The 72,089-nt window shown below is 38.3% G+C and overlaps 1 long non-coding RNA gene across 1 annotated transcript; it reads left to right on the forward strand.

Moving 5' to 3' along the window:
* Positions 1 to 7,533: 7,533 nt before the first annotated feature.
* Positions 7,534 to 35,432, forward strand: LOC140697854 (uncharacterized). Its single transcript, XR_012075227.1, has 4 exons — positions 7,534 to 7,614; positions 16,832 to 16,973; positions 34,582 to 34,730; positions 34,845 to 35,432. It is a non-coding gene; the product is annotated as an uncharacterized lncRNA (long non-coding RNA).
* Positions 35,433 to 72,089: the final 36,657 nt, after the last annotated feature.

Genomic DNA, 72,089 nt, shown 5'->3' on the forward strand with positions numbered 1-72,089 from the left:
CTATTAAAGCAACACTTATCTAAAATAGGTTTAGCTATCATAAAATGGAAGGTAAGATTTGCCACAAACACAGATAATCGGCCAAGAGATAGAGTGTAGTTTTGATTGTCAGATTACTCTGAATCAGATCCTTCTTAGTACTAGAAAACTCAGCTTGTCCGAGGTTGAATTTTGAAGGTTGTGAGGGGGGAAAACCAACGAAGATATTCAACGCTTGAAAAAATAATATTTACTGTATAATGCTTAGATGAGCGTTTTCCCCAAACAACTTTTATCCTTAAAAAGAAAAGTCAAGTGTGGGCGCAGATTCACAAAAAACACACCTGGACACTTTAAAGAATCCTCAGATTCTCCAACAGGGCTGCATAGCTCTTCAACAAAGCCACTCCTGTCATGATAATTGAAAGAAAACAGAAAAGTTTTGGGAGGACCGGAATCCAAGCAGTGAGTTCCGCTTCTGCACCTGCTGAATGAATCACCTCAGACAAGAGCCTCGCAGAGCTTGACTCAGAATCCTGCTTCCATAAAAATGATGTGTCCTTACTCAAATGTTAAGTTCCAGAAGGACAGGAACCTTCTCTATTTTATTTACTCTTATACATCCAGCTTCCAGACCAGTAGCTGGAGCACCAAAGGAATTTGGTCACTGTTAAATTGCTGAATTAATACAAGTCATGTACTTTTGCAGTTGTCCTTAAATAGTCACAGTTGAAAATATTAACTCTTTAGGTGGTAGTTGAGATCCCATCTCCTCCTTTAACCGACTTCACATCTGCAAAGTTGTAACGGAAATTAGAAATGATTAAGATTTAGTTCAGCCATTGTCTCCAAAGAAGACCTACAAGTGGCCCACAAGTGTATGAAAAGGTAATGGACATCACTAATCATCAGGGAAATGAACACCTGTTAGGATGACCACTATCAAAAACAAAACAAAATAACAAGCACTGGGAAGAATGAGGAGCAAAGGAAACCCTGGCAATATCGTGGAAGGCAATGTAAGTTGGAATGGCCATCATGGAAAGCTATATGCAGGTTCCTCAAAAAATTAAAAACACAACTACCATATGACCCAGGAATCTCACTTCTGGGTATTTACACACAGGAATTTTAATGAGGATCTCAAAGAGACATTTTCACTCCTAGGTCCATTTCAGGATTCTTCACAATAGCCAATATATGGAAAAAACCTAAATGTCCATCAACAAATGAATGGATAAAGAAAATGGGTTATATATGTACAATGGAATATTATTAATCCTTAAAAAAGAAGGAAATCCTGCCATCTGTGACACCATGGACCGACCTGGAGGACATTATGCTAAGTGAAATACGCCGGACACAGAAAGGCAAGTACTGTCTGAAATCTAAAATGGTCAAGCTCACAGGAACAGAGAGTAGAATGGTGGTTACTAGGGGCTGAGGAGAGGGAGAAATGGAAAGGTGATGGCCAAAGGGTGCAGAGTTTCAGTCATGCAAGGTAAATAAGTTCTTGAGATCTACTATACAGCATAATGCCTATAGCTAACAATAATATACTGCATTCTTGAATTTGCTAATAGTGTAGATTTTATGTTAAGTGTTCTTAACACATAAGTAATAATAATAATAAATAACAAAGGGGGCAGGAGGAAACCTTCGGAGATGATGAAAATGTCTATGGCCTTGATGGTGGTGACTGTTTCACGGGTGTATACTTATTCCTAAACTCACTGAGTTATAACATTAAATATGTACAGCTTTTTGTGTCAGTTATACTTCAATAAAGTGGTTATTTTAATTTTTTAAAATTATTTCAATCATAAGTAAACATCCAAATCTGAAGTTCAATTTGCTAAGTAAGTAAGTTGAAATTTCTCAAATTAAAAAAAAAAGTGGAAGGCGGACAGTTCGGAACCTCACTGCCTTTGGGGATAATTAATTGCATTGATGGTCTTGTTGGCCATCAGTTTCCCTATGGGCTATGTGACTTCAACAAAAAAGAGATGATAGGAATGACCTAGGGAACCTATGTTTCTTTTGATTTATTTTTTTCTAATTTTGCCCACCCTGACTTCTCAGCCCTTAGCTAATTTTTAACCCACTCTGATGAGGAAGTTATTTAAACAAGTGACCAAAGAAGCTTGTAGAATTATCCTCCTGCCACTAGAGGTCCCTAAGAGGAGATAAGTAAGAGTCCCCCAGTAAAGCAACCTGAAATTGCAGACACGGTTCTGGACCTGTTCTGCCTCAGGACAGGATGTAACACTCCACAGAGCACTCCTGTTCTACCATGCAGAAGCCACCTTCCCCTCCGTTTACTCAGCACTCCATCTAAACGTTATCATAAAACCTGACCATCCTGGACTGTCAGGGAGGGCTATATGCTCAGGGAGAGCATCCTTAACAAAGCCCTATTGTTATTTGCCTAAAACGCATGCTGATAATAAAGCATTGTACATCTGTACTGAAAGATTTCATTTTAGGTTTATTTACCCGTGGATGGACAGAATCATTTTGTAGCATTCTTACTTAGAACACACCTGGAATACAAATGGGAGCTGGTGGGAGAAAGGAAAGCCGGTCTGAGCAGGTGCCTCACTGGCCAGTGGTACTGCTGACTTCACCTTGCGCTGCGGAGCCAGAGCACCAGCTAAACTAATCAAGGAAGGGTCAAGAGGTGTGGTTTGGAGCTAAACCTTATATTCTGATTTAATCCAAGCCCTGTGATGCCAAAGCAAAGCTGAACCTGTGGAATTAAGGAAGCATACGGTATACACAAGACTAAAGGGCTGGGCTAGTCTTTTGAAAATTCCCTCCTGAAAGAGAACAAAGAAGATGAAAGGGGGCTCGGGTTTGGAACCTCAGCAGGTGCCTGGACACGCCGAACAAAATCCTCCTTCTCAGGGGTCATCTCTAAATGATAACTGTGGCTTAACTATGACTCCTGGGTTTGCCAGAGATACATACACCTGATGGAAATGTGGGGAGGATGCAATGTTTGTCTTTTTTTTTTTTTTTTTAAGAAAAAAAAAGCCACAGCAATCTAGGCCTTTGTCAAAAACCACAAGCTGTTCTGTTTGGCCATCAGAGCACCTCTTACTCCAGGTTCATCATCACTGCTGAACAAGTACACAGACTGCAGCTGAATGAAGAGGCATGTCTGAAGCTCGACTGCTTACAACCGGGCTAGAAAGCTTCGAGATAGGCCCCGGGCCAGGAGCTGTTATCTTTCTTGTGCAGAATGACTGGGTTCGACTTCCGCATCACCGGACTAGGGCGATACTTCTGCAAGGACGCAAATGATGCTGCTTATGTGGAGGAAAAGAAGTCCCAGCAGCTGAGGTGTTAGACATGAGGCAATGGAGGGGAGGGCGAAGGAGATGCTTGTCAAGTGAGGCAGACAATGGGGAAAGATAAGCCTTAGATCATAAATCACCGCTACCACCTATGGCTATGAAAGGGCACCGTGGTTTCTTACTGTATCTCCAGCTCGTTAATACGAGTCTGCAGTCATTACAGGTGGTACCAGAGAGAACATAATTTACATATTAAGTAGTCAATCGCAGATTCCTCAGCATTCCTATTTTCAAATGCAGGCCTTTCTAAAGCACTTCAAGGGCACGGGTCAGGTTCCTGTCGCTACATTGAAGTTTTCTTCTCTTTATAGAAAGGATGCTTGTTCAAAGTTATGATTTCAGTACAGTTGCACAGGCTGTCTCTCAGGGTGAACCTGGGACCCTTGGTCTGAAATGGAGGTGGGAACTTTTCCAAAATGAGTGATCATTCCCACTGACACTCTGATGCAGTTAATGGGCACAATTTACATGAAGGGCCATATTTAAGAGCTCTCTGTAGGGGTGAGTATGAATAATATTAACTTTTGTAATGCAAAACCATAAAAATCAATTATTTTTATTATCATCATAAATAAAATTTCATTAATAAAACTCCCCAATTTTGAACATTTTTATGGCTACCGGGATGGCTGGATGACTTTTCAAGCTCTGCATTTTTCTGCTGTTGGTTGTCATGAACAGCTCTGGGCTTTGAGCAGGGGATGAAGAGGCCAGGCTCGGGGGAGAGTTTATTAATATACCCCAGTGGGAATCTGTGCTTGCACAGTTAAGGTAGAGTTAGTTAGGTCTGGTCTATGAATGAGTGCTTTCTTCAAAAAGCAAGTTCTAATAATAAACTTCTGGGCACATGGCAGAGCAGAATGATGCACACTAGCTAGTGGTTCTCCGTGGGAGGAACCAGTTCCACTGGTCCTCCCTCTTTCAAAAGCAGATTTATCCCACCACCTGCAAGCCCAGTGGACTTCCCCGTGGAGCAGACTGTACAGCTGCAAAACACATGCCATGAGAGTGACATTCAGGAGCCCTGATTAGGACCATACTGGAGGATTTTTAAATGCATTTACTTTAACTGTTAAAATAGCATATTACTTTAAAGTACTACGTTATTCAGGACTGTGACAGCAGAGCGGGAAATGCCTATGAATCTAACTCACAACCACTGTTAGTCTTTCTGTGCTTGCTTTCAGGTATTTTCTTCCTTAACTTAGAATCATCTCTCATCATTGTTTATTCTTCCAGAAACATCGGGGACATGATAGATACTACTATTTTCAGTGCCAAGTGTGGAGGATGTAATAGTCGATTTGTTTAAATAAACAAGATCAAGGAACTTTGGGGCGTTTGGGGAGTTTTCCACATGTGTAATCATTATGTTTTAATCATTATGATCACAAAATTAATGAATGCTAGATGACTGTTTAGAGGTCTTTAACTGTAAGCCATACATGAGGCAGAATTCAGCAAGTATTTTCAACTATTATCCGGAATCTCACCAGACTCTACTTTATTCCCTGAACACACAATGCTTGCTTATTAACCCAACATTATGCTCTCAGTTCCTGCACCCATTTGCAGAGGGGAAATTGCCTATTCCACTCTCCCTCCCTGCGTTCTGAGGTTGGTATATTCCCACCCACACTCCATCTCCACATTTATTTGTTTAAACCACTGTGTATTGTCCTAGGCACCTAGACTATCAACCTAAATAAGAATCAATGTCTCCTCCCCTTTTTCTGCATTTCAGAAGGGCTTTCAATCTGAACATGGTTGAAGAAACAAGATCTTTCAGGACTGGTGAATTTCTTCTTTTGATTTCAGGAACTTAACTGTCTAAATTGTAACTGACTTGGTACATGGCTGAGGAGATACAAAAGCAAGGAAGCAAGTGGCAAGTAGCAAGTAAGCTATGGTTATTGCATCGTTAGGATTTGAGAGTAAACCTGACCTCTAAAACACTTGTGCAACCTGTGGGGCACCGAGAAAGGAACTTGCCCTATTGAGGCTTGGTTCTGTGATAGAAGCTACCTACTTATTTGGTTCTCTTGGAAGTCAAAGCTGTTGGCATTCTCATTTGGGTCTATCTGGATCAAATATCTATGTCAATACCTAGAGGAATTTACTTAGGACATTACAAAGGAAACACAGGGATTGATTTCGATTAGTTGGATCCATATGTAATAAAAATTCTACCTGACTGAAATTAACTTCAGCATTAAAAGAAATACATGACTGTAAAATCTAGCATCTCTTATTTAGGAGGTCGAGGCCTTCCTAGCCACTTGGATGCTTCAGATGAGAAAAGTATTGGGTAACTATGTCTATTCCTAGCTCAGCATAAGAGCTAGGGAGAAAATTAAATCCATGACTTGGGATTTCTCATAGCCCCATTCTCAAATATAAAGGAATACATATAGGCTTACCTATATGTATATATACTTTACCCAATAAAAACTGCTTGCCAGAATAGTTTTTCTAACAGAACATTCTAAATTTTTTTGTTTTGGAAATTGGTAAATCTCTTAAAAGGGATGAGAAATACATTAACATTGGGAGACACATACTATAAAATAGGAACAGTTAATAAGACCTTTACAAGGCTAACAGAGTTTAAAGAATTTTTCTGAATTCATACAGGTGGTAATGGTTCCAACTGAGTTTCAAAACCAGGTCTGCATGACATGGAAGTCCTTTTCTAGCATATCGTTTAAAAAGAAACACCAGGCCCAAAATGGAGTCACTTATGTTAAGTCACCATGTCACCAAACTGAGACTTAGTAACTAGCCTAATTGCAGTTTCAGCCTCTCCCAGGAATGTAATCTTAACCAGTCAGTCTGGAATTACTTGGTCAGCACTAGTGAGGAAATCCACCTGCTGTCCCCAAAGGAAAGTGACCTTGCCTGAAGCAATTCACTCTTTGCTAGTAACCTCTTTGTCCTGCCTCTTTCTGCCTAGAAAAGCCTTCCATTTTGTACAAGTCTTCAGAGCTTTTCTCTGCTGCTGGATGGGATGCTGCCTGATGCATGAATCATTGAATAAAGCCAATAAATTCTTCAAAATATATTCAGTTGAATTTTGTTCTTTAACAATATCAAATTGCCTTAGGGAAGGCAACTCCCTTTCCTTAATCCCACACCATTCCCATCCTAGGAAAGTCATGTTTCTTTATCCATGCTACAACGTTTTATTTCACACCTGCCTGTCAAATGCTGTGATAAGTATCGAAATCATTGTAGATAATTATATTTATGGCTGCCATTATTCAAAACTAATATTTTCATATATTTGTGAAATAATACAATAGAAAACCTTATCCAGATTTAACATAGGCAAATATTGTGCCTCATCAATTTTCTCTTGTTTGTTGGGAACCAGAATCTTGTGGTTCCCCAGCCTCTATCTTCAGAGTTAGCCACCATCTAGAAGTTGGTGTGTATGATACGCATGCACCATGGTTTTATACTTTTATTATATATGTATCTTTAAGGGTCTAGTTTTTCCTATTCTTCATGGTATGAACCTTAGGAAGATCTATCCCTTTCTAACCCTCCAACACTTTCTGCAAAATATTGGTCACCAGTTCCATTTCTGTGAAGAAATAGTGTCTATTTGCTTAGTTCTACAACCATCTCTCTATAGTGAGTGCTATGAAATCAGAGATATTTATGGTATCAGATTGATGGAATGGGTGACTAGAGAGTAGGAAGAGTGAGTAGGAGAGAAGGTTGTAGAAGACTAACAGGTCCTTGGTTTGGTTTTTATGTTTTGTGATGCCATTTACTGAAATAGGAGAATTGCTGAAATATGGCAGGTTTTCAGGGACATCTGGAATGTGAGATGACAGTAAAACTTCTAGATAAAAGTAGTTAAATTTTGTGTTTGTGTGTGTATGTGTGTGTCTGTGTATAAGGATCATAAATCCAATTCACATTACAACTTGAAGGAGCATACAAAATGCAGTTTTCTTATGTGGTCTATATTTCAACTGGCCTTATTCACAAGTTTCATTTACTCCAGGAAGTTGTGGGAGTTAATTAAATGGCCCACCTGATTTCAAGTGTTTTCCAACAACTAATTTAATTACTCCTTGAGATTAACTGCCTAGACTCTTCTTTCTAGCTGCCCCTCCTATAACCCATGTACTATGACATCACAGATGTGGGAGTAGACTATTCATGTGACTCCAGGACAGGAGAATGAAGGGGTCTTCAAATCCATGTGGCATTCTCTGGATCATCATGGTCTTGACATCAAAAGGCCAGTCAACTGTCCTGTGAGGTATATGTTTGGCCAAGTTCTATACATTAATACCTTCTGTTGACATCTGTAATTTTTGTAATCCACTTTTTGTCTGGTCCTTCTCTTGGCTTAGTCACAGCTTGTGGCCCCTCTTTGCTGATGTCACTTCCGTGTTACTTCACTGCTGTGGATGCCTATAAGTCACATCCCTGGTCTCCATCAGGCTCCTCATGCCTAGAGTGATTCACTCCCAGCCTCAACTCAGTGTCTACACCAAAAAACGTTTAGCAGGACAAAAAAGATTCTCTCTGCTCAATCACGGGGCTCTGCCTGCCTATGTTGAGGCCATTAACTTATTATTGGAAATTTACCTTACATAGCAGTCTTCTCCTAAAGTTCCTAACAGGGATAGTGTAAGCCTGTCTGTCCTGGTTGATCTTCTCTTTTATTTAAAGCCTGGGGTGAAGAGATCAAAACACACATGTGATAATCTTGCTTATGTCTCTCCCTTTTGCTCTTCTTTGCTTAACAAGCCCCCAGAGACAGAAGAGGTACATACATACATACATACATACATACATACATACATACAACAAATGAATGAACGAATGAATAACTTCCTCTGATCATCCTACCTGGCTTAGCCTCCTGCCTAAGATTTAGGAATAAACAGGGTAAAGGGAACCCTCCTACACTGCTGGTGGGAATGTAATTTGGTGAAGCCATTATGGAAAACAGTATAGAGATTCCTCAAAAAACTAAAAATAGACTTAGCATATGAACCAGCACTCCCATTCCTGGACATATTCTCTGGAGGGAAATCTAACTCGAAAAGATACATGCACCCCAATGTTCACAGCAGCACTATATACCATAGCCAAGACATGGAAACAACCTGAATGTCCACTGATGGATGACTGGATAAAGCAGCTGTTTTTATGCAATAGAATACTATTCAGCCATAAAAAAGGATAAAATAATGCCATTTGCAGCAACGTGGATGGACCTAGAGATCATCATTCTAAGTGAAGTAAGCCAGAAAGAGAAAGAAAAATACCATATAGTATCACTCATATGTGGAATCTGAAAAAAAAAAGAAATATAAAGACACTATTAACTCATTTATAAAACAGAAACAGACTCGCAGACACAGCAAACAATCTTATGGTTGCCCAGGGAAGGGAAGGGATAAATTTGGGTGTTTGAGATTTGCAAATGTTAGCTACTATATATAAAAATAGATTTAAAAAAACAAGTTTCTTCTATATAGCACAGGGAACTATATTTAATACTTTGTAATAACCTTTAATAAAAAAGAACATGAAAACGAATATATGCATGTATATACATGACTGGACATTGTGCTGTACACCAGAAATTGACATATTGTAACTGACTGTACTCCAATTTAAAAAAAAAAACTCAATGACTTGATTCCTTTAGTTTTAACATTTATATAGAAGACTATAAAGAAATTTAACAAAACCACCCTTTCTGCATACTACTTTACTTTCAAGCCCAATTGTCTACCAAAACTTTTTTCCCCAGCAGGCCACAGGAAAGTAGGCTGTCTCCCCACTCACAACTGGAAATATTTGGAGAAGACTGCTATGTAAGAGTGATTCTCATTATCAAAGAAACGGCTTCAGCATAATCAAAATAGCAGAGCAAAGTTTATGAAGTCATGGTAAAAATCAAAATGCCTTAGTTTAATATTGTACCATATTATCTTTATTGCATGTAGATTTGGAATCATGACAGAATAGGCAGTAACTGATGGAACCTGTAAGAGAGAGTACAGAGTGTAAAAGGGGAAAAAGCCAAATACTGAGGGACACCAACATTCGACAGTAAATGGTAGGAGAGAAGCCAAATAAGAAACAAAAAGTTGAGGGAAAAATAAGAAGGGAATGGGAAGGGAAAAGTTTCTCAAGGTCAGCAGCGTTACATGCTACACAAGGTCAAGCAAGGTAATACAATCAGTCCACTGCATCCAAAAATTAAGAGATCATTGGCAGATTTAGCAAGAATAGTTCTGATAAAGCGGTGGGGTCAGAAAATATTTAGCAGAGCAAAGGAATCAAAGAGAAGGGGAAAAGTTAATAAAGTGAGTTTCTTTTAGGAAAATTAGTGATTAGGAGAAGAATAAGTGTAGTAGAAAAGAATGTAAGGTGAGTCTCAGGAAGGTTATTTTTAAGGAGAAAAACTGTCAAGATAGGTTAAGTGATAGTGCAGTCATAAACAACCCTAAACTCTGCAGCTATATTTTCCGGTACGTGACATGTCCAACGCCACTCATCAAGGGCCTTCTATGTTTATTACAGTCACTTGAGAGCCCAGGAAAGTGGAGGTTTTATCATCTTGATCTTAGGAGTTTCCAGAAACTTATCACCTGTTATTAGTCAAAACTAATCATACAGCCATACCTAACCTCAAAGGGAACAAGGAAATGCAACCATATGGTGCGAATGGATAGAAAATGTCACTGTGAGTAGGTTTATTGCCTACTGTGGGCAACAGTGACTTGCCCGTACCAAAGCAAGTCAATCAGTAGAGATGAAGAAGGAAAGGTTGCAGAGAGACCAGAGACAGGAATTCATTGAAAGAACACGGTCTCAGAGAGAAGGAGAGGAGAATGCAGAGCATGAGAGGCTCAGAGAGCTTTGATGGAAGGACTACTTGTCCTTAGAGATGGGCAGGAAGGAAGTGAGGGTGGCCATGGATGAAGAGGCTCAAGGATGGCATGAATAATTCTAGTTCACAGCATGATTCTAGGTGTTTTCAGTAGGAATGTGTAAAGTCACACCAATCTGAGTGACTGTCTAACTTCATCCAGCAATGAGCAGGAGGGAAGGGTGACCCTTTCTCCAGCGTCTGGAGCTTTGTAGGCCAAGTGCAACAGATGGCTGAGAGGATGGAGTGTTCAGGGCATTGGCAGGAAAGAGGCCAAGGGGATAAACCAGGAAAGTATCTCACCCACTGGGAGGAAAGTGTTGACCAAGTTCTTTTTCCAAATGAAAAGGATGACTTCTTATACTCCCTGATAAAGCAAATCCCTTGGAAATACAATGACAGCTGTTTATAGGAGTCCAATTAAATCAAGGAAGATTTGCATGCTCTTTGGTAAACCTCCCGGAAGAGACTTCTAGCAGAACTACTCTGTCACTGGGAGTTACTACCATGCAGGAGGCTAGTAAATCTACCCTTTCTGATGAACACATGAATGTGTCATGGGAGCCTAATATATTTTATCCAGCAAGAAAAGATGGATTCTAGTAAACTTGGTTTGCAATTCTAAAGACATAAATCACTTTAAGAACGATCATTAGGACTAAGGACACCAACAAAATAGAAGGCCTAGGAATCATTTAAGAAAAACCTTTATTAGAATCAAGGAATAAATATCAATTCAGAATTTTTTTTAAGAACTCACTGCTTTGAAATAAATTCTGGGTTGGAGGACATGACATGTAGAAATATTTACTTCCCTGGTTTAAAATTTCCAGAGAGAACTAGCTATTGAAAAGCTATCAAATTTGGCACAGTGACATCCAACTGCTTTACATTTATGTATCTAAGGATATGAGGATGATTTCTGTAGAGAAAGCTGGAGAGCTGAAATGAATTTATGCTCTTACTCCCATCATTTTTTTTCCCTTGGGTCACAGATTATTTCCTTTGCTGCTTCAATTCCAAATTCAACTTGAATTGGACATACTTTTTTTTTATTATCTTGTATCCTTAAATTAGGAGAGGACGTATTATATCTGGTGATAAAAATAGACCAGAAAAAGCACTGTACAAAAAGGCCAGCTTGGTCTGATGCTGAAAACTTCAACCAAAAATGTAACCTGTGCTTTAGTTATTGCCAATAAGGACTGAACCAAGTCCAGAAGGAAGTAGTTTCAATCAATTGTTTTTAGGAGGAGAGTGAGAGTCTATAACCTACTGGCTTGAAAATCTTCTAACAGTAAGTCTTGTAGAGATATAGCAGACTTGCCAAAATTGCATTACCGCTTCAAACCATCACAAATTACACTGCACTTTAAGTTTTATTACCAAATAAGACAGCACACAAATTCATTTCCATGTCTGTTGCCAATTTAAATGAATGGCTGGCTCCTGCCAGCTCAGGAAGACACCAGAGGAAATGTTGCACAGATCACTGGTGCGTGGAATAAATGATAGCAAGCCCCTTGGTCATTTAATCTCAGAGCAAAATTTATATTTTAAGTAGGCTTTAAAAATGTAATGTGAATTATACTGTATGAGGGTAATAATTCAAAAAGCAACCATATTAAATATTCAAAAAAGCCTACTACGTATTCAGAACTATTTTAGATGCTGCAGATAATACAGAATCAAATGATATATGCTCAGTTCTCAGAGCTCCCTCTGCAATTGGTCAAAGTTAATGAACACATAGGGAAATATTTAAGACACTATGTAATTAGAGTTAAATTGCTTGATAACTCCAATGCTATAGGAATTCAAAGAAAAGAAAGATCAGTAAAAACACTGGAATTGCCATGGGAGGCAATGGCTCCTGTCTCTGAAAGGGAAAAGGAAAATGAGTATTCCAAGCAAAGAAACTATGAGCAACAGCAAGAATTTAGGATTTGGGATTGCAAACTCATGGGATTCATGGGACTCATTTGACTAAAGGAGGTTTGATTAATGGAGGACTGTTGGAAATATTGAGCATGGCCAAAGCGTGGAAGAACTTAAAAACCTGGCAGAGGCTTTGTATACTGAGTTGTGATGTGTTGCAGTTTATTGTTGTTTCTTCCCCCAGCCTTCTGACCCCAAACAGCCCTATTATCAGGGAGAGGTCCTATATTCAACTGTGATCTACCTGGGCTAGGAGGAGAACCACTGTACCAGGTTGAGTTGAATTAGAAATAAAATCAGTCTGGAGGCTAAAAAGCAGCTTAGGAGAGGATGAGTGGGAAATAGCCAAGAGAATCAGAAAATGAAGACCCAGAGTCCCTTGGGAAAGGAGAAGGAAAGGCCAGGACAGAGGCTGAAATGTGGAGGAGAGAAAAGGGAAGATGGAATTGATTTTTCTTTTAAGAAAAAGAAAATTAAAGGTCAGAGGATAAAGACTAGAAGGATTCGGAAACTTGAGAAATAAGATATAAAGTATACAAACTGATAAAAAACAAAGTCAAACTCAGAGAAAATGGAAGAGAAAAATAAAATAAACTTTAGGAAGAAGGCAAAGGAACCCGGTATTGAAATAGTACGAGAAGGAAAAGCAGCAGGAGCCTGAGGTAAATATATCATGAAGTGACAATGAGAAAGAAGACAAGGTGAAAGGGAGGAGATTGTGAGAAAAAGAGAGAAAGGATGAAAACTGGACACATGAGCTGAGGGAAGATTAAGATATCATAGGCTAATATGTTTGAGAGGAGAGAGTGGGAGAGAAAGGTAAATAAATAAACAGAGCATTCCACTCTGCTTTTCTTCCTTACCCTGCCCCTCAACCAGCACTGGCAATCTCACCCCGCAATTAGACCCCACCAGGACAAGAGACCCCTGTCAGCTCCTGCCCTCCGCCAGACGTCTTAGCGATGTGAGATAATTCTAAGGGTACACATTCAGACTCCAGAACCCCTGTTGTAGCATGCTGCCCCTCGGTACAATTTTTAATTCATTTTAACTTTCTATCCTCTTTCCCATAATACAAGTTTCTACAATTTCTCTCCCTCCAAGCCCTTAGTACCACCCCTTACCTCCCCTGTTACTATGTTTCCTCCCCTTCTCATTCTCATGACTATAGGGTTTCTCTGCATCCTCAGTGTCTTCTCTTACCCAGGCTCCTTTTGAAACAGAAGAAAGAAAAGGAGGAAGAGAGAGGGGGAGGGATGGAAAGGAAAAAAAAAGAGAGAAAGAGAAAGAAAGGGGAAGAAAAAAAGGAAGGAAAATTGCCCATTCTCTCCGATGTTACTCCTTGCAAGCCTCCCCCAGGACCCCAGGACCTCCCCCAAGATCTTGATGGATCTGGTAGCCCTGCCCCCTTAAATGTTCAATCTTTAACTTGTCTCTTCCACAAACTTGTCTCACTTGAAGCCTCTCTTCTTCAAAACATTTTGCTCTTCAAAACTTGGCTGTCTGGCCTCTGCCTCCATACCAGTGTTAACACTTGTAACCACCTTTAACAAAAACCCAAAGGACTGTACCTCCCCTCCTTCCTGAAACTCTAACCCCTCTTTCCTCGACGTCAGAATTCCTAGAAGCAGAATTCCTGGTTGGAAGTTAGCTGGTGAATGGCAGAAAAGGAGTTTATTAAAAAGTGAGTGAGGGGCTGACAGAATCTTTGGAAGGGCTGAAGAACCAGATTTGAGGCCAAAGCTTCTAGAAACAGGCCCCAAACCAGACTTTAAGAACAGCCTCAGGCATGTGCTGCTCTGGCTATGGCCTCTACTGAGCACCACGCACTACAGTTTGAACTCAAGAACTCAACTCGACTACAAGGAATTACCTCCAAGACTGATGCCACTGCTGACCAGAGACTAAGTCCTGCAGCCACCGCTGTCTGCAAAATCCCATCCCCCTTTGCTTCCTCCTTTGCCAGGAAAAACTGATGCCCACACACTTCTCCCTCCATATTGCGTACTTCAGAACTAAACTCTCACACAAATGCAGCTGATTAGTGCAGCCCAATAGGTCCTCAGTTCATATCAGTTGAATGAAAGAAGGAAACATATCAGTAATAGAAGACATAAATTAGGATCGTAATCATAAACTCTAGACACACAATTAATTTTTTTCTTTGCTGCCATTTAAATTACAGTCACACCCAGAGTCCAACATGTCTGTGATTCCATTACTGTTGTAGTGTTAGTGGTACAGTGGTGAGCATGCCTGTCTTCCATTACTGTTGTGTACTTCCAGGGTGAGTAAAGAAAATTCTATCAGCCACCAACTGGCACACATAGATTGGAATTTGTTTTTTAAACTGACGCCCAAGTCAGCTTCCTCCATGCTACACCCATATGTTACCCCATATGCTGTGCCTGTTTCATTTTAGAGGCTATTACGCCTGCCTCATCTTTGCTTCCAGAACATCTCTGCCTGCACAGTAGTAATTCCTGCAGTCAGAGATGTTTGAAAAGCTCTGTAATAGTGAAATCATGGTCTTTAAAATTTGCATAAGTCATATCCATTCAGGGCTCAGGTTTTCTTTAATATACCTTCTACGTTAGCATCACACCAATGTAATAAAAACTCATTAATCCAAGCCCCACTCATTTTAAACTCAATCCCCACCAATGACTTCTTGTTTCTGCTTCAGTTTCTTTCCTCTCACCTAGAATTCCTTTTTCATTCAACTCAAATTCCTGTTCATCAGTTCCCACCAAACTGAATTCAAGATTACCTTTTCCGAAAGCCTTCTTCAATTAAACCCACCTGATTCTGATGTCACCAGGTTGCTGCACCCTATAAGAACTCAAGAACTCTGTCCTTCACATTTGCAGTCTTGGTGATTTTATTTGTTTAATGTCACTTCCTATGTGTATGTTTCTTCCCCAGCTTGGGGATAGCTTCTAGTAAGAAAGGGCCATATCTTCTGGTTCCTGTATATCCCCCACTCCAGAGCTTATCCATGAACTTCCTCTGAAGTAGATGCCCAGAACATGCCCCCAGAGGGAAGGGATAAAGTCAGGGTAAAGGCAGAAAATGCAAAATCTAATCCATTCTCTGGATAATCATTTCAAACCTTAATCTTACCAATAGTAGAAGCATGCCATGAGGAACTAACACTATCTTACCATGTCATCTTTAAAGATGATGAGAAATGATGAAACCACATATGCAGCAGGCAACAGCTAAATTATTTAAACAGAAAGAATCTATGTGGCAGGATTTCAGCACTGAATCTCTGTTGTGATCTATGACAGGAAACTTACTACACATCTTGATGAACTGTCATAACCCAAGTTATGAAGAGAATAAGATGCAGAATATTTCATTCCACAAATACAAAGAAAAAATGTATTTACTTTGGGGGACTGAAATTTTAAAAGAGCTAAGGTTTTTGTAAACTGTTAAGCAATTTTTCATTGTATGCAATTGGTAACTTTTTTTCAAACCAAACTATAAAAGTGACATTTTTATGAGATAATATGAAATTTTAACTCTGAGAAGACATTTGATGATTTTAAGAAATTTTTTGTCAATTTGGAGGACTGTGATAAGGGTATTACAGTTGCATTTAGGCAAGAGTCCTTATCTTTTAGAAATACGTACTGAAATACTTATGGATGAAATACTATCTGTGATTTAGTCCAAAATAATTTAAAAGTGCTTTCTATACACTCATTTAATTATCATAAACCTTACAAAGTAGATGCTGTTCTGCTCATTTCACAGATGAGGAAATAGGTTTAGAGAGGTTATATTTTTCTGCCTAATGTCACAGAGCTAATAGTTGACAAAGTCAGAATCCAAACTGAAAACTACTTAATACCAAATTCCATGATCACAACCATTAGGCAACACTGCCTATTTTAATACAATCCCAAAATAAGATATTCCTTTGTTGCAAAAGGAAACTTTTATTGTGTAATCTACAATTCCAATTTGATGCCATGGCCTTTCTATTAAAAGGTATTCATGGAAATGTAATTTATTTAAGAAGACAAAATATTCAACAAATATATCAATCATATATGACTGACAAGGTATTGCCAATGGGAAAAAAAAGTGTATATATATATATATATATATACATATATATATATATACGTAACATGCGCCACTATCCATATCATCTTATTTGGAAGATTTCTGACTTGGGTTCATCATCTCATTATTTCCCATATCCATTTGGCTAGTGAATACATACTGGTTAGAAAATGACTAAAGGGGCAATTCAATTAAGCAAATATTTATTTAATAATTTTAATACTTCAAGCCCTGTGTGAACCTAAAAGGCTACTATATCGGTTACATATTGCTTTTCCCTCCTCCTATACTTCCCAAAGAGTTTAGAATCTAGTTACGGAGAAAGGCTATAAAAGAGACCATAAAACAAAGTGTAACAAGTGCTATGAGAAAAGAGCAAAGTGCTCTTGGAGATCAAAAGATAGAGACTGCTTTGAGTTGGGAAAGTGACTAAAGCTTCATGGATGAGATAATATCTAAGATTAGTAAGATTTCAACATGATATTAGTGAGGGTATAGACTTTCTCTAATATAGAGACCTCAAAACACAGGGACTTAAAGATAACTGTGTACTTCTCCCTCCTAGGAGTCCACAGGTAAGGATCCAAGGCTAACAGGGCAACTCCTTCATCTTAACTCATGAAGTCTGCAGTTGCTCCAGTCTTCGTCATTTTTCAGCCAAGGAGAAGGAGGAGAGAGAAGCCCACAGCAAACAGCTCTATTAAGTGGTAAACTTAAAGCTGTACTGTCACTTCCACTCCTATCTCATAGTCTATAACTTAGTCACTGGGCTATCTGTACCCGCAAGGGAGGCTGGGAAAAGTACTCTCTATATCTGTGCAACCATGCGCCCAGCAAAAACACAGAGTCCTTTTTACAAAAGGAAAAGGAGAATGGACACTAAATGCATTCAGTAGCCCCTCTGGCCAACTAAGTACCCATGTTCACCCTTCTTCCCACATATGGAATGCACTCACCTTCCTCGCCATCCACGGTAGGCAACTCACAGTCCATTCTGATATTTTAGCCAATTTAGAGTCCAGGATCTCCAGGTGATGTGCCATCCTTCTTTTACTGTCTGGAGGTGACTCCTCAAAATCTAACAACCTATGAACCAATTGATGAGTTATCTGCTTCCCCAAACATAATAAGCAAGTGGGAAGCAGGAACAGGAAAACCACAACAGCCACTTCACATGGGAAGGGGAAGAGCGTAGGAAATCACCAGTCATGGCAACTAGCAAACCCTCCTGGACAGAAACTGTAACTACTCTGCAACAGCAGTGAAATAAATTCCTGGGTTAGTCCTTAAGACTGTCCTTGGTTTTGCTCTCTAGGAGTAAACCCCTTGGCCATTTTCCAGGGTTCTCAGCTTTGCCCTCCAGGACACAGCTTATCAAAACTTTTCTCTTTATGGGGCCATAAAATAATTATTTTAGGGTTTGTGGACTACGTATGGTGTCTGCTGTATATTTTTCTTTTTTTATTATTTTTTTTTAATTTTACAAGACTTTAAAAACATAAAACAGGCAGGAATGTTAACTGGTACAGCCATTATGGACAATAGTATTTTTTAAATACTGTTTCTCAAAAAATTAAAATACAACTACTGTATGATCCACCAATCCTACTTCAGGGTATTTATCCAGAGGAAATGAAATCACTATCTCAAAGAGATAGCTGTACTGTATATTCACTGCAGCATTGTTCACAACAGCCAAGGAATGAAAGCAACCACAGGGTCTGTCAATGGATGAATGATTAAGAAAATGTTTACTGTGTGTGTATATAAACATGAAAGGGAATATTATTCAGTCTTTAAAAAGAAGGAAATCCTGTCATTTTTGAGAACATGGGTGAACCTGGAGGGAATTATGCTAAGTGAAATAAGCCAGACACAGAAAGACAAATGCTGTATGGTATCACTTATATGTGGACTCTAAAAAGTCAAACATACAGCAACAGAGAATAGAATAGTGCTTGCCAGGGGCTGAAGGGTGATGGAAATGGAGAGATGCTCATTAAACGGCGTAAACTTTCAGTTATAAGATGACTAAGTTCTGAGGACCTAATACACAGCATGGCAACTATAGTTAATAATTTTGTATTGTATACTTGAAATTTGCTAAGTGAGCAGATCTTAAGCACCCTCACCAGAAAGAAAAAAACTGACTATGTGACATGATATATGTGTTAATTAATTTGATTGTGGTATTCACTTCACAATATATATGTACATGTTGTATACTTTAAATATAGTATAATTTTGTCAATTATATGTCAATAATCTGGCGAGATACAATTTTAAAATAAAACTAAAAATAAGAAAGTAGTACATGTGTAAAGTAATATCCTATTAAACACAACTGACTTTTTATTAAAATAAATACATAATTAAAAACTAAAACAATCCTTAGCTCTGAGGCCATCAAAACTAGATTGCAGGCTGAATTGCACCTGAGAACTATGGTTGGCCAACCTCTGCTCTAGCGATTTTTTTTTTCATTGTCATCTATGCCCCAATCTGAACTGGATGCTGGAGCACATGCCCCACCTGGGAGATGCACAGGTCTTAGCACCTTTCCTGCTGGGGCAGCTTGGGAAAGCCATGAGCTGTGTTAGGTAGTGAAACATCACTGAATATCCAGGCCCATCACTGGTTGCTTTGGCAATATAATTTCCACAGAAACACCCTAGCTTTCTAATCTATTTGCTTCTGGCCAGTTCTATGTAAAAATAACCATACCCAGAGCTCACTTCTGGTCAGAAGATTTAAGCAGCCGCTCTCCTCTTTTAGTCACTGGCTTCTGTGTTTACTTTCCTCAATTTCACAGCAGCTGCCTCATACCCATCTGAAACAATATTTCCGGCAGTACTTTTACCCGATCTTCACTGCTAGACATCCCTGGTCTGCCTCCTCCTGTTTGGTGGACAAAGGAAGTTGGCTTGTTCAGTCTCATGAGGCTCAAATGTCTAAGCTCCCACTCATTTTAGATTATGGGCCCCAGCAGAGAGAGCCTCCCTAGCAAAATTCCATCACCTCCCATCTCTACTCACAGATGGGCTGATCCTTGCCTAAACTCAGCTTTCTCATGCATCAGTTTCCAAAAGGACCAAGAAGCAGTCAAAACCCACTCACATTCTGCCTTTTCTAATGACTTCCCCTAAAAGCATGGGCTTCAGAGGCAGGTGGTCTACCTTCCAAGTTACCACGGGAGAGAATGTTATCTTTCAAAAGAAAATAATTAGATGGTTCAGACAGAAGTTAAAGACATTATTCAGCTGACATGCATGAGGGAGCATCTGAGAACCAGGTAAGTGTCCAGCTGAAGCAGAGATGCAATGTCACAGTGAAGAGAAGAGAAGCCAGGGGTCCTTGTACTGTGGTTCCCACAGAAGTGTTTGTTTCTCATTGCTGCAAAACTTATGGCTGGAAGCTGTTCTGGTTTTCATGCCTCCCACTGAGAATCAGTGGTGCAACCCTATCCCAATCACTGTCAGAGTAATACTTTTCTATTTTTGCAAGCCTTGCAATTTCTTGCTTAGTTGAGATTTGTGAGACAAAGGAGATGACAACCTAAAGAGAGCAGCAGAGGAGGATGCAAGAGTCAAAACCAAGGTGGAAAATGAGGAACATCTAGCATGTCTGCTTTAGTCCTTTCACATACCGTATGTGCTGCTACTGCTCAACAAGACATGTAGCCACACATTATGAATGTAATATGTCTGATGTGCAGAAGTCACCAGTCATTGGTTCTTATTAGGAAGACTTATTCCAGGAGAAAAAGGAAAGGGGTAGGAGGTTCTTGTGCAGATGAGAACTGTGACTTAGTAAAATGAAGATGACAGCTGGATGGCAAGAGAATGGTTAGAAGTACAGAGAGAGAAGACATTTACCTGAAATCATCTGATGGCAGGAAGAATTGAAAAGGAAAGGATAGATGTTAGTCTGAAAACATAAAATGTAAAGCTTAAAAATCAAAAATCAAGTCACTATGGTAGCAAAGAGAACATCCTTTGTCTGGGTAACAATAAGTATCAAGGTACCACAGATAGAAGACTATTTTGGATATTATAAGGTAAAATTGCTATTAAGCAGCCCAGAAACAGATATCAAGCAGAGAGTTTTAAGTAAAACTCTAAAATCCATGATGTAGGCAAAGGTTATCAGTAGAGATTCAGAAGCCATATAAAAGGAGATATTTACTACCATAAAAGTGAATACAATTTCTGAAAGAAAAGGAACTGAAAGAAGTCCTGAAAAATGCCTACACTGGAATTTTTTTTAAAAAAATATATTGTGGTTTATGCATTGAATGATTTCATTCAGCCAGACAGAGGAATGAACTATTGACACACATAGTAACTTGGATGAATCGCAAAATAAGTGTACTGACTGAAAGAATCCAAAAGAAAACAGATGAACTGATGAGGTGGAGGAAATTTTTTTACTCCTTTTATTATCTTAATTAAAAATATGTTTACTATTTCACTATGAAAAAAGCACAAGAAGGTTCAGCACAGCAGCCAGCATCTTTACTAACTAAACTCTCAACAACAAATAATAACTATTTAACATAACCACTCAACATAATTACAATGCCAGAAATCGAACAGCTAGATCTTATACTACCAGAATAACCACTGAGTTGACTTAACTTGGCTAATATGTTCCCAGTTCACCAAAAATAATATCTGCTGAGGTGATAAGGACTTATATAGAAAGAGACCTAGTATATTTCATGTCATCTTGAGGCAAGTTTATACAGCTCCATTAAAAATCTCCAAGGTTAAAAACCAGAATGCATAATGAAAATGCTAAAATGAAGAATGGCTTATTGGCAAGAGCATTATGATGTGTCCTGTAGGAAAGGTCTATGAGGGGCAAATATTTAGAGAATCTTGATTTTCAAAATAGTTATTGATAACTCAAAAAAATCATTTTGCATCCCAAACTGGACTAAAAATTGTTTCAGTAAGTTAATGTTGAAATCCTCTTCTACATGTTATTAAAAGGTTCCAAGGTGGAAATAGTCCTTATAACAAAGAGTATATGGAAAAATGTCTCTCTCTCCCTCCCTCCCTCTCTCTCTCTCTCTCTCTATATATATATATATACACACACACACACATACATTTAATATTTTTAATTTAATCTAATTTAGTTTCATATAGAAATATTATATATAAATATTTAAATGTAAATATTTTATAATATAAAATAGACATATGAATATTTTTTAAAGGTAGTCAACTCTGTTATAGCATAAATGAAACCATGGGCTATATGTAAATGCGTGGGTGTGGCTATGTACTAATAAAATTTGTATATTGACACCGATATTTGAATTTCATAGCATTTTCATGCATATGTGTGTATGCATATGCATATACTCACAGGCAAGCATACCAGACATGCCCCTGCCCTTTATCCAGCACAGACACTCATGCCAACAAAAAAATAGGATCTCAAGCCTTTCGGAGTTTGGGAAGGAAGAGAGAAGGAACAAGAAGGGAACGTCCACTGTGTGTTGGGAACGCCAGTGTTTCACCTCTGTTCTCTCATTTAATTCCTTCATTCCCATAATTTAAACTGGTATGAATTACCATCCTCATTTTGAATACATGGAAACTGATGCTCAGAGAAGTTAAATAACTTCTTAGGTCACACAGCAACCAACATACGCAGCCATTCTGTCTCATCATTTCAAGGTTCTTTCTGCTCTGCCACACTGCCTCCCTGTGTGACTGTAATTATTGTCACCCATTCCATAAATATGCATTAATTTATTTAGACTCCAGGCACTGGAAATAAAAGTGTTGGCATTTGAATAACATATAGTCCATTAATAACACATGGTTCACGCCCAAGGTCTTGCACGCAAATAAGGACAGCATTGCTTGGAATGGGCAGGTGGAAAGTTCTGTGGGAGCCCATGGGAAGAGTACTTGGCTCCAGACAGAGGTGTTCTGAAAGCTTCAAGACAAATAGTGAGCATTTAAGCAAACTCATAAAGGATCATTTCACCTCAAGGGCAACAGGGAAAAGGATTGACAGGCAGAGTGAACCAGCTGGGCCCATATTCTGGGACATGCACACAGCTGAGATAATTCAGGAAAGAAGGCCAAAAGACAGCGCGTATATTGGAAGCACAAGTCCATTGACAGTATCTACTATCTCTGGGTCTGAAGTGTCCCAGGTACATTTATTTCCCTGGATATGCTGACCACAAATTTGTTTCTCTTCTGGAATATTTTACACACCAATATGTATCATTCCAAGGCTTTATTTTCAGAATGCACAGAAGAATTCAGCATCAGGAGCTCTGATTTCACAAGGTTTCTTGGTAGATGGCAAATTATGGTATCTTGTTAAACAGTATCTGAGACCAACAACTCAGGAGAAATTGGCCTCAACTTTTGGATTTCTGAAAAGTTACAGGAAGCTCACAACTGTAATGAAATATAAAATAAAATTTATATTTTATAATAGAAGAATTTAAAACACTTTAATGTGTCAAACTAAGAAACACAACTGGACACAATGTGAGAAATAGTGCCTGATCTTAAAGAGTTTACTTGTAGTCAAACTGCTTGCACTTTGTCTCTGAGAGGTGTATTTCTGTAAATTCTTTTTGTTGTTGTTGAAGTGTAGTTGGTTTACAATATTGTGTTAATTTTAGGTGGACAGCAAGGTGATCCAGTTATTTTTTCCAGATAAATTCTTTAAAATATGGAAGATATTAAAATATTACCTTTTTAATAACAATAAATACAATCTCACAATCATCTCTAATTGTTTAAATAAAATTATTTTGTTCTAATTTGAAGGGCTTTAATTTTTAACAAATTTAAACATCTTTTTCATTTGTTTTTTGATCATCAAATTCCCTCTTCTCTGAGATTTCATTTCCTACCTTTTCCAATTTCAATTTTAAAGAATTAACACATTTCTTATTAGCTTTTATTACCTATTTGTACTGAAATTATTACCTATTTGTACTGAAATTATAGAAAGTCTTTCTCACATCATTTGGGAATATTTTGTGATATGTCTTTTTATTTTGCTATTAAACATTTTGTAGGGTTAGGGGGTTGAGGTGATAGAGATAAACTAAGCAAGAAAAGGGAAAGTTGATCATTTGCCTACCTAAGGCCAATTAATTTATATCATTTTGAACATTTTATCTTTAGAGCCATTTTCCCCCTATCCTTTTCATTGACTGAGGTATAATATACATACAGTAAAGTACACAGACATTAAGTACATTTTTAGATAAGCTCACATCATGTAGCACCACCTGGATCAAGACAAAGAACATTTCCAGCATCCAGAAGTTTCACTTGTGTCTCTTCTCAGTCCATACCCTCTCCCAGAGAAGGCCACTATTCGGACATCATCACCATAGTTTAGTTTTGCCATTATAAGGAAGACTTTAATATCTCATTTCAAAGATTGTTAAAAACTTTCAATACAGATAGCTTTTTTATCATTCTAAAGTTAATTGGAGTATGTTAATAGATATCAAAATAAAGGGTTTTTTTCAAGTTAAAAAAAAATTTCCACTTGGAAATTATAGAATGGCAAACTTTTCATATGATATGTCAAAATGAGTATTTCTAAATCCAAATTTTCTAAAGCACTTCTCTGTGAACAATCGACAATATCAGAATCTCGTGTTACACATAAATCCAATCTTCAGATAATAATTGCTATCTGTTATTCCTAAGACTCTTTTTCTAATTGAATTCAAAACTTCCCTTTCTATATTACATTCTTTGGTTATGGATGAGATGTGATTTTTTTCTTTTACAGGTAGGAAAAAAGCAAATAATTGACTAAACCAAAACGGAAATCATTTTTTTCCCCAGATAAAAGTACTATAACATAGTCAAGAAAACACCGATTTTCAAATACAAATATTTTACTCCCAGGAGTTCAGAAATGGGTGAGAACTAAGGTTTCCCTACCAATTACTAGGAATCTTGCATATATCACTAAATCTCAATTTAGACAATATATATTTGTTGTTTCTTTCTTTCTTACCACCTGTGGGGCCAATTTCCATTGATAAATGTGTTTGGGGAAGTAGAAGACACACATGTTGAGATGAAGCATTAGGTTCTAATATTTCAGTTTGCAGTTCTCAGATTTTAAAAATAGGACTTAATGTTATGTGATTCTTTTTCTCATTTTAGAATAAGCTAGCAAGCAAGTGGCCCAGAAGGCCAAGTCCAATGCAGAAAGAGAGGGAGAGAGACCAAAAACAAGCAAATCAGCCAGTGTGTTAACCAGAGGTGGAAAGCTGGCAGAAATGGAGGGTTCCAGAAGGGTGCATACTTGCCTGATTCTGAGAACAAACCAAACGTAGAATAAAAGGTGGCCAAGGATCAAAAAGGACACTCCATCACAAGGAGTTTCGTTGCAAAAAGCACCTACTCCTCTTTTATCTTACTCTTTATTTCTGAAAAGTTGTATTTTTCTAACTTCTTCAAAATATGAGAATATAAATAACACTGTCTTTTAAACAACATTAAAACACAGAAAATCCTTGCACTATTTCTGATCAAAATGTTGCCAATCGAAGGCTGCCACTGTGAACCTGCTTCCTGGTCCAGCCAACCTTGGACCAGGGCAGAGGCGGAGGCAGGCCTGGAGGGACAGACGTCAGCTTGTGGAGGTCAGCAACCCCATGACAGCCACTTCAGCAGAGAGACCATCACTGTGAGACACTAACACTCTCGAAGCTCTTCTTTAAAACATCTCTCTACTGGCTTTCACCTTACTTAAGCTAGAGTGTCAAGTAAGCAGAGACCACAATAAAAATAATCTACAGATAAGAATAACTTGTAAAAGTTAGAGCTCAGTAGAAAATCTATGAGAAAGATACGTGCCTTGGGCCTCAGGAAACAGAACATCCTCAACAAGGTAATGATTTCCTATATGATAGCTACAGGGCCGTTGCCTTTTTATTATCGTTGCAAATACTGTTTTTATCCATTTTAAATTCAGGCAATCCACAGGAAGTTCATTTTTACCAATGTTAACCTCTAGACAGTCCAGACATTGTGGAAAATATTCTGTAAAGGTCCACGAGGACTCTGGAAGACATGATCTTCTGTCCTTTCCCAGCGAGGAGCAGAGCAGTTTCCAGGCCTGTAAGAGGCAGTTCCGACGTGGGGGCCCAGGAGACAGCACAGATGCAGGCAGGAAGGGGTTCTGGATTGTCCCAGAGCAGACTTGCTAACTGAACCTCACTGAATCTAATTTAGGTGGTGAAAAATAATTTTTGGAGCATGAAGAATAAATACATGAAATAATTTTTAATGGGCAGTTTTACTGCTTTGTGGAATGAATGCACTCTGCTTAGTCTGGCTTCAAAGAGGTTACAGTGCACAGTGAAAAAGACTTGGAATTCAGAGTTTCTATAGTTTCTCCACTTCAGGGCCCTAACTAAATTAACCTCTCTGAGGCTTCATTTCTTCACTTGTAGAATGGAGATTCATATTTCTATCATTAAGAACTATTGTTAGAATGAATTTCAGCATTATCCCTAATGATGATGTACAAACTGAAAAGCATTAAACAGTAGTTATTATTATTTCTGAAAAGCACACCCCTTCATGTTTTCACTGCCATGTCCCAGGCATCTGAGCCGTTCATTCGCCTTCTGGAGCACTTGTCCAGCTCCTGGGTCTCCTCAGTCATGGCCAACTTTCACATACACACTCTCCCTGTGGAGCTCAGGAATGTACTGTTCGTGGTTTTCCCCTGACTCCATAGGAGCAGAGCATATAACTCTGCTCCTGTTGCTTCTCCTCGGCTATGAGATTTGTAATGTCTACTAAAGCTGGTGCAGGGTCACATTTCCCTAAAACAGCCCTCTGTCTCAAATGCGGTGTATGGACTGGTAATTTCCTTAACGGCCCGCCTACGAACTAGACCTTATTGTATCATCTCTGCAAGCTCTTTCCTACTTCTGAACGTACTCAGAATAAAAACCAGCTGCCGCTTCTAAGAGACATTCCTTTACTAGAATCTGAGAAAAGTTACACACGAGGAAACAGAGGCAAAACTGCAGAATTATCATCATCATTATCACCATCATCATCATCATCCAAATCCCATAGACACCGTATCAAATGGCAGTTATAAATCAGTCGAGAGTGAACATCAGAAACTCAGATGTTAGATCCAGGGAGGAATTTAGAGGACATCTGCTTCACCTTCTTCAAATAGAAAACACAGAAACAGGCCCAGGGTTGGACAGGATACTACTGACTGTCCCAAATTATACATCTTTTTAATCTGCACTGTGATCCAGATGCAGCTAGCTGCATATTTGCTGGAAGCTTCGCCTACCTGCAAGTAGCAAATGAGACCAAGCCAAGTATTTATTTTTTTAAGCCATCATGCCTGTTCTTGGCATGACATGGACAAGAAATGTTTGGAAAGTGGAGGAAACTGCCTGTGTGCACTGCCTTACAGTTCATACAGCCCATCACATCCTGATCTCATTTCTCTCCGCAACTTCCAAGTGGAGAGAAGAGCAGGTCAGGTATAATCTCCACTTTCAAATGAGGAGCCTGGAGCTGCAAGGTTTTCTCAGGGTCAAACAGGCAGCAAATGGAAGAAGACTCAGGCTCAAATCCACATCTAACTGTAACGTTCACGCCCTCCATCTTTTACTTTCATTAAAAATTATTTTAATTGCTACCCAATAGTTTATAATACAGCAGATATCAACAACCCAGGTTTTAGAGGCCAGCAACCAAATTCTGAATGCAGCCTCTGCCACCTGATTAGCTGTGTGGCCTCATGCAGCTATGTAACCATTGCTTTACGCCTTGGGTTCTTCTATAAACGTAAATGATAATTTGGATCTCTCATCCAGGATATGAGCCCTAAATAACATGTGAAGTCCTTAGCACAATGCCTAGCATGGACTAAGTCATGAACTGTAGTTGTATTATTACTCATTTTGCCTTTCTTATATATAAATACTTAGTCTAAGCTTGCCGTCAAAAAAATTTTAGGTAATGTTTCTCTTTGTATGGGTATAGTCTGTGTAAACATGGGCAATGTTTTCCACGTAGAGTCCTTAAAAAAATTATATTTTCAGGGATCGAGTGTCTGCAGCCTTGCCACTCAAAATGCAGGCCTACGTAACAATACCATCGGCATCACCTGGCGGCTCATTAGAAACACACAACCTCGAGCCCCACCCCAGGCTTGATGAATCATATCTGCAGCCTAGCAAGAATCTCAGGTGATCTGGATGCACAGAAAAGTTTGAGAAGCACTGGTCTCCAGCACCACGGCGCTGGAATGCTGAGTGGCAGTGAAGTGCACAGGCACCAGTATCTTGTCAACTTCCAAGCAAAAGGCATGCCTTTCGTTCAGCCACAGCCTCTGAAAGCATTCGTTTTAAGTATGGAATGCTTTCCGTAGCTGGATACTCTTTATGGTGCTTGGTTTTATTAATGTATCACTGATTTATCTTCCCGCAACCCTACCGTTTCACCCTCCACCGCTACCGTTCCACAGATCAACACCTTCTGGAAGCTCGCACCAAAGTTAAATAAAGAAAAGACATGTTCCAAAGGCCTTCCTTTTCCTATCTCCCTTTTCTCCTTCTGTACCCCAACTCAACCCAAAAGGGCAGCAGCTTCTGAGGGTGAATGTGGAGGCTTCTAAAATTAAATCAGGAAACAATGACATGTATTACCAGGTTTGGAAGAGAAGGTGACATTTTAAAGGTTAAATTAGGTAAATTAATTGGAAATCGAACAAGTGAAAAATCCTCCTGGATGAGTGTAAACAGGATACATTTTCCAGGTGTTGGACTTTGATGTCCCTTTGTAGCTCTCCCTAAGGTAGAAGATCTCTTTGTGTCTGAAGGAGACAGGGAGTCCATTGTTTTTCTTTCATTCCCTCAAGGCATTACGTAGCTCAATGGTTAGAACAGGCTGGAACAGAACAAAGAAGAGTTAACCCAGTACCACCACCACGCTGCAGCCAAAAGGACTTCAATACTGAGGACTCTGGACTAAGCAACAAGCTTTATAAAGCAAGAAAAGGTCATTTCTCAGCAACAATGAGAATGTTGTTATAAAAAAGGGATTTAAAGATTTAGGGAGCAGAATTATTCCTGGATTTCACTCACAGGCTTTTAAGGCATAATAACTGTGCTTGGTACCTGGCTCCTCTGTTTTCTAGGTGTGTGACTGTGAGAAAGCTCTTCACTCTCTGAAACTCAGTTTCCTCTACTATGAAAATGGGGTACTGATACCCACTAAACTGATGTGAAGCTAAGTTGAATTACGATATATGTAAAACACAGGATTCTGTCCCACTGTTTAGCAGAACCTTAACAGCTATTAGCTCCACTTTACTGTGTGACGTTATGTCTAGGAACAAAGATTTGATTATCACTAAACATGCTGGAAGAAAAGGCTTGCTTGTGGAGTCAGACTTCAGGGAATTGGTAACACCTACTTCATTTGCACTGTGGTTCAAAGCCAGAGGTAGAGTCTGGCAGTCAGTCAGCAGAGCCTCCTTATTCTAACACTTTCTTAGGGGAAAAATGGCTCAATACTTCTGATCACTTCACCTGATAGGCTCATCTAATCAAATTACACAAAACACCCTTTTTTCTAGAAAATTTGCTGCAATATTTAGTCATCATAAAATTACACAATCTTACTGGAAGTTAATACAAAATAGAAAATTCTGGTACTACCATATAAAATAATAATTTCCCTCTGTTGGTTTCCCTAGCAATAGCCAGACAGGGTGTCAGAGACCATGTGTGGTTAACACTATTGTCACCTTGGCATTTACGGCCCATGTGTCTGAGCTGTTAAACTTCCAATGTGAGGTGGATAAAGTGTGTAGATTTTCTTTCTTTCACTCCCGACCAAAGAGAGTCAAATTCCTTTTGGGTAGTAGAAACAAGTATGTTTATCTTTTTGTGTGAAACACACACATACACACACACACAAACACATATAGTCCTAGAACAATTAGACACATATCTATGTGCAAGAAAATAAATCTCAGCCCATACTTCACATTGATGTGAAATATTAATTCAAAATATATCATAGACCTAAATATAAAATGTAAAATAAAGCACTTAGAAGAAAACATAGAATAAAATCTTTGTGACACTGAGTTAGGCAAAGATTTCTTAGATTAGACTGCAAAAGCATGAAGCAAAAGAGAAAGTAATAATGGGAACCTTATAAAAATGTTTAAATGTTTTGCTCTGCAAAAACACTGTTAAGAAAGAAAAGCCCTCAACTGGGAGAAAATACTTGCAACTTAACATCTGACAAGAGACTTGTATGCAGAACATGTTAAACTTTCAAAACTCAAGAATAAGGAAATAAATTTAAAAACTGAGAATACCGAGAGCTAACGAAGATGGAACGCAACTGCAGCTCTGGTGGGAATGCAAATGGTGGAGACGCTGCTAAATCGTTTGGCTGCTTCCTATAAAGATAAACATACACTCATAGGTATTCCCCTAAGAGAAACGTAAGTTCTATTCTCACATACAGTGAGATTTCATTGTAACATTCTAGAAAAGGCAACATTTAGGAATAAAGAACAGATTGGTGATTTCCTGGGTTTGTGGGAAAGGAGAGGAAATGACCACAGCACTGTGACACAGAAGAATTTAGGAGGGGTGACTAATCTGTTCTTTATTTTGATCTGGGTGGTAAATAGGTGACTTTCTGCCTTTTGCCAAAAGTTATAGCACTGTGTACTGCCAAGAGTAAATTTTATCATATGTAATTTAAAAATTGATTTTAAAAAACATGAGCATTGAAGAGGAAGAAACAACACTGCTATTATTACAAGTTATACAATTATATACATAAAATACCCAAAAGGATCTCCAAAAAATTATTGGAAATAATAAGAGTTTAACAAGTTATAGAAATAGAAGATTCATATACAAAATCAATTGCATTTCTCTATACCAACAGACGTTACTGCTAGATAATGTAAATTTTAAAATGCCTTGTATAGAGAAAATTAGTTTAGTAAAAGGCATTAAATATCCAAAAATAAATGTAAATAAATGGAGAAACCTATCATGTTTGTGATAAGTGTGACAGTCAATTTTGTGTCAAAATGACTAGTCTACAACCTTCAGTTATCCAGTCAAACGCTAATCTTGGTGCTGCTGTGAAGATATTTTGCAAAGTCCAGGTAATCAGTTAACTTTAAATAAGGGAGACCTTCCAAAATTATCACTGATTCTGTCAGTAGAAAGGACTTAGAACAAAGCTGAGACTTCCCTGAGGAAGAAATTCCATCAGTGGACAGCAGCTTTAGTGTGTCCAAGAGGTCCTGCCTGCCCTTTCTTACAAGAAGAGTGTGTCCAAGAGGTCCTGCCTGCCCTTTCTTAGAAGAGAAGTGTGTCCAAGAGGTCCTGCCTGCCCTTCTGTTTCCTTCTCTTACTTCCTGCATTACAGAGTTGGACTCACCCAGCCAGCCCCACAATGGTGTAAGTCTACTCCTTGCAATACATCTCTCAATAACTACTCCCTGCTGGTTCCGCTTCTCTAACTAAACGATCCAGTCATTATTACCAGTGTACAAAGAAGGCTGAATTTTATAAAGCATCAGTTTTCCCCCAAATTATTTTTGGATTGAGTACAGTTTGAATCAAATTCCAACTTTTTTCCAAGTTTCTTGAAAAAGTGCTTCTAAAAATTTTACAGATGAAAGCTCAAGAATTGCCAAGACACTCCTGAGGATTAAGCACAAAATGAGAGCTTTGCCCTACTAGACATCAGCACTTATTAGAAAGGACAATTACAACAACATGGCATTGGAATAGGGAATTTCACAAGAAAATCTGACCCAGTGGAACAGAAGATACAGCCCAGAAACAGATTCCCAGATGCATGCAAATACAATTTATGAAGTGGCACTACAGAACTCTGTGGAAAAGAACAAGCTACTTCACAGAACCATCTCAGTGAATCTCAGAAATAGGACACAGTGAAAACAGCAAGTCACTGACAAATTTATATAGTATCGTACTATTTTTCTAAAACTGAGAGCAAGAAGATTAAATGATTTCTTTTTTAGTGATATATATATATATGTAGAAAAACTTTTTTTAGATAGCAAAGAAATGATATACACACACAATTCAGGACAATAGTTACCTCTGAGAGGGAAGTAAGGGAGCAAAAAGATACATTCAGTGGCATTGATGATGCTCTTGTTCAGAAACTGGATGGTGATGGGGGGGACATCCAAGATATTTATCAAAGAATAGGTTATAATCCCAAATCACATCCCAAAGGTATCATTTCACTTTCACTCGTGTTCTAAGACTCACTGAGATGTTCTGTGAAGTAGCTGGTATTAAAAATAGAACTCTCATATGATCCAGCCATTTTACTTCTGAGTATATATCCCAAGGAAATGAAAACAGGATATTGAAGAGATATGTGCACTCCCATGTTCATGGCAGCATTAGTCACAATAGACAAGATGTGGAAACAACCTAAGTGTCCATCAATGGATGAATGAATAAAGAAAATGTTTTACACACACACACACACACACACACACACACACACACACAAATGGAATGTTATTCAGCCATGAGAAAGGAAATCCTGTCATTTGAGACAACATATATAGACCTTGAGACCTTGATATATGAAATCAGTCAGACAGAAAAATAAATACTGTATAACATCACTTATATGTGGAATCTGAAAGTGCTGAACCATAGAAACAAAGCTGAATGGTGGTTGCTAGGGGCTGGGGGTGGAGGAAATGGAGAGGTGTTGGTCAAAGAAATGGAGAGGTGTTGGCCAAAACGTACGAACTTCCAGTGAGAAGATGAGTAAGTTCTGGGGCTCTGATGCACAATTTTGTGATTATAGTTAATCATATTGTATTATATACTTGTAAGTTGCTAAGAGAGTAGATGTTAAATGTTCTCACCACAGAAAAGAAATGGTAATTATGTGACATGATGGAGGTGACAGCTAACTCTGTGGTGGTAATCATATTGCAATTACGTGTATCAAATTAACACATTGTATGCCTTAAACTTACACAGTTTTATAAGCCAATAATATCTCAATAAAGCTGAAAAATTAAAAGTAAATCATTAAATTCTCAGAGGAAAACAAAAAAAATCATTGAAATACAACGCTACAGTGGATTCTGAATGAAGGAAAATTCAAGAAAACAATTTATTTTTATCCACTGGCAGAAAACTTATCATTGTTTGCAGACTTTCCATGGCAAAGAAAAGCAATTTCTTCTAAAATAAATAGAACAGAAATAATCATCTATGTGATTCCATATAGTATATTAAAATTTCAAACTTTAGTATCATTGGAATTCCAGGAATCTGTGATTGATAATGTAATCAAACAAGAAAAAATTTAAGTTTTATTTACTAATTCCCAAAATTGTGGGAATGGATCATATATACCAAATGGATATCTCCCTAGGATTTGTCACAGTTTTGAAAAAAATTGCTCCCCTGTGTCTAACATCCTAATCATCTCCCCCCAGCCCCCATGACCTACACCCAAAGCAGCAAGAATAAGGATAGTCCTGTCCCAGCGTAACCATGCCTCCCTTTTCATTACTGTGTTCCTAGCACCTTGAATAGTGATTTATTTATAGTAAGTCCACAATAAATATTTTACATTAATAAACAAATAGAAGAACACATGAAAGAATGTTTCTACAACAGCTCTTCACAAATAAAAAGACTAAGTGAAGTAGGACAGCCACAAGGTTAGCAAAGAGCTGACATGAAAATAAATCTCTATTTTAATTTCCCTTGTTGCTCCTTCCTGCCTCTCCTACATGGGTCAGACGACACATTCAACTTTAATTCTACTGCAGAACAGACCAAAGACCCAGCCTAAATGAGGCAAACAGACAGTAAGCACTGAGTCTGTCCCATAAGCAGAGTCACTGTGACTGTTGTTCGTGGGCTACAAAAGAACCAGAACTGCTAGATTGGCCTCTGATGTCTAGACCTTCCAGAGTGTCATCATTTCACAACTCTACCAAAATTCAGTTCCTTTCTTTGAACTCTAAAATGCATTTTTGTTAAACCCATAACATCTAATATAATTTTGAGACATTCAATTATTATCACAAAAAACATACTCCCCTTCTCCAACTGCACAAATACACTTTACTGGAGTTTGATGGATAGTCACAAAAGAAGTCCAAATGCATAGTATATAACAATAACTTAAAGACAAAATTTTAAGTTAAAACACACCAACAAAACTCAAAAGAGATTTAAAATCAGCCTTTAGGATGCTGGTGATTATACTCGGCTGGTTAAGAGGGCAAAGATCATACAAGCAGTAGAACATCCACAGAGAATGAATCTCATAGCTTCAAAAGGTAAGAACAATGCAAAAGACAGTAGGCAAAGGGAATGAAAGGAAGTAGGAAGAAGAAAATATGGGCACTGCAAATAAGAATTATTATAAGGTGATACTGAAACTGTGAAGGAAAAAAGAATGATTAGAAAAATGTTCTGAAACTGAGTTGAATTTATATACATGTAATACCAATGAGTTAAATGTATACAACATTTTAAATTTAAAAAACTTTTTGTGAATACTATTTTATCTTTATAGCAACTCTTTTCTGTTCTTACTCTACAGAGAAGAAATTTGAAGTACTGGAAATTTAGCCAGGATCTCCCCAAAATGTAACTAAACTGTCAGGAGAAGAACGCAAACATTTAGCCTGATTGATGAATAAAAATAATACTAAATCGATCAATTCAAAAATTAAAATAGTCATTTAAGCAGTAATTTATACATGAACCCATCTCATCTATTTAATGGGCTTTGCTTTTCACTGAAAAAAAAAAAAAGCTATTTTTGCACCTACAGAAACTACAACGCAGCCAAGAGATTTAGTCAATTGAAGCAAGTTAAATTTAAAAATAGCCATTCTTACGTTGGTCAGTATTAAAATATTTCAAGGTACTTATCCTCATTAAAAAGAAAATGTCTGGTGGACATTTGAAAATATGACTATACTGATCTCTTAGTTTTAAAATATTTTTAAAATTATTCCTGCATCCATTCACTCTTTGATCATCTTTTCACAATGGTGACCTTTCATTTTCATCCCTTTTAATACAATATACTAAGTGCCCTGGGTGGCCTAAAGATCAAGTAAGGTCTGGTGTGTGTTATGGGCAGAACCGTTCCCTCCTGATGTACATAAAATTATAGTCATTCGTTAGTCACTTTAAGTGAAAGAAGGCAGAAGGCTGTTTTATCCTTTCTTTTTTTAACCAAGGGAAAAAAAATTCCACCAAAGAAGAAGAAACAAGGAAGGTCATCCTGGTGATATAACAGATGGACAGGCTCAAGAGGGAATGAGTCCTAGAATAACATTTGACGTTATTAACATAAATAGAAACTGAACCCACTCGACAACCAGAAAAGGTAGTCCATTATATCTCTTAGTCTTGATTTGAATTGTAAAAAATAACATTAAAATTATAAGCGCACACATTGATAACTGACATTTAATTTTGCATTTTCTTTTATGCTTTCAAGGTTTTCTCAGTCATGGGAACAACTCAGCCTCACTTCAGCTGGGGGTAGGTGTTCATGGGGCACTGGACCTGAAGAGGTCACTGGAACTTCATCCTATGCATTTATGAATGATTTGGACCTCCTCCTTTTTCAGTGGGAGGTGGGGGAGGCTATTGATCATTTTTTTAAATATTAATGGACAGACAAGCATCTTGCCAGCTGGTGAAAAATGGCAGCTGCAGCAGAATGTAGAGCATCCTTGACACAGCTATGGAACGCAGCCAGGACCAGGAGCCACGCAGGAAAGAACGTACCTTCGGTGACTTTGTCAGTCGGTCAGGTTAAAAGGTCAACGTGCATCAATGAAGAAAATCTAAAACTCATTCTTCTTTGTTCTGATGACAGCCTTCAGACTGTTTGATTTAGATCATTACTAACAACACAGGAACTTTTCACCCCTGAGCAATCTCAATGGATCAAATGCATGAACACCCGTGATGAGCAATTGCTTGCATATTTCATCAGAATCTTTTTCCAAGGGTTGAAACCATGAAACCTAATTTGGTTCAAAAATTATCAAAGAAGCCCTAAAAAAAACACAAGGTCAAAGCTGTCTTTTCATTTTTATACCAGAAAGCCCAGCAGGATTTAGCAGAAAGAACACCAGCCTAGATCAGGATACGTGGCTTTTAGTCCTCATCCTAGGACTAACAAGGTAGGTGACTGACAGCATTGCCAACTAACTTAATCTCTCTAAGACTAACAGGTAAAATGAAAAGCTGACTCATGGTATGTAAGGTTATATCCAACTCAGAAATACTGAGGCCAGGATTTGCTTCCTTTGAACTTCAACATCATTAAATATTTGTATTTGTTTACAGCACAATGTGTTGATCGCCAAAGAAACAAGCATGAAGTTTTCAGAGTTAAGAACTGTGTCTCTATCAGGCTGAAACCAGCACAAACATTTTGCACTCCTGCCATCCCTCCTTACGCATTCTCTCCCCACCTCGCATCTCTCGCCAAAACGTTCCCCCGAATCTCTGCTCTTTCCAAATCTTGCTTATTTTGCAAACTCAGACAAATCCTCATTGTCCCAGTAAGCCCCCTCCAGCAAATCACACTGATATCCCCTCTCCTAAATTCAGCTGTTATTATCGTCAATAACACACGGCTGTATTTGGCTATTTATGCCTGCTGTATTGGTCTTCCATGACTATACCGCAAATTCCTGATACGGCAGGGACTGCTAAGACTTTTCTGGATCCCACATAACACCTGGCAAAGTACCAGTGCATTGGCTTCCATAAATTTGCTATTGACTAATGAGTAGTTCAGTGTATGAACATCAGGAACAATTACTATACATTTACCTCATAAAAACTCTACATCGCTTAACAATTCCAGTTCACTTGACCCTTTGCCAACCTTAAACAATGAAATTCTTTTAAAAACTTAATCTTCTTTGTCTGCATAACATTAAAAGCACAAGAAACAAGGTGTAGCATAATATCTCAGTAACTGTCCCACTAACATTGAAAAAGATTTTTTTCTGGCCCATCCTTTTCACATCTATTCTTAACATAACCGAGGAATATGCTGGCAATATTTTTCTGACAACAGCTCCATACTAATGACTAAAATGTGTACTTATATTCACAAATCTATTTAATTATTTTACTTAATAATCAGTTCAAACCAAAAGGAGTCAAATACATTTATACATCTCAAGATATTTTTTTGTCAACTATGACACCAATTCTTTTTCTATATGCTCATTCCTAACCAGGCATCCTGTGTTTTTATTATGTTTTTTTTTCCTTGAATCTATTATCTTCTGCTTTTATTAAGTAAATGTCATTCAGTCTTCATAGGAACATTTTTCCAAAGTCAACATCATTTGAAGTGCTATTTCTTTCTTAACAAATCAAAGCCTTACAAGTAATCTATTAGCATATTATCATTCATTTCATAACTGTTAACTGAAATGGTGGATAAAAACTCTGCAACTGGCTTCAAGGAAATTGCTATATGAATATACTCAAATCTCAACTTCACTTGAGGAGAGTTTTAAGTTAAATTTCTTCTCCATGTAAGAATCTCATTCTCATCAATTTTTTTATTTTGGAACATCCTTCTCCAAAAGAAGGAAAAAGCCTACTATCTTATATTTGTGATATATTTTCAAAATATTGCCAAGTTTTGCATAACAACTTATCTATATGTCCCATTTAAATAGAATTCATTGTCTGAACAATGTAAAAATACCAGTTTAGTGTACTCAAAAACTTTCCCTCTAAATAGTAATTTATTTATCACAATCTAGGTGAAGAAGTGTGTCTGTTTTGTGTTGACATATATGGTCAAAGCCTAAACTGTCTTTTTTCCCTTTCTTGTTCTATTTTTCCATTTTTAATAATTACCTATGAAATAAAAGCTTATTTTCCTAAAGGGAACAGACTTGGCAAAGTTACTCGCATTACCACAATTGGAGTTCTCCCTTTATGGCTGTACCCACTTTTACATCATTTGTACATTCACTTCTCCTCATCTATTCTCAGTCTTAGTTGTCATGGTTTTATTTTCCAGCAAGTGGAAGTGATTCAAGTAGTATTCATAGTTTACATTCATAAGCGGGTCTCCAAAATCCACTTGCATATCCTTTAATATATATCTATTCACACTTTTCTTGCAAGGAAACTAAAGTCATCTATATACAATTTCTCTCCTTCCAGCTGAGGATATTTTTCTACCCAATGACAAATGAAATTCATTTTACCCTACCAGCTAAAAATCCACTGAAAGCAGTGTCCTGACAACTATAAGGATGGATACAGGTGCAATTATGGGAAAACAAATTATTTGCAGAAACTGCTTTAGAAGTAGCAGGGACATTTTCCATACAATAGATATTCATTTAATAGATGTGCTATGAAATATAAACTAAAGACTTCTAATGCTTTGAAGGATTTAGAAATATTATTATATTATTTAAATATGGATCCTTTTCTGTTAATTCCTCTATTTTAGATTTCATAGACTGAGGCACTCACTCACTAACAATGTCTTCAAGAGGGTAAATTCAGCCAGTCCACAGAAAATTAGCACCATTTAGAAGAAGCTACAATGCAACTGGCCACTTCTGACTGCCTAATATTTTCTTTATAGGCTTAGATATGAACCGAATTCAGCGTTTACGCAGAACAAACTACAAAAAGTGTAACGAGTTACTGTATGTACACTGCTTGAGTGACTGGCATAGCGTAGCCTTCGTGTCTGTTTCTTCAGAAGAATTAATAATTTTCATGTATGCCACTTACATTAAAATTAGAGTAATATCACATTTGACTAATTATGAAGAATACACATTTTAAAAAGGAAGAAATGCACATAAAATAGGAAAAATAAGCAGTAGCATTACTTCTTTCTCTGTGTGCCTTTTAAAGAACCTTGAACTAGACCATCTGTATGTACTTCACAATGAAACTCTACAGGCAGCCACTGAGGCTGTTCTCCATAGTATAAAATGAGAAACTCCAAGAGCTATTGAACACTGCATTTTCTAAGTGGAACAGCACACACGCATTTAGCATGAGGGGCTCTGCCACTGAGACACACTGGGGAAATTCACAGTGTTCGATGGCTTCAACTTCACACCCCACAGCACAGCCTCATGCAGGCTGCTGCGCTCAGCTTGGTCCATTCCATAAAACAAGGGAAAGCACTTTTAAAAACCAGCAAACAGGATAATGATTGGAGCTGAGTCTCTTCATTCTCAGATATGCAAAGAAAAAGAACAAACACAAGCACAAGCCATCACTCTGAGACATTTCTCTCCATACTGTCTGTTCTTTGCTCTCAGTCTCCAAGACTAGAGGGAGAAACACAGAAAACTTTCCAAACAATGTGAGTTGTAAATACGTTTGCCTTCACGTTGGTCGTTTTATAGCATTGAATACTTCTGATGGCAGTTATCTTAAACATTCCCTTTATTCCAAGTTACTATTTATTTTATCTCTTTATTTTAGCAAGAGCAAGTTAGGTCTATAGAACAGCATACTCAGTGTGTGGGCTCTATACATTATTTATGAATGAACATGCAAACTGGATGGCTTACAGCTCAATATTCTGCATACATGTAACTGGGGCTCATGTACCATACTCCTGACATGATCTTTTATTTGCCCTAGTCTCAGACTCTAAACACTAGGAGGGAAAAACCCAAGAAACAGAAAAGAGAAACACAATACAAGAAAGACAACTTGGAAGTCATCTTGTTTCATCTTCACCATGGGAATTAATATAAAAGAAACATTTTTTCCAAAGGGTGCTATCAGTAGGTTTGTAACTACACCAACAAATTACACAGCAGAGTATTTTGCAAGCATTGTTTAGAAATAACCGTTCAGCCTAGCAGCTGTAATCACTAGCACATCATCTGACACTTAGAACAATGTACTGCTGCAACATTTCTCTAGGTGGCAAATGTTCTCAAAAATGTTTCACATGGAAACCCAGTTATTCCATTACTGGAAAAAAAAATTCTAAATGAAAGAAAAAAGTCAAAGGTCACTGTAACCTCAGTTCAATCAACATATGTGATTAATATATCTCTGCCTTTTTTGCATGACTCTGTTTCCTGTGGTATCTGGACTTTTTGCTCTGATATTTCCATTGTTCCTTATTATATAGTGTGTGTTTATGCTTGTACAATAGCAAAATCTGAATTTACACAATCCATAGAATTTCTACAGTCTACTTTCTAGCACCATTTAAATAACAGTCCAAATATAGAGGGCTTTATGTGTATGTTTGTGTTTCTGTATTTGAGGGTCTACACAAGATTCCCACGGCCTCACTGATCGAGCATGTCATTTATGGGTCTGAGAAACAGAATGTCAACATCACAGTCTGTACTCCCAGTAAGCTGTGTATGGCCACATGCTTTAGGCTTCAGCCCAGTTATCTGTATAACAATTACTAGTTACCGATTAGATGATGTAAAACAAAGACTGCAAACATACAAGCTGATCTCAGTAGTAGAAGAAGTGTATGTGCTATCAATGGTATGTTAAAATGACAAAATGGTAAAAATGGCAAAAATAATGCTCACTTTAATATTTCATAATATCTGCAATTTTACATCTCTAAACACCTTGTCTTTACAGCCCACACACACACACACAAAAAAAACATAAAGTACCGAAATGCCCATCATTGGAAGCATTCAAGTCTTAGCCTAAGTCCCTGTTATTAATGCTATTTTTGCCTGGGTGGTAGGTAAGACTAGGTCACTGCTATGGTGTTTAGAGTCTAAGGTTCCAGTGGTTGCATATTTTATACATATGTTTACATATTGATCAAATATTTATTGGAATGGGGCATCAACATGATCAGGAAAAGTATAATACGTTCTGCAAATTTTTATTGTGCTTCAAAGACACTTTTGGGGAACCAACGAAAATTCTTTAAAAAGAGCTAGAGAATAAAATTTTTTATTAAGCTTTATTTACTTTTAAAAATCAGACTCTTATACATTCTATCTCAGAGTTGTTCATTCCAATCTGTTTGGTCTCCCTTTTCTTTCTGTATCGTGGGAGTCAGAACTACGAGCTTCAGAAGTCAGTTCAGATGGTTATCTCCAATTTCTCTTTGCAATGCTCTTTGAGGTCAAATCCATTACAGCATATGCTCAGACTGACTTTGCACACTTAACTCCACTGGGCTTTCAGTGACATACTTAGCACTTCACCTGAGAACCTGTTATCCATGGATACAGGAGATGTTAAAAATGATACATACCCAAAAAAAGGAAAAAGAGAGAAAGAAAGAAAAAAAATCTGGTTCATGACTACACACTACATTTACGGCTGACTACCCTACAACTCCTAAAATCATCTAATAAAGATCATGACACCTTTTTTACAGATGAAAATCTTTTTTTACCACTAAATGGCCCTATTCTATTCCCAACTGACCTGGGCTCTAGGCAGAGAGGTGTGAAGTGTTTCCCCCGTGGACTTCCTGGGAGGGACAGCAACATAATCTTGTTATTGTCTAATTTGCCACCCAACAAGGGAATGTGTGGCAGGAGCCAAAGTTCACCAACCACTGGCCACTGATTTAGAAACAGAAAACTAGGCAATTTTCTTCTCCTATAAGGAATACAATACGCTGAGCTTTCCAACTGTGCCCCATTGGTTCCCTCGACTTGGTTTCTTCCTGATGATTTCTTCTTATTTTAAAAATACAAACCGGTATGATTCTCTGAACTGACTCCAGGTTAAGACAGAGGGGCCCAGGATATAATATACAAAGTAGATGGAGTTGATTTGCTGTTCCTTTAACTTGTCTTTCCTTGCTTCTTAAGGAACCCCTCCCCTCAAATTATCACATAGGTAACAAAGGAAAAAAAAAGTATTTAAATTGTTGCCACCATAAGCAACACTGCAGGAACAGTGGATGACATTTTGTGCTTTTATTATTAAAATGTCCATCTAAGAGAAGAGTAAGAGGGCAAAGCACTCACCCATCATAACTTTGATGGTGTTTTTCAAAACAGCAGCACTTTGGAGCCACGCTTTTTTTTCCTTCCTTGTCTTCCTTTTTTATTGAGATATAATTCATTTACAAAATTACATTAGTTTCAAGTGGACAACACAGTGACAATATTTTAGACACTACAAAATGATCACCAGGATAAGTCTAGTTACCCTTTGTTACACTATTATTGACTATGTTGCCTATGCTGTACATTACATCCCCATGCAATATTTTTTATTTTATACTGGAAGTTTATACCTCCTAACCCTCCTCACCTATTTCACCCATCCACCCACCTCCCTCCAGCAACCACCAGTTTGTTCTCTGTATGTATCTATGAGTCTTTCTGTTTTGTTTTGTTTGTTTGTTTTGATTTTTAGATTCCACATGAGTGAAATCATAAGGTATTTGTTTCTCTCTGTCTCGATTATTTCACTTAGCATACTACACACCAAGTCCATCCATGTTGTCACAAATGGCAAGAGGTCATTCTTCTTCATGACTGAATAATGTTCCATCATGGGTGTGTGTGTGTGTGTGTGTGTGTGTGTGTATCACATCTCCTTTATCCATTCATCTATCCATGGACACTTAGGTTGCTTCCATATCTTGGCTATTTTAAATAATGCTGCAATGAACATGGGGGTGCATATATCTTTTCATATCAGTGTTTACATTTCCCTCAAATAAATACCTACAAGTGCAATTACTGGATCATACGGCAGTTCGATTTTTAATTGTTTGAGGAAACTCCGTACTGTTCTCCATAGTGGTTGTACCAATTTACAATCCCACCAACAGTGCACAAGAGTTCTCTTTTCTTCATGTCCTCATCAATACTTGTTATTTTTTTTTATCTTTTTGATAATAGCCATTCTGACAGATGTTGAGGTGATATCTCACTGTGGTTTTGATTTGCATCTCTTTGATGATTATTGATGTTGAACATCTTCTAATGTGTCTGTTGGCCATCTGTATGTCTTCTTTGAAAAATGTCTATTCAGGTCCTCTGCTCATTTTTTAATTGTATTGTTTCCATTTTTTCAAATTTGAGTTGTATGAGTTCCTTATATATTTTGGATATGAATCCTTTCTTACATTTGTCATTGCAAGTATCTTCTCCCATTCAATAGGTTACCTTTTCATTTGATTGATGATTTCCTTCACCATGCAAAAGCTTTTTAGTTTAAGGTACAGGCATATCTCATTTTATTGTGTTTCACTGTATCACACTTCAAAGATATTTACAAATTGAAGATTTGTGTCAACCCTGAGTCAAAGGAGTCTACTGGCACTATTTTCTAACAGCATTTGCTTACTTTATGCCTCGATGTCACATCTTGGTAATTCTTGCAATATTTCAGACTTTTCATTATTATTGTATTTGTTATGGTAATCTGTGATCAGTGACCTTATAAGTTGCTATTTCAATTGTTTTTTTGTTTTGCATTTTAATTAAGGTATCCACATTGTTTTTTAGATATAATGTTACTTCACACTTTAATAGTTTACAGTACAGTGTAAACATACTGGGAAACTAAAAAAATTCATGTAATTTGCCTTGTCACAATATTCACTTTATTGAAGTGATCTGGAACTAAACCCACAATCTCTCCAAGGTATGTCTATAGATTTATTTGGTTATTTTTGCTTTTGTTTCCCTTGATTGAGAAAACAGATCCAAAAAAAAATATTAGTAAGACCAATGTTAAAGAGCTTGCTGTCTACGTTTTCTTCTAGGAGTTTTAAGGTGTCAGGTCTTTAAGTCTCTAATTCATTTTGAGTTCATTTTTGTAGTCTCGTTCATTCTTCTGCTTGTGGCTGTCCATTTTTCCCAACACCATTTATTAAAGAAACTTTTCCTATTGTATATTCTTGCCTCATTTATTGTAGATTAATTAACCACATAGATATGAGTTTATTTCTGGGCTCTCTAACCTGTTCCACTAATCTATGTGTTTGTTTTGTGCCAGTACCATACTGATTTGATTACTGTAGCTTTATAGTACAGTCAGGGAACTTACCTCCAGCTTTGTTTCTCTCTCTCAAGATGATTTTGGCTATTCAGGGCTTTTTGTGGTTCCATAAAGACTAGGATTATTTGTTCTGGTGCTATGAAAAATGTCATGGGTATTTTGATAGGAATTGCTTTGACTCTGTAGATTGCTTTAGGGAATATTGATGATATTTTGACATTAAGTCTTCCAATCTTTGAGCATGGTACATATTTCCATTTATTTGTGTTGTCTTTAATTTATTTCATCAATGTCTCATTGTTTTCAGAGTATAGGTCCTTCACCTCATGATTAAACTTATTTAGATATTTTATTATTTTTGATGCAAATATAAATAGAATTGTTTTCTTAATTTCTCTTTCAGATGGTTTGTTATTAGTGTACAGAAATGTCACTGATTTCTGTATATTAATTCTTTATCCTGCAAATTTACTGACTTCATTCATTAGTTCTAACAGTTTTTTGTTTTTTTTTTTTTGTGGAGCCTTTAGGGTTTTCTATATACAGTATCAACCATCTGCAAATAGTGACAGTTTTATTTCTTTCTCTCCTAGTTGGATTCTTTTTATTTCTTTTTCCTGCCTCATTTCTGTGGCTAGGACTTCAAATTCTGTGTTGAATAAAAACAGCAAGAGTGTGCATTTTTGTCTTGTTTTTAATCTTGGAGAAGAAGTTTTCAGTTTTTCATTATTAAATATGTTAGCCATGGTTTGTCATATATGGCCTTTATGATGTTGAGGTATGTCCCCTCTATATCCACTTTTTTGAGAGTTTTTGTCATAAATGGATAATGAACTTATCAAATGCTTTTTCTCCATATATTGAGATAATTATATTGTTTGTATCCTTCATGTCATGTTGACTGATTTGTGGATACTGAACTGTCCTGGCATCCTTGGGGTAAATCCCACTTGATCATGGTGTATGATCCTTTTAATGGATTGTTGAATTCGGTTCACTAATATTTTGTCAAGGATTTTTCCATCTATGCTTATCAGTGATATTGGCCTGTGATTTTCTTTTTCATGCTATCTTTGTCTGGTTTTGGTATCAGGGTGATACTAAACTTATAGAACGAGTTCAGAAGTATTTCTTCCCATTCAGTTTTTTTGAATAGTTTGAGAAGAATAGGTACTAATTCTTCTTTAAATGTTTGGTAGAATTCACCTGTGATGATGTCTGGTCCAGGACTTTTGTTTGTTGAGGAGTTTTTGATTACTGGCTCAATTTCATTACTAATAATCAGTCTATTCAGATTTTGTATTTCTTATTGATTCAGTCTTGGAAGATCATATGTTTCTAGGCATCTATCCATTTCTTCTAGGTTGGCCAGTTTGTTGGTGTATAAATGTTCATGATAGTTGCTTATGATTCTTTGTATTTCTATGGTAGTGGTTATAACTTTTCTTTCATTTCTGATTTTACTTATTTTTGCCAGCTCTCGTTTTTCCTTACTGAGTCTTTCTAAAGTTTTATCAATTTTGTTTTTATCTTTTCAAAGAACCAGTCATTGGTTTCATTGATATTTTCTATTATTTTTTTTTTGCCTCTCCTCAATTTATGTCCACTCTGATCTTTATTATTTCTTTCCTTCTACTATTACACCCTCTTCTTGGATTGATCCCTTTATCAGTATGTAATGTCTGATTTGGCTTTGGTTACAGTCTTTGTTTTAAAGTCTATTTTGTCTGATACAAGTATCATTACCTCAACTTTTTAAAATTTCTGTTTGCATAGAATATCTTTTTCCAAGCCACCACTTTTACTTTGTACGTTTCTCTAGATCTGAGATGAGTCTCCTATAGGCAGTGTATAAATGTGTCTTGTTGTGTTTTTTTTTTAATCCATTTAGCCACCCTATGTCTTTTCATTTGAACTTTTAGTCCATTTACATGTAAAGTGATCACTGAAAGCCATGTACTAACGGCCATTTTGTTAACTGTCTTCTGGTGGTTTTTGTAGTTCTCTGTTCCTTTCTCCTTCTCTTGGTCTCTTCCCTTGTGGTTTGACAATTTTCTTTAGTTTTGTGTTTGGGTTCCTTTCTCTTTATTTTTTGTGTATCTATTGTAGGTTTTTGATTTGTGGCTACCATGAAGTTCATATATATCAACCAGAAAAATACAGCAGTTTATTTTAACCTGATGGCTGCTTAAGTTTGAACACATTCTAAAAGCTCTGTATTTTTACTCCACGCCCTTTTTGTTTTTGATATCATATTTTACATCTTTATTTTATGTATCCCTTAACTTCTTACTCTAGTTATAGTTTATTTCATGGCTTTTGCCTTTGTGCTTTCATACTAGATTTTTAAGTGGCTGATCCATTGCCTTTACTATATATTTGCCCTTACGAGTGAGATTTTTTCTTTCAGGTATTTTCTTATTTCTAGTTATAGGTTTTTCTTTTCCACTTAATAAATAAATAAATTAATTAAAAATTTAAAAAACCTTTAACATTTCTTGTAAGGCCAGTTTGGTAGTGATGAAGTTTTTTAGTTTTTTAGTTATTGCTCTGGAAAGCTCTTTATCTCTGTCGATTCCAAATGATAAACTTGCTGGGTAGGTATTCTTGGTTGTAAGTTTTCCTTCAACACTTCAAATATATCATGCCACTCCCTTCTGATGTGCAAACTTTCTGCTGAAAAATCAGCTGTCAGCCTTAGGAGGGTTCCCAGATAGGTGACTCTTCATTTTTCTCTTGCTGCTTTTAAAATTCTCTCTTTATCTTTAGCTTTTCATTTTGATATGTTTTAATTTGGATCCCTTTGGGTTCATCTTGTTTGAGACTCTCTGCTTCCTGGATCTAGATATCTGTTTCCTTCCACAAATGAGGGACATTTTCAGCCATTCTTTCTTCAAATGTGTTTTCTGCCCCTTTCTCTTTCTCTTCTCTTTATGGGACCCATATAATGAGAATGTTTGTTTTCCCAGAGGTCCATTAAACTATCCCAATTATTTCTTTTTTCTTTTTTGCTGTTCTGATTGGGTGATTTCCAGTACTCTTCTAGATCACTGATCCAGTTTTCTGTATCATCTGTTGATTCCTTCTAGTGTATTTTTCATTTCATTTATTGTATTCTTAAAGCTGCGGTTTGTTCTTTCTTATACTTTCTAACTCTGTTGAAGTTCTCACTATGTTCCGCCATTCTTCTCCTGAGTTCAGTGAGGATTTTTATGACCATTACTTTGAATTCTTTATGAGGTAAATGACTTATCTCCATTTCATTAGAGTTTTCCTAGGATTTTTATCTTGTTCTTTCTTTTGGAATACATTCCTCTGTCTCTTTATTTCATTTGACTTTCTGTGTTTGTTTCTATGAATTAGCTGAAAGTTTCCTCTCCCAGTCTTAAGGGCGTGGCCTTGTGATGGAGCATCCCCTGTGCACACTGCATGTGCTGGGTGGCTCTGCAGACTGGCTGGAGCTGGAACAGGCATCGGTCAGCAGGGATTCCAGGGCACAATGAGCTGCACCCATCCTAGCAGAACAGCACCAAGCTTTTCCTTGGGAGAAAGACAAAGCCTGCAGCCAGCTTGAAAATGTCTGAAATGGCCCCAAAAACAACTAGTCCACTGCTCCAGCCACTTGCTTCTCTTCCTCCATTACCTCTCACACACAGAGATGCCAACAGTAAGCATCAACCTCTCAGTTCCTCTCAACAGTTTTACACACCCAAATTTGAGAGGCGGTGAGGAGAAGGGGATCTAGTTGATATGTTTTATCCATGCTTCCTCTGCTGGAACCTACACAGAGAATTTTCAAATGTCCAGCTCTTAATTTCAGAGAAGTACAACTCTGAAAGCAGAAATTAAGCTGCCCCTGTTCTTCCAAGAATAAAAAATGGTGTTGGGAAAGCTGGACAGCCAATGTCAATCAATGAAGTTAGAACACTCCCTCACACCAAACACAAAAATAAACTCAAAATGGCTTAAAGACTTAAATGTAAAAATGACACCATAAAACTACTAGAAGAGGATATAAGCAAAACATTTTCTCACATAAATTGCAGCAATGTATTCTTAGGTCAGTCTACCAAGGCAAGAGAAATAAAAGCAAAAATAAACAAATGGGACCGAATCAAATACATAAACTTCTGCACAGCAAAGGAAACCATAAGCAAAATGAAAAGAATCTACAGACTGGGAGAAATATTTGTAAATGATGTGACCAACAAGGGATTAATTTCCAAAATATACAAACAGCTCATAAAACTAAATAATAAAAAAATCAAAAAATGGGCAGAAGACCTAAATAGACATTTCTCCAAAGAAGATATATAGAAGGCCAATAGGCACATGAAAAAAGCTCACCACTAATTATTAAAAGACAGGCAAATCAAAATCACAATGAGGTATCTCCTCACACCAACCATTATCAGAATAATCATCGTCAAAAAGCCTACAAATAATAAATGCTGGAGAGGGTGTGGAGAAAAAGGAAACCTCCTACACTGTTGGTGGGAATGTAAATTGGTACAGCCACTATGGAGGACAGTGTGGAGATTTCTCAAAAAACTAAAATTAGACTTACCATATGATCCAGCAATCCTACTCCTGGGCTTATATCTGGAGCGAACTCTAATTCAAAAAGACACGTGCACCCCAATGTTCACAGCAGTGCTATTTACAATAGCCAAGACATGAAAGCGACTTAAACGTCCATTCACAAATGAATGGATAAAGAAGATGTAGTGTGTGTGTGTGTGTGTGTGTGTGTGTGTGTGTGTATACCCAGCCATAAAAAAGAATGAAATAATGCCATTTGCAGTAACATAGATAGATCTAGAGATTATCATACTAAGTGAAGTAAGTAAGATAAAAACAAACATTATATCACTTACATGTGGAATTTTTAAAAAATGATACAAATGAACTTATTTACAAAAGAGAAACAGACCCAGGGACATAGAAAACAAACTTATGGTTACCCAAGAGGAAAGTAGAGGTGGGTGGTATAAATTAGGAATTTGGGATTAGCAGATACAAACTAATATATATAAAACAGATAAACAAGGTCCTACTGTATAGCTCAGGGGAAAATATTCAAAATCTTATAATAAACAATAACAGAAAGGAATCTGAAAAGGTATATATATATAATATATATATATATATATTATATATAAACTGAGTTACTTTGCTGTACACCAGAGATTAATACAACATTGTAAATCAGCTACAGTTCAATTAAAAGAAAGAAGTAAGTAAACCTGCCCTTTGTTCCAGGAGATACTGCCTCTGTCTTTCAAAGCTGTTAGCTATGCAACCATCCATGAAAGGTTAGTCCAGAACAGAGGCAGCCAGTGGCCCTGCCCTAAAGATGTACAGAGATGCAAGAGACCCACGGAGCACTGTCTCCCAACATGGTGGCCTTAGGCAGACTACTTCGTCTCTCTAAATCTACACTGCTTAACCTGTAAAATGTGAATAACACTACCTATCTCATTGGACTGTTGTGAATATTAAATTAAAGAATGTACATTTAAAATGCTTTAGCTCGCTGCCTGACTCAAAGTATGCAGTAAACAAACTGAGTTATCTAGGGCTGTATAGTATTCAAGGTCTTTCCCCTTCTACCCAGCCTGGGCTGAACAACATCAGAACTTCCTTCTCATTTATTTCTCATCCATACACTATACGTGTGTGGTCAGAATGGTCTGTTCATTTCCTACTATAGAGAACAGGGGCATTTTCAGTGCTACAACTTTGCACATCTTCCCTCTGTCTGAAGTCCTTCCCCATTTCTCACCTAATCCCAACCATCTTGCATGGCCAGCTGAATCTCTGCCAATTCTCCAAAATTCCCCAAGTCACAGCAGGCCCCAGAGAACTTCCCTTCTAGCAACTCATACATTTGCATATATTTCTCAATAAATGCCAGATTCCTTTCACCTTATTATATTTACACACTGACGGATTTAATTTCTCCCAGCTGGTCTCTCACTTGACTTCCTTTTAACATTTCTGCATGGGCTTTCTTGCTTCCCAAGTAAAAGTCAATTATGTGTACAAAATAAATTATGTGATAAAATAAAACCATGATACAATTGTCAGCAAGAACCCTTTTTTTCCCCAAGGTGATTAAGGAAAACTTTACTTTTTAAAAAAATTTATCAACTAAGTTTTATACATTCCATTCTCTCAATAGTCCTTCTAAATTTTTTAATCCAGACAGTAACCATTCCATGTTGGAAAAGGATGTGTGCTTTATAACTTTAACTCCCAGAGCAAAACCATAGTGAAGTAGAAGCTGGAAGTTAATACTCTCTTTCTGGGAAAGTGGTCGAAGTTGAAGTGAATTGAGAGTTCAGTGCCGGTGTCTACCTGTCACCAGAAATGGTCATCATCCCTGATGTTCTGGGCTACTGAACCTTAGTAACGGGAATTGGATGAATTAAGCTGTTACTTGAAATGGCACAAGTCACTCCAATAGGCAATCCCATAGACAATACAGATCCTGGGGTAAGTCCCTAGGGAAACCTGTGCCTCATCTCCAGAGCCGTTTGCCCAGCACTCTGGCCACTTCCAGGAGAACTAAGTATAATTCCAAACCTACGGGCAGGGCGGGCAGCTCAGCTGCAAGAGAGGGCTGGGGGTGGCAGCTGCAGGTCAGCACAGGGCTGTGCACAAGCTCTTGATTGACACCTCAGAGGGAAACCCAATCTTGATCTGCGCCCATTTCCCAGCTTTATTTTAAAGAAAAACTACTTTTTTATAAGACGACAGAACACTATCAACTCATTAACTACATCGGTTAGGAGCCCGATGCTTCCAGGAAGACAAGGGAAACTTCCATAGAGCAGCACTGCCTAACAGAACGTTCCGTGATGACGGAAATGTTCCACACCAGTGCTCTCCCACAGGACAGCCACCAGCCACTAGAGCTACTGTGCATGTGAAAGGTGCCCAGTGCATCTCAAAAATAAGTCCTTTCATTTTATTTACTTTTAATTAAGTAGCCACATATGACTAGTGGCTTGGGTACTGGCCGACATAGCTCCAGAACCTACCACCCAGTTGCTCTTACTTTCATGAACATTCTCATTTAGTCCTCTAACCAACACTGCAAGATAGGTGCTATCATGTTTATTTTTATAGATGTGGAAATTGAGACTGAGCTATGTGTAACCACTAGCACAGTACTATATTAACGAATGAGTAGCAGAGCCAGAATTTAATCATATTTTTGACTACAAAGGTTAAATGTATCTTGCTCTTTTTTTCATGTGGACCACCTTGTGCAAATTTTTTCAGAATCAAGTGCAAATTCCCTAACTTGGCATAAAAGTCCTTTATAATCTGATCCCAACCTTTGCCTTCAGCCTCACCTTCACCACCATCCTTTCTACTCCCTCTATTTCAGGAATACTTTTGCTCTCCAAAGCCTAATGCGTTTTCACTCTTTGCCTTTCAATTCACAGCACCCATAACCTGAAAGATCCTTCCCCCACCTCCTGTCTCCCTCTATGACTGGCGAGCTCCTGTATTATATTCTGATTTTCTGTTTACGTGTTCATTTGCTTGTCTAGAATGTGAGTTGAAGGAAGACGACCATAACCACCTTGTGCTCCCAGGATGTAGCATGGTACCTAGCAAAGACTCCAGAAGTACTTAGTGCCGTGTAAATAAAGGGGGAAGGGACAACACAAATAAATTAAATTCATCACACATTCATAGAGCGTGATAATACACAGCCCTACTCTGGCAATGAGAATTGTCTGAACAATGAGTATATTAAGAAGGCAAAATCTCTTCTCAAGCATGCTGAAAGGTCCACTTTAACATTCTGTGAGGAGGGAAATGTATACATGACCATGGATAGTCATGACCACCAGCAGTGCTCACACTGAGTTAAGGCAGAGCAGGGTCACAGGGCAGCTGAAGACCAGCTACCCCTGAAGGGCTGGCATTTGACACCTAAGCCCAAGATGGGTGGTTAAAGCATAGGTTGCCTAAAGTGAGGGCCGTAGGCATGCTTCCCCAACCCTTAGACTAGTATGTCCTAAACCACTGGGGAGGACTACTCAGCCGGGGGTGGGTACCAACTTGGGGTGCTAGGTTGTTTCATTCGTCCACGGGGATGTGTGGCTGGCACGGCTGCTGCCCAAAATGGAAGTTCACCTTGACAGGACCAGGTGTATGTACTTCAGAAAGAAGACCCAGAAACTAGCTCCTGATTCATCCTCTGTGGGTATCTCTTGCGGGATGATTTATGAACAGGTCCATTAGCACAGAGAACATGCAACCTTTTTCAAAGCTCTCCCTTCTCACCACCACATGTGCACCCACACAAACATGTGGACCTTACAAGACACCCCAGAGCTACCACCGTGATACAAAAGCCATGCTTCTGCCCAGAATTGACGGGTTTGGGGAACTGACCAAAGTTGTATATAGGCATACCTTATTTTACTGGAATTCACAGATACTGTGTTTTTTAACAAATTGAAGGTTTGTGGCAACCCTGCATCAAGCAAGTCTATCGACACCATTTTTCCAACATCATTTGTTCACTTCATGCCTCTGTGTCACATTTTAGTGATTCTCACAATATTTCAAACTTTTTCATTATTATTATATTTGTTATGGTGATCTGTGACCAGTGCTCTTTGATGTTACTGTTGAAAAAGAACATGAGTCACTGAAGGCTCAGGTGACAGCTAGCATTTTTTAGCAATAAAGTATTTTTTACTTAATGTATGTACATTTTTTAGACATAATGCTATTGCACACTTAATAGACTACAATACAGTGTGAACATAACTTTTATATGTACTGGAAAACCAAAAAAGTCACATGATTTGCTTTATTGTGACATTCACTTTATTGCAGTCTTCTGGAACCGAACCCACAATATCTCTGAGATATGCCTGTATTCCCTTTCTTGTGGCTCAAATGTTCATGGAGAACGTGGGCCACCTCTGAAAGTCTTGAAACAGCTCCAGATTGATGGTTCCCTACCCTAGTTGGGCATTAGGATCACCTGGGAGCTTTTAAAACACACCCAGGCCTGAGCCCCACCCTCAGAACTTCTGGTACAACTGCTCTGTGATGAGGTGAAGGCATAATAGTCTATAAAACTCCCCAAGGATTCTGATGTTCACCTGTGGTGGAGATTCAGAGTCCAAGCTCATAAGACCAGCAGCTTAACCACCAGGGGTTCCCTAGAGAGAAGGGAAGTGTCGGTGTCAGCACTGCAGCTGACGACGGGGGAGCAGCTGTTAGATGGTGGAGGGAAAACCACACAGAAGGAAAGAACTTTAGCAGTGGACTTTAGCAGAAAAACACTAGCCTAGAGCTGAGAAGTGTCTGATACATACTGATACCAACTCCTTTGCCCCAGGAACTATCTGTGATCTGAGTTTCTTTTGTAATATTTTGCAATCCTTGCTCCTGTGATTTGTTATCATAAATCATTTCAACAAACAATAATGGAGGGTTTATAATGTGCATTCATTCTTCTGGTCCAGATACAGAGAAGAATGAGATTTTAAAATAGCCTTTAGATGTTGGAGAGGGTGTGGAGAAAAGGGAACCCTCATACCCTGTTGGTGGAAATGTAAATTGGTGCAGCCACTATGGAGAACAGTATGGAGATTCCTTAAAAAACTAAAAGTAAACTTACCATATGATCCAGTAATCCCACTCTTGGGCATATATCTGGAGAAAACTCTAATTCGAAAAGAAGATACATGCACCCCAATGTCCACAGCAGCACTATTTACAATAGCCAAGACATGGAAGCAACCTAAATATCCATCCATAGATGAATGGATAAAGAAATTGTGGCATACATACATACAGTGGAATACTACTCAGCCATAAAAGGAACGAAATAATGCCATTTGTATGGATGGACCTGGAGGTTGGCATACTAAGTGAAGTAAGTAACAGAAAGACAAATATCATATGATATCACTTATATGTGGAATCTACAAAAAATGATACAAATGGAATTATTTAGGAAACAGAGACAGACTCACAGACGTAGAAAACAAACTTATGGTTACTGGGGGAAAAGGGGGGAAGGAGGGATAAATTGAGAGTTTGCGACTGGCTGATACAAACTACTATGAACAAAGTAAACAAGGCTCTACTGTACATCACATAGAACTAGATTCAATGGCTTATAATAACCTATAATGAAAAAGAATATGAAAAAGAATATATGTGTATAAAAAACTGAATCACTATACTGTACACCAGAAACTCATACAACATTATAAATCAACTATACTTCAATTAAAAAAAAATATTAAAAAGAATATCATTTAGAACCTAAGAGTCTAGCAAGGAAAAAAGATGCAAACAGTTTAACATGATGTGGTATATGCTGAAATAGATGTAAGTGCAAATGAGAAATGGGAGCTCTAAGCACTAAGAAGGGAGTGAGTTAAATTAACTGTGTCACTAAGGAGCAAAAGCTGAAGGCCTGAGAGTGGCCTTGCAAGCACAGTACCCCTCTGACACCGTCTCCTACTACCCTCCCCTCGTCTTCCCCAACCCCACCTCAGAGTCCTCCTCACTGGACACCCCAGCACGCACTCAATGTACAGCTTTTGCTCAGGTGGCTCCTAGGCCTTGAATGCTCTTCTCCTAATAGCCACATCATACCTCCTACACGAACTTCAAGTCTTTTCTCAAGTGCTGTAATAGCAATGAGGCCTACCCTGCAGAACTTACCTAAAATTGAGACCCAGCCAGGCCTCACCCTACCCCAGCACTCCAACCCCATTTACCCTGTTTCACTGTCTTCACTGCCTGGGCTGCACTCCAGCATAATATCCGAATTACTTATTATGCTTATTGTCTGACTTCCTGCACCAGAATACAAACCCCACAACTGTGTGGGATGTTTTGCACATGGATCAATCTCAAGTGCCTCAGACAGAGCCTGGCATAGGCGAAGTGCTCAACATATTATGTGGAATTAGTAAGTGAGGAATTTTGCGAAACTTTTACCTCAAAGGAAATAGCTTCATTTTCTTATAATAGAATCTGGTTAGCTATTCGGTAGCCAGGGCGCTTCCGGGTTGGGGCGGGCAGTAACAGCCCACTGGGTCTACCGTGGAGGCTTTCCCCCCAGCTTCTGGGTGAGCACTGTCAATCATCCATCATTCAGTTCGTCACTCAACAGTTATTTATTCAGTGACTATTTTGTGCTCCATGCTGGGGACTGTGAGCATTCAGAGTTCTCACCTTGAAGGGCTTAATGCCCGGGAAAGAGGTGTGGTCAACACACAAATTAGTGCTGTCAGAGGCAGGATGCGCTGAGGCAGGAGAGGGCAGCATGCAGCGTGACTACGAGGTTGTCAGGAGGTGCCAGAAGGGTGACATCCAGGAAAGACACTCTGGCTATGCTAGCCGTGGGCAGCTCAGACACGGGGTGACACTAATCAGCTCATTTGCCAAAGATGGGGTTTCTAATTTTGGCACTCCCCTTTGTGAGATGCCTGCCAAGGGAGCTAAGAGATGTCATTAAGCTTTCCAGGCACACTTGAACTGACTTTTCCGATAACCTTTACCTACCAAATCAGGCATGAAAACCACTGAGCGACAGTTAAGACACTTTTTATTTTCCTTTTTCCCCTCCTTGACTTTAAGGCATTTGATTATTTGTTCTAAAGTCACATGTAGTGCAGCGTGTTTCAGGAGAGGCCTGCAGCGCAGAGCCCAACAACGGTTTAGCGGTCGGCCCACTCTTTGCAAACTGGTGCCTGTCCTCACTGCAATGTGAAATTGCTTGGATCCAAATGCATCACTGGTTCTACACGGAGGTGAGCGAATGATTTGTTCCTAGAAACAGAAGCCTTCAGACAAACAGTGTTAATCGGCCTCACCACAGAGCAGTTGGTGACAATAACAGAGTTAATTTTAAAGAAGGGGAAATTAAATAGCGGTTGCAATAGTCCTAGTCACCCTTAATTATCGTGACAGCAAATTATGAACAATTTCCTGTCACTTTCCCTTCTAAAGCAATTATTGATGTTTGCCTTATGGCTGAACTGCGCCGAAAACTCTCTAAGCAGGAGGCTGTCTGATTCAGTGTTTTGTGGGCTCATATTCAGAAAGCCATTTGGCCTGCAAAGTCTCTGGATTATCTGTAAACACAGTGAAAGGAGACAGTGATTGTGTGAAGCAGAGGGAACATTCCTGAATGCCGATAAGGCAGAAGTCATGACGGGAACACAAAGCCAACATTCCATGTGACCTTTTCGATAGAAACCAATTTACTTTGGTACCATCTCAAACAGAAAATTAGGGTGTAATTCCTCATGTCAATACATAATTTATTTTGTAATAAATAACTACTCGCATATTTATGGAGCGCCTCTCCCCTCGGTTTTTATGATGCTCTCAGGCACTCTCTCCCTAGCACACACCACCACCAAATCATGGCAGAGCTTTCTGTTTTTAAGGCTGTTCTCTTCGGCTGAGCCTGGTGATGACGGAGGAAAACATTATAGGATTAAAAGCCACTTTCTATACCTAAAAAGAAACCTAAGTCATTAGTTTTCTTATTTTCAAGTTACCTAAAATCCGGTTGAAGGATTCGGGAGACCAAGTTCAAAAAAAGAAAAAAAAATCAACAAGATGCAGCATTAAGCCCTAGTCTAAAGCATGCTTCCTCATAGAGGAAAGCCTCTGCATTTGAAGCAGCATTAAAATTAGGCAGTGAATCAACAAAGAAGGAGAGTTCTGCCTGGTCCTGGGCTTCCACCCCTTTAAATGCATCAGCTTCTCTGCGGGAGGTCTGGGGACAAGGGCTGCCTCCCAAAGTCACCTCATTCTCTGTCCTTACAATGCAGATGGGACGAGATTTGAAGAAGCTGTGCCCTTTCCCCTCCAGGTCAGCACCCTGCATCTCCCCCAGGCTGCCACTGACAGCAGACTCTCCCTAGCTGACAGCTGGTCACCGACCCAGCTAAAAGCAGTGGGTGGTCCTCCCTGCGCCTTGAGCCACAGGTCACCTCAGCGCCAGACCAGCCACCACCACGCACAGTTAACAGACTCCGTGGCCTCTGTCAAGGACGAGTGAGCAAGGCGGTGCAGAGTGGGGAGCAGCCTGCGGGCCCTGCCAGCCCACCCTGTCAGCCGTTAGTCTGAATCACATTCTTGGATAACTGAAGAGGGGTGGAACCTTAGTGGCTGAGGTCCAGCATCTTTAACAAATTTCAAAAAAAATGGACAATGAAGGCAACTCACAAGACAGAAAATAACGAGCTGTGTATACGCTGCTTAGGAACAGACTGCTTTTGTATTTTTGGCTTCTAAACATCTGGTTTTAGACCATTCTGGTCGTAATGATTATGAACCTTTGTTTACAATGTGGGTCCCATCCCTGGTTAACTTCTGTAGGTTAATCACACAAAGAAATGGCGAAGTTACTAGCAGACACCACAATTGTTCCTTTGGAAATTAGCCACCATGCTACACAATACACGTACATGCGCGCGCACACTCACACACACACACACACCAAACCAATGCTCTTCTCTGGCTTCACAGGAGAGGCAGTAGCCCACCACGTGGAGAAAGTAAGGGCTCTGTTTCAAATACAACATATTGAGAAGCAGAAATCGATACCCAGAGAAGGTTTTTCATAGCACTCATATTATATTTAATGAGTTGCTGTACAGAACCACCACAACTGAATGGAGTCCAGGATTCTCTAAGGGCTAATTGGCTTCATTCCTCCAGCATGCCAACAGAGTAGTTTCTGTTCTGTTTGGAAAACAGATGCTGGGGCCCAGATCAATGAATCAATAAGAACACCTTGGCCATCCAATGGGTATCCAGTAGAAAGACCTTTGCTACAAATTTAGAGGAAATATTTTCTGACTACACAGTCATCCCTATGTCCAAAATGCTTTGTTCAAATAGACACAGAAAACACACTTCTGTATAACCTTCAGCGCTCCCAACCTACCCAGAGTAAATACTCTTGGGTCTTTGTAGTTGTTTTATCAAATAAGAACCAATCATGATGTTTACTTCTCTGAACTGAAAGCCTTACAAAGTCCTTGTAAAATTACATGGACAAAAATGCTTTTATGCATCTTTTCTTGCAGGAGTTTATAAAGAGTAAATTTAGGTAATACAGTGTTTTTAACAATGTAATACTATTGTTTAAAGGAATAAGTAAAGTTAGCATTCGAGAAAGAGATAAAACCAAATCCTCAAATATCAAAGGTTTCGTATTTTCACACGTCGGATTGGAGGGGAACGCTATAAGCTTTCTTAGAGTCTTAATAGTTGATGGGTTTATTTTAGAAGAAAAATGGCTGACTATTCCTCATCACTGTTGAAGACAGCAATTGACAGAGCTGGCTTATGCTAATACATGAGGAATTCAGATAACTAACCACAGTCTGTATACATGTGACCTCAAAGATCACTTGCTTCAGTTGTTGAACATATACAAGTGAAGAAACTGAGGCCTGGAAAAACTAGGACTAGCACAAAAGTATGCTACTTAAACAAACAACCTTTATTTATCTCACAGTCTCAGTGAGTTGGGAATAGGGTCACCACTTGCCTGGGTACCTCCAGCTCAGGGTCTCTTATGAAGTTGCAACCTAGCTAAGCTGTCAGCCAGGATTGCAATCTCACTAGAAGACTCAATTGGGCGAGGGGGTGGGAGCAGGAGAGAAGAGCAGCCCCCTGCCCACTCACTCGTGTGGTTGTTGGCAGCCCGTGACTCCTTGCTGCATGGGCTGCTGCCTCACAAGGTGGCAGCTGGCTTCCCCCAGAGGAAGTGACCCAAGAGAGAGCAAAGCCAGTTCCAGGTAAGAGCCAGTCTTTTTATAACTTAATACTGGAATTGATATTCGTCCACTTTTGCTGTACACTCTTCATTAGAAGCAAGTTACTAGGTCCAGCCCACACTGAAGGAGAAGAGATCACACAGAAGCCTAACATGAGGCGGTGGGCATCACTGGTGGCCACCTTAGAGACCACAGCCTCTACAGGACCATAATCCAGGTCTCACTTCAAACCCAGTGTTCTTTCTACTGTCCTGTGTTGAATTATAACAGACAATGCCCTGTTATTAAAGGCTACTAAACACTGGATAAGATATTTTAGGATACTGTAGAATCTCCATCTCTGGAAGTCTTTTACATTAGAACATTCTTTCATCTATTTGAGAAGGCTTAATTTTAATTTCTCTGGTAAATACGTGCAGTACAAATGGTATGGTATAGGCTGGGGTGTGAGTAGCTTTCCAGCTGAGTAATAAGTAGGTGAGGCAACTAATTTTATTTTCTAGACCTAGTTTCCTTACCACCAAAAGCTGAAATTGGGCCTCCGTTGCTAAGTTCACTTCAAACTACAGCAAGTAATACGTCTCCAATTCTGGTACAACTTTAAAACAATGACTCTCATATCAGGTCATCTTCAGGACTGACCCTTCATATAAGTAAATTAAATAACTAACCCCAGGATTTGACATAAAGGCCAAAAAAGAACATTCTATACCAAAATATTTCTCTCTGGCTTGAATTTCTACATTAGATACTATTTTCTATTTGGTATTAAATCTTCTGCTAAAATGCAAATATGTTGCCTAGAATAACAAATTAAACTATCACCTCAAATTAATATTTAACTGAATTTGTCTCTCTTATTAACTAACATAGCAGCTGGTAAGAATCCAGGGAATGGGATTAAAAAAAAAACTCAGTTTTAATGAAAATGGATTTTTTTTTTCCAAAAAGGGTTTAGGGTTTGGAAAGATAGACTCAGATGAAGCTGTGTACCAGGGAGTGAAGAGGGCCGGTATCTTCAGCAGTAAAATATGCAGATGGGCACATGGAATCATGAAGATAAATCTAGAGGAAATAAAACTACCAATACAGGCAGACTTCCGAGGATATCACCTCCCTTTAATCCCTCTAAGTGGAAGGTCTTTATTTCAAACAACACACTCAGACACCCATTTGGATACTGTCTCCAGCTACAGACCATTCACTCATTCACCTTGCTGTTTACTCTCTTTCTATATGATCCCTCCTGTGTATACTTCCATCTTTCTTCACATTGGATCCTAAGACTAATTCATAATGGTACTCCCCTACACCTCTGAATTTCCTTGCCCTCCCCTCAATTCTTCACTAAAAAAAGTGAAGAACCCCCTCAAAAAAGAAACAACCCAAAAAACAACAACAAAAATACTCTGAATGAACCACCCTGTTTACGTTGTCCAGACCTACACCTATGCAGCCGAATGATGCTAGAGAAAAACAAAAAAGTGGATATGCTGGCTTCACTATAAACTCCTGATGACCAAAAGGCCCACTCAACTCAGCCAAGCTAGCCAGCTTCCTATAGCTCTGAACACTCCAAACCACCTCTAGTATTAGGAATTTTGAATATGCAGGTCTCTCTGCCTAGAACTTGCCCACCACGTCTTTTTAACCTTCCAGTTTCCGTCTGAACATCCCTATGTGAAAGAAGGTCTCTTTAGCCCTATGTATACACCACCTCCATCTCTCCATTCAGTTAAAATCTTGTATAGCATCTGTCTGTTAGCTTCATCGCACTTAGTCACAGTTAGTAATTACACGCCGACTTGTTTGTCATCTATTTATCAACTGTCTCCCACTCTAGACTGTAAGCCCCATGGGGACCCTTGACTGTGACTGATTAACCATTTACATCATGCACACTAGGCTAGGACACATTACATATTCAGTAAATACTTGTTGAATGAATGAATGAACAAAGTAATGTAGAGTCTTTCTTTTCTTGTCCAGGAGTTGCCCTAACTACATATCGTCAGAATTCTTGAAGCTTCTCTTTCCATTTGTTTCTTGACTTCATCAGTACTCTTTTAAACACAGAGATTTCTAATGGAAACGCTGGCAACAACGGCTTCAGCAGCATAAATGGCATCAGCAGCTGACATGGACCCTACTGTTGCCACTGGCAACAATTAAATTAGCTATATAAAACCGACACGAGAGCTGAAGCATCCATTCAGTTAAATAACCACTCAGTCTTTCAGCAAACATAACACTGACCTGTGTGACTGTGCTTTTAGTACACGAGCAAGTGCTGAGCATTGTCTGCCCAAGACAAGGCATTAACACAGCTCCTGCCTCCCGTTTCCACTGTTGCTTAAAAGGGTTGCCTAATTAATTGATTTTATTGAATCTCTACCAAGGCACATTTATTCCTTAGTAAGCTAATGAAAAAAGCAGAGGCGCTACTTTTGTAAAATCCAAGAAAGGGGTTGCAGAGGTCCTGTTTTCCACCATATATCATTGTAAATAAAGGTATAGTTGACATGATTATTGACTGCTTAATGCCAAGAGATAGACATGAGCACGTCTGTAGATCTCTGTGCTCAAAGAAAGGCATTTTATCTGAACCAGCAGAATATTCTCACCCCCTTCCATCTGTATATGTGTTCGCTCTCTCCTGACCACACTGGCAGCATGCACTTTGTAAAAGCAAAGAGCAAGTATAGGAAGTGCTCTTCTAGAAAGGTAGGGGAGTTTAGGGAATGAAGCAACTAGCACTGGTACAATCCTCCACAGCTGATAAAAGCTGCCTGATACTTTGCGTGGACTGATGCTTGTCCCAAAATATACCTATGTACACATTACTAGCCTATTTTGCAGATGAGGAAATTGAATCTCAAGGAGTAATGACCTACTAGATTTTATACAGCTAAGAAGCCCAAATCAACACTCTTGGAGGCAAAAATCTGTAGTATGGTTAAATAACCCAAACAAGAAAGTAAAAAGGCTTAAACAAAAGCAATAGACATAGAAATGGAAATAAGGATAAAAGAACAGACTTGAGCGGGATCTACAGAATTGTGCGACTTGTGACTGATTCAAGGCAGAGTGAAGGATGTGGTTTCTGATCCAGGCAGTAAGGCTGTTGTGTTATTCCTCAGAATAGAGAGGAAAGAAGGGCATCCTGAGGCAAGTCAGAAGTAGAGAGGAAAGGGGGAGAGACAAGTGACATATTTAGGTTGGAACATTTGAACATGGGATGCCTTTGGTATGTGGTACGTGCAAGCAGAGTCATATACAGGAGTCTAACTCATAAGAAAGGTATTAAGAAGGTCAACAACGTAACCCACTGTCAGGGAGTGACATAAGGGTTTGCACTGAGAAGTTTCATTGGAATTTGCAACCGGGAGACTATAGGTCACCTCGAAGAAGGGAATTTCACTCACTGAGAGGTACAATCCAGACTGTGGTAAAACCAAGAGGTAGGTACAAGGAGGGCAGACTAATTTCCCAACAATTTTGGCTATAAAGAGAAAACATACTGAATGTGTAATAGCTAGAAAGAAATGTAGGGTTAAAATAATGGTGATTTGTTTTTTATAATTATTCATTCTAAAGTAATGACATCCAAAAGAGCTATAAAAATAGTACAAAGTATCCCCATATACTCTTCACCCAGATTCTCCAAATGTTAACAATTTATTACATGTGCTTTACTGTGTGTGTATATTTAAGTTTTCTGAATCATGTGAGAGTAAGTTGCAGACACGATGCCCCTTTAACTGCAATATTCTAAATATTTCAGTATGTATTTACTAAAAAAAAATAGCATTTTAGTACATAACAGTACAATTACCAAAATCAGGAGTGAAGAGGCTGTGGGAGGACGACATCAAATAAGAATAATGATACAGGGAATGGAGTGTTTTGGGGAAGGGAGGCAGATGACTAGCAACACAAAAGGAAACCGATGGTCCTGGCAGAGGTCTTTTTGTCTTACTGTTTCCAATCTGTAGCGATGTCTAGATCTATTAGATCTGTTTCCTGCACCCCTGCCCCCCACCTCCACGCTGCTCAACAGCCAAGATGTAAAAACAACTGTGATGACACAGAGTTGAAAGATTTTAGGTGAGTTAAATAGAAATATGGAGGAGATAAGTGAGAGAGAAAAATTTTAAAAATAATGAAATTATAAGCAATGAGATCATGGCATCTGCTCCGACTAGAGAACGTTGTAAAAACAAAAGAAGCTGATGATGAAGAAAAATTGAAGGGTCGAGGTCCTAGAAGTTCAGAGCTTTGAGAAGAGGCAGAAAGGAGGAAGGGAAGTGAGATGGTTGAATGATGGAGGTTAGGTTCAGAGAATGGAATCCCGGAGTTTCAGACTGAGGTGTAGCATTTCTAGGTGACGGCAGTGTCTTCTTATTTAGTACACGACATGTCAGGTTTCAAACTTGGTCCAGCCAGAAAAGATGTAACACTTTATTGACCCAGAGACAGCAACTATCAAACCATCATCCAGAACTCAGCCGGCACCCAGAAGATGAGCAAAAAATGCCTATGAGCGGCAGTGTAAACAGATGAGAATTTATACACCAACTTCATTCCTTTGACCAGATCTCAGCTCCTGCCTCCCAAACACAGAAAATGCTTTCCCAAGGCCATATTATGTGCTAGATACATTGTCTCACTTCTCAGTCTCTGATTTCCAATTATAACCCACATAAGAGAGAAGATAGAACCATGTTGTAAAGTAAATACAGGAACTCCCAAAATATACCAACATGGTATGGCCTCAGGAAAAAGTAAAGATCCCTCATTGGGCCTTGAAGTAATGCCTTAAAGATAATCTTACTAAAGCAAGAACAGTAGAACTCATCTCCATTCTGTTGGTCCTGAGCCACCTAGAAATGGTTAAACCACACTGAGTGTACTCCAGTCAGCAAATATTGAAAATATGTACTATATTTCAAAAGATTTCCATGTTAACAAGTAAAACAGAAAATGCATTTAGTGCTTTAAAAGATAATAAATTTCAGTGATTTGTGAGAGTCACTCCTGGAGAACACTGTGAATTTCCTTGAGACCAAATATAACGACAGAAGAACAGAGTTCAATGTAATGATCATTGGATATTTTCCATCATGCAGGCACTAAGCCAGGTCCTTAATATGTTTTATTTCTTGTAATTCTTACAACAGCACCCCGAGTGCTATAGTTTTCCCAATTTAATGTCCGAAGAAACCAGAGCATTAAAGGGGTTAATCTGCTTGAAAATGACAGTCAGAATTGGAACCCAAGCTCCCTGGCTCTAAAAGCTGTTTCCTTAATGACTGTATTGCTGTGACAAACCTCCTCGTCCTTAAAAAGTATCCAACATAGGCAAATTCTAAGATAAGCAAGAACTTACACATTTTTCTGTTAATGTTTTTTACACTAAGTATATTAATATGGCTGATATATACAAATGCAGTGTAAATATTTAATTTGGGATATGACACTGTTTATAGCTCTGATATTTTTGAATTTGCAAACTTTCCACTTTATACTTCTTCAGGAAAAATTGCATTAATACATGATACAGCATAATCATTAATGATATAAATGGTATTAGATCAACAGACCTAATCCTTGGCAAAAACAAGATTAAGTCCTTAATGCATTGTTTCAGTGGTTGATCTTAGCCAAAGACGAGGAATCAAAAATGGTGTAGAGGATTTTTACTATGTCTTTTGGAAATAGCCTACCAAGGCCTTTATAAAAAATGGAATGGAAGCAAAATTATAACTTTAATTTTTAAATTCCTTCATATTAATTAAAAGGTAAGAAACCATGAATGATTTGGGCTCAAAGAGACAGTTACTGGTCATTTCTTATGCTATATCCATGTTCTATTTACCAGAATAGCATTTTTGTCCTTTTCTCCTTCACAAAACTGTAGAGCCCTGTAAAATGGAGAGCCACAAAGACTCCGGTTCAGACACAAGGTATTATTCAGTACCTTCCCTGAAGTTCTGCTAGTTCACCCTATTTTTATATTACAACATTCCTAATATTCTCATCCAGGCTTTTGTAATGATCAGTCTAAATTTGCCAAGCTAGAGCATAGTTTTCAACTATAGCGAAACATCAATGAACCCAGAAAACTCATTTTGCGTGTGTGCCAAGTGTCACAGAATACCCAATGAGTTATTGGATTATTAGCCGAGAGGGAGGGATGAAGGCAGAGAAAGAGGGGGAGAGAAAATGGGTATCACGCTACCCAGATCCAGAAGTCCCTTCCAGGCAGCTGCTTGATAAGGTAGAAATCCTGGGCTAAAACAAAGGTTCCATCCCCCGATGTTAAAACAGTTCCTCAGTTTAGAAATGTCAACCAAACCAGCTGTTGGGGGCTGCTTAAGTAAACAAAAAAGGTTGTGTTCGCCACATTTAAATTGATTATTTTGATATTAAAGGAACACAACCATTGCTATTAGGTAGGATTTTCTATTTGATTTTCATTTACAAGGCATTTGGTATGGGGGAGCATGGGTGTATGCACTTAATATTTTAATAGATGATCATGATACTATTTAAAGCTAATTTTCTCAGCCTCAGATTTAATCTTAGCATTTTTAAGGAAATTATAATGACCGATGAAATCTTAAGACCATGAAGCAGTTTGCCTGTTTGTCGGTAGGAAGCTGTCTTAGAGCAACCCCTAGTGGCTCCTTGGACTCTTCAAATAAACTCTAGGATCCAGAAGGAGCAGTTTAAAAATGCTCCTTTCCTAAGAAATGTTAAGATGTAGCTATTTAGGAAAATGCACACTCTCTGCTTTTTCACGCTTCTTAAACGTGTTTAATTTCTGTGTGGTACAAATTGAATCTAAAACGCTGACTTCTGTAAATCTGGTGACTCTATCACATGGTTAGTCTATTTGCAAATCCAAAGAAGGTGTGGATATTTTGCACAAATACATTACTCTATCACCAAAAATGACTCCATGAAAAGCCACTGGTAATGAAAGGCTAACTAAAAATTTCAAATAACTTTTGTAACTGCTAGAGAAAGATTTAGTAAAATATTTTTAAATCATCAAAACCATAAGGTCAATTTGAACCAAAATGTTATTACATGAGGATCTCTAGAAATGATTGCGTTTGTTTTATGTACTTGGCAGGAGGATTCAGAAACAAGCCTTAAAATTCTGTGAAAAATCTATTACTCCTCAGAATTTGGTGGTGAGTTTAAAATCCTTTTTTGTCATGTGTGATACTGAAATCCCTTCACCTTTTCCAATATTATCATCATAACTGGAGAAATTCTACTGTAATCATTTGCAGTGTCTGTGGAGGTCTGCCAGATCACAATCTTCAAATTGATTCAAGAAATGTTGACATTTATACCATTCCCCAGTCATGTTACAATCATTGTCAGCAGCATGAATTTGTGAGGTTTTTATTTTATGTTCTTGTCAAAATCTCTGTCGCAAAAATGAGACCGAAAAAGTTTAATGCTTTATGCACTCTCTGAGAGATGATAATAACCCTGGCTTCTCTGACCTCCTCGGTGTTTCAAAATTTAGTGGCTGATTCGTTCTCCTTACTCCTTTTGCAGCCTCAGCAGCCTGAGAAGCCAAATCATCAACCAATCAAAATGCAGAGAATAAAAATGGTCCAGTGCCTTCTCTCTTGCTATCAACCAGGCTTGCAGTACATCTCTGATCTCTCCACGGGCAGGAGGGTGATGGTAGGCACATAATTTAAACCTTTCATAATGACACTTTAAACATAACGGAGAGCAAACAACACTAGCACTTCTTTCGAAAACATACAATATTTGCTGGGGTTCACAAGATACCGTATATGAAAACCAGAGGTTTTTAAACACAAGTCCAGTTACAAATTGTGTATCCCTCAATTCACTGCAGTGCCTACAATGCGTGGCCTGGCCAAAGGTGTTTTCCATCTCTGCTTATCTCACAGTTGTTTTATTCAATGACTGCTTACGTGAAATACCAATGCCAGAATCATGGATTTACAGCATTTAGAGAAACAGAGCAACTACATAGAGACTCCGCTTTATCATAAGCTGCTGGAAGCCACTGCTCACATTAGTAAGGAATTCTTGATGGCATATTCTATATTTCCCAACAACCTTATCCTGTTACCCATAAATACAGGAAAAGAAGTTTCTTCACCAAGGCCCAGTTTCTTCCACCCAGGACCGCAGGTCGAGGCCCTTTGCTGCCTACTTACGTCTACCTCCTTACACTGATTCAGGGGCATTCTTTTCATAGTGTCATAGCCCAATTTCCAGGCTATTCTGCATTATTCTTCCAAAAAGTCAACTGAAAACAATTTGGGGAAGTAAAATCAAAACTTACCACAAATTTCTTTTGTTAAGTAGGATGAGTCATTGGTTTAACTACATAAAATCAATCACGGTTGATTACACAGCAGGTGTCATTTGTCCAGCTGCTGCCCATTTGCCTTCTACTATCTAACATACATTTGCTTTTATACCAAACTATTTCATGACTTGAATATGAAAGCATTTGGATTGTAATATAAATCTAAATGGTAAATAATATTAGTTTCCATCCTTGCTAAAACCCAGAAGTAGAACATGTTACCCTAGCATTTTCATGAATGCACACCTCGGCATATGATTTGTAAGTTTAACATAAAAAATGTATCAATACAACCATAATGTTAATTTACTTAATTTACACAAACTACTTAAAATCAGTGTCCACACTTGGTTATACTACAAGGTGATGTTCCCAAGATAAATTCCTTACAGTCAGGAACAGTAAGTATATACTGAGAGAACTAAGTCTGTTTTAAAAGCTCCAAATGGGTTTAGTGTTCTGCATTTAGAGAAGCCCTAGTAAAATAGCCGAAAGAAACACCAAACGGTCCTAAAGAACATCTATTGAATTCATACTCTCCAGGCAACGCTTTCTAAAATGCAGAATTTCATCAGTTCTGAATTGAAAAGATTGATCTGCTTGTCATGTTGAATAGACTCTAAAAGTAGTTTAAGCAACAATTGACCCCGAGCACAGTACCAGCCGAGTCTTCTGGGCATCAGGCTGAAGGCAGCTCCAGATTTTCTAAGATAACTAAAATCATCTCTGTTGTGAAAAACAGCCAAGCGGCTCACAACAGACTGCAATGCTCAAGAGGATTTTCATAATTATGGCTAAGAGAAATGAGATTTACTGGAAGCTGCATTTACATCAGTATGGCAGTGTCTTTCCCCACAATTCCTTATGCTTAAAAAAAAATCAATTTCATCCACTTTTCATAATTCCATTTGCTTCCCTTTTTTCTCTCTGCATACCAGCCACTAAATTTGAGTCATATTACAAAAGGCAACCGTGAAAATGTTTTTATTAGTAGTTAATCTGTTTCCACAACTGAGTTGTAATTTTTATCAAATATTGCACACTCCACTCATCAAAAGGACGCAGGAATGTGCTAGAATTCACAGGCTTTAGTCACTGATGAAATGTCGAGGTGAGATTTGAAGGCAAACAACAGGTACAACAGTAACAAGCAAAAATGCATTCTCTAAATGAAGGGGAATGCTCCACGTGAGCTATGCACCAGGTGTGAGCAGAACACTAAACACACCATTGTAATACATCAGGAAATGTTACATTAAGAACATAAGCCACACACAGTTACACGCCTTTATACTAAGCACCTCACATTCCTCTTTGTCTAGTCTAGAACCAGTTTCCTCTTCCTGCTCTTTCAGCTCCTTATGAAGGGACTTACTCATTCTCCAGGTGAGCTACCTGAATGAACAAAGGAAGAGTAGGAACGACGCAGCCATTTCGCAGCTGATACACAGTGTTGCTGATTGGCCAACTTACCTGGTGGGTGCGAAGCAACCGCCAGGGCTGCAGTTGATGATCTTCCTGGATCCTCCTTCAGCCTCGCTGACTCCTGAAGCAGGTGTCCCGGTTTAACTCTCTGACAGAGAGCCCCAGCTTCTGCAGGTCATACTCATCAGTAAAGTCAGAGGAAGCAGGAGTAAACCTGTGAGTGCCAGCCTGCTCCTGATCTTCCCTTCCTGGCTGCCCACCTTGTGGACACCAAGCCTCACCAGCAGGTATGAAGACAACAGCCTTACAGAGAATGTTAAACCAGCCCCACAAATTCGTGAGCCAGTTGCCTGCAACAAAAACAAAAACAAATTTATAAATATATCTACATACACATATATAGCATTTCTACACATAATATAGAATAAATATATCTGTATTATGTGCTGTGCTTCTGTAATTAAATCCTGATGGATACAGAATTTGGTCTGAAAAAAACCTCATCCAGATAAATTTGTTGTTGAACATTTTAGTGACATTCAACTCTTGGAGTAATTTCGTGTTCAGGCTGAATAGGATTCCTACAGTCTTCAAGACTAGCTCTTCTCACCTTAACTGAGATCCCAAGGGTCATGTTATAGCCATGATCCAAGGGCTGGAGCACTAATGTTTGAAAGCACGTTATTTTCAAAGGCAAAAGAGGCTTTGGTGAATACCCAAGCACAGAATGCAAACTTCCCCTATAAAGACAGTAACTAATCAGAAATGAATGGTGGGCCCACCCTTATGGCAGATAAGTTTAAGCAAGAAAAATTGCAGTTGACTGAGTCTTCTATTCTGAGCTCTTTTGGTGCCTTATATAGTAATTAGGTAGTAAAAATTAGAAGATAAGGCAAATGTAGCCCTTTAGTAAAAAGTTACAGAAAGCATACAGAGAGATAAAGCTATCATTTCAACACACTGCTCTGAATATGTATAACTGTTGTTTCTGCTTTTTTTTAATTTATTTTTTTCTTTTTTCTGTTGAAGTATAGTCCATTACAAAGTGTCAATTTCCGGTGCACAGCATAGTGTCTCAGTCACGCATATATATACATATATACGTTTTCTTACTCTGTCATTTTTCCTTCAGAGCACATCATACTGGCTCATTTTTACAAGTATCAGTTAGGAACATTAGCTTGATTTTTTACCAAAAAGCAATAACTTTCCAGTAACTTTCAATGATGTTACAGATCTTACCAGCAGCAACTTAGTGCTTTCCATACCTGTCATTTTTCTAGGAGTTTGTAACTTGACAGTGATATTTCTGTTTCTTAAACTCATTGAGCAATTGTTCTCCAACTGTTTTATAACTTATTTTCAAAAATTAAATTTGTTAATTTTTAATCTATACAAGTTAAACAGAAAACAATTTCATTCAATATGGCTACAGCCCAGACAAATTCTGTGTAAACAATATTTTGAGAATTTTACTGTTCTGATTAGACCATGCCATAAACTACACTGAGTCCAGCATATTTCAGAGAAAAAAAATTGCCCTTCTCCTCAAATTTAATTTTCCCTTTTTTTGTTTGGAACACATTGCATTATAGACAAAATTCATTTTAGAATGCATCTAATTCTTCAGCATGAAACTAGCTTTCTTTTCGAAGACCCTTCCATCTCATTCCTTATTAGATTATTATACTATCAGAAGCTCTTTTGGTCATACCACTACAACATGACTTTCCTCTAACCCGCCATGCTGCCATTATCCTGATTAAAAAGAGAATATGAGGAATTAAAGTTTACTTTTGATTCTAATGCTCTGACAATCAATCAAGCTCGTCTCCTTTTTGACTACTTTCATTAGAATTTTATACCAATACGGCTACTCTGAAGCTGAGTTTATTTTATATTCCACTTTCTCCATTAGTCAATTTTATTGTAAATATATCTTCCTGATGTTTCTGTAATAAAGAATGCTCCACCTGGAGATGTAGTTTATCCAAATTCAGATTAGAGCATTGTTCAGTCTTACATTACTTGGCACAGCCTCTGCATTATTAAATTAGAGCTTTTGTCCCCCTAACATACTTAGCATTTACACTGTAAAAGTTCAGATTGTTCTTTTTAAGAAAAAGAAATTATTCCTCAATGTCAGCCAACAACGAAAGTAAAAATACAAAAATCTATTAAAAGGGAAAAGAAAGAAGTAGTGATATTATTAAAGATAAAGAGAAAATGTGAGTCATTATCTAGTCATTTTGATGTGAGGGCATTGGTGTCCAAATGTCATAAAATCAGGAACACAGCAAGCATTAGTCTTCAACATTCTCACGTTTCTTACCTCCTACTTTATTTTTAATAATAGTTGGGAAACAATCTGATATTTCAGAAGTCTCAGTTGGAAGAATTCAACTTTTCTATTCATGCTGTAATGCCTATCTCCAGGTAAAGGGAAAAAAAATACAGACCTTCTATTATTAAAACTGAAGCCTTTTTGGGGGGCAGGATGGGGAGTGCCATATCTTCAGTGTTTCCTAGCCATGCAAGTTGTAGGTAAAATCCACCCAGCAGTCCAACCAGGAGATGGAATTCTGGGAATATACCCAGCCGCTTCACAGAGGTGATCTAAGCAGACCATCCTCTTCAATCTGACAGGCAGCACCTTCACTGGTTCTGAACACCACAGCCTTAGAGTCACTGCAGACTCTTATTAAGATGTCCAATGTGCTTGATTAAATTAGCACCTTTATTCTCAAGAATAAAATCCCAACTCTGAGAAGTCAAAACAAAACAACATCAAACAATAACATCCTTCACACCAGGCACTTCGAAGAATACAGTAATGTAGAAGACACATTCACTGCCCTCATGCCAAATTTAAGGAAACAGAACATATATGTTTTCCAACTTAGGCTATACTAGCAACAGGAACACACTAGGCTTTATTTCTATAATTATGGTTAAGAATAAAGAAAAAGATAATTACTGTAGAAGAACCAACTAGCAATGTGGAAAATAAGCAATGAAGATATACAGAGAGCAGAGAAAACAAATTGGTTTGGGATCATTAAGAAAGGCTTAGTAACAGTGAAGCTTGAGTTGAACCTATAAATGTGATAAAACTGAGATTAGAAGGATGAACAGGGTTTTATAGGAAGATGGAAAGAAAGAGGTAAAGGCATGATGGTAGGGAGCCCCCAAGTTTTCAGTGTATAAAACCATCCCATTTATTTCCTGCTCATGTAACACGTCAGTGCAGATATTCCTGGTTGGTGTCTTTCCTCCACACATAATTCAGGTTACTAGGGTCATTCCACCTTGGAGTCCCACTGTCCCTCAAGGCCTCAGAGTCTTCTCATCCAGCCAACAGAAGAAAAGAAAGAGTCCGGGCAAGACATATCCACTTCTCAAGCACCTTGCCTGGAACAAACACACCTCTTCTACTGACACTCCACTGGTAAGTAATAGATAAGAACTAAACCTGGATTTAAGAAGACACTGAATAATGTAGCCCCTGCCTCGGCTGTCGCTTCTTGGTGAGAACTCTAGGCTTTAAAGTAGGAACATTAATTTTGTTGGGCTGCTCTCTATCTCTATCACACCATACCTGCCAAGGAGGAACAGAAGGTAAAATGCTCATCTTTTGCAGTCACCCAATGCAAGAGAGTCTTAAAGGTGCTGTAACAGGTTAGAATGTACAGCTGGAGAAGATTCTAAGTCAGAGAATAAAATAATCAAAGCAGCATTTAAAAAGAGAAAACATGCAGCAGTATCCAGCAGGATTGCAAGTAGAGCGAATATTTTCCAGAACAGACAAGAAGGCTGGCATAGGATATGGAAAACCCTGGGAAGAATTTGAGATACATTCCTAAGTAATAAACGAAGTTGGTGCATGATTAGAATGAGAGTTGGAGGATGAAAAGGCAGACAAAGGACAGAGGGAAGTAAAAGAAAATGCAAACTTATGCGACAGTACCCCTCAGCGTCACCGAACTCAGGTCCGGCTGCTCACTGCTTCAGAGCCAGTGCTCAAGAGACAAATGCTGGCAGGAACAGAAAGGTTGCTTTATTCAGGAGTCCAGCAACCTGAGGAGAAGGCAGACTTTTGTCCTAGAATCAACTCCAAAGATTCTGCTCAACCACCAAAGTTTTT

This window comes from Vicugna pacos, chromosome 8 (assembly GCF_048564905.1).
Source record: "Vicugna pacos chromosome 8, VicPac4, whole genome shotgun sequence".
Lineage (NCBI taxonomy): Eukaryota > Metazoa > Chordata > Mammalia > Artiodactyla > Camelidae > Vicugna > Vicugna pacos.